The following is a 60075-nucleotide window of genomic DNA, read 5'->3' on the forward strand; positions in this document are numbered from 1 at the left end:
CCCCCCTCTCCGGTCTTTCTCTCCGCCGCCGCCTCCTTCTGCGTTACTTTCAATTCCAAAACCCCACTTTCCATCACCCACATTAAGGCCTTTCTCATGGTATATTTGTTTCCAATAATTAATTTCAGTTTCCAATTTCGTTAGGTGTCAATTTCTCGTGAATTCTGAAAATTTGGAATGATTATAAAGCCTAACAAAACTTGATTATGGAGTAATGATATATACACACCTCATTTTTTAAACACTTCATTTTCACTTTTTTTTGTTTCTATCTCTCTCATCTTATCATCTATCACATCTCATATTTTCTCTCTCTTACTTTTTCTTTTCTTCCTATCTCTCTCTTCATTCCACCTCTTTCACCTCAAATGAGAGGTGTGTAAGTAACATTATTGCTTGATTATGGGTGATGAAAAAATCGAAAGAGATCGGAGAATTTTGTGATTGATGCCGTTGAAATTTTGGTTGAGAACAAACAGGACATGCTTGTAGGTGGAAGTGACACATCTTATGGCGGAAATGATCCAGAAGCCAGAGGTAATAAGTATTAAATTTAAAATCTCTCCCCTCCTATATATGAACCAAACGTAATAAGTATTAAAATCTCTCCCTCCCCTCCTTTGAACCAAACAGTAGCTTAGGGTTTTCAGCAACCTCATCTCATCAATGGCGGCTCCTCACCGATCCTCCAAGACGGAGTCCTATGTCGACAACAAGCGCAAGGAAGACATCCGGCATGCCAACATCCTCGCGGCGCGCTCCGTCGCCAACGCCGTCCGCACCAGTCTCGGTCCCAAAGGCATGGACAAGATGATCTCCACCTCCTCCGACGAGGTCATCATCACCAACGACGGCGCCACCATCCTCAACAAGATGCAGGTCCTCCAACCCGCCGCCAAGATGCTCGTCGAGCTTTCCAAGTCTCAGGACTCCGCAGCCGGTGACGGAACCACCACCGTCGTCGTTATCGCTGGCGCACTCCTCGAGCAGTGCCTCCTCCTCCTCTCCCGCGGCATCCACCCCACCGTCATCTCCGATTCACTCTACAAGGCCTCCATCAAAGCCGTCGACGTCCTCACTGCCATGGCCGTCCCCGTCGAGCTCACCGATCGTGACTCCCTCGTCAAATCCGCCAGCACCTCCCTCAACAGCAAGGTCGTCAGCCAGTACTCCACCCTTCTCGCTCCTCTCGCTGTCGACGCCGTCCTCACAGTCATCGATCCCGCCCAGCCTGAAATGGTCGATCTCCGTGATGTTAAGATCGTGAAGAAGCTCGGCGGCACCGTCGACGATACCGAGCTCGTCACGGGCCTTGTCTTTGACAAGAAGGTGAGCCATGCCGCTGGTGGACCTACTCGCATGGAGAATGCTAAAATTGCCGTGATCCAGTTCCAGATTTCACCTCCGAAAACCGACATCGAGCAGAGCATTGTGGTGAGTGATTACTCTCAGATGGATAGGATTTTGAAGGAAGAGAGGAGTTACATTCTGGGCATGATTAAGAAGATTAAGGCAACTGGTTGCAATGTTTTGTTGATTCAGAAGAGCATTTTAAGAGATGCTGTCACTGATTTGTCTCTGCATTATCTTGCTAAAGCTAAGATATTGGTGATCAAAGATGTGGAAAGGGATGAGATTGAGTTCATTACCAAGACATTGAACTGTTTGCCCATTGCCAACATTGAGCATTTCCGCGCCGAGAAGTTGGGCTATGCTGATCTTGTGGAGGAGGTTTCTCTTGGTGATGGCAAGATTGTGAAGATTTCTGGGATTAAGGACATGGGGAGGACCACAACTGTGCTTGTCCGCGGATCCAACCAGCTTGTGCTTGATGAAGCGGAGCGGAGTCTTCATGATGCTTTGTGTGTTGTTAGGTGCTTGGTTGCCAAGAGGTTTCTGATAGCCGGTGGTGGCGCCCCAGAGATAGAGTTGTCGAGGCAGCTGGGTGCCTGGGCAAAGGTGCTTCATGGGATGGAGGGTTACTGTGTGCGAGCATTTGCTGAGGCACTTGAAGTCATTCCTTATACTCTGGCTGAGAATGCTGGTTTGAACCCCATTGCAATTGTTACTGAGCTGAGGAATCGTCATGCCCAGGGTGAGATCAATACTGGAATCAATGTGAGGAAGGGTCAGATCACAAACATCTTGGAGGAGAATGTGGTGCAGCCGCTGCTAGTAAGCACGAGTGCTATCACCTTGGCAACAGAGTGCGTGCGGATGATTTTGAAGATTGATGATATTGTAACTGTGAGGTAGAGGTTATGATTGAGACCAAGAGACAAATTAGTTTATGTTCCTTTTAGTGACTCTGGTTAAGTGATTTTTGACTTGCTCTGGCTATGGTGAAGCTTGGTGTTAACTGTTAAGATCAAGTGCCTGTGATTCATTTGGAGTGTCATTGAGTTAAGTTATATTTGATCTTTTAGATGTGTTGGAATCTGGGCATCTTTGTTTTGGAGGATACATTGATTTGGCAGGAGGGGAAGCTTCAATTGCCATTGCACCATGACATATTTATCGTTGTGTTTTCGATTTCCTGTTATTAAACCAACTCTTCTGGTGTTTTTGTATTTGAATTCTGTTCTTTTAAGTTAGAGGATGCTTACTGAGTAGAACTCCATTGGTTGCTGACAAGGGGACTCTGTTCCATTGGTTGCTGAATCAAGTAAAACTCATGAAGTTGTTACTTGGTATAAAGTAGAGGACAAGATAAAAAGGATTGATTTCTCTAATTGGTTTTCAATATTTATATGTTTGAGATTTGCAGTTGTTCTCGTGACAAATGTTTCTTTGATATAGAAAATTTACATTTACATATACATGTTGTGCAGTAAAAGCCCATGAAACTTGCTTCTACATGATCAAATTTGATCCTGTATTCTTCTATTCTCTTGAATGCACCTCCAATTTTTTTACCTTAAACCAGCTTTACCTTGAGTTATTGACTCTAATAAACTACAGTTAGATAGATTACTGGGAAAATCCCATAATCTTACAAATTCTAGCTGCAACTGCATTTTGGTTAAAATTGGGGTTTTAACTGTCACCACCATCGAATTACACTCCACAATTTTCATTATTTCAATATAATCACTAACCTAGGCCGCGACCAAACTACTTAATGTATAGAAATATAAAGCTCGTTTTGTAACTAAACTACACTCTCACATAAAGAGTATTACAAGCATCAAACGGTTGATTGTCAACTAGGAGAGGTCTCTAGCAGGACAATTATCCCTATCCAACCTTTTCCACCATAAATTTAATCCAACAGTTTATTATTTGACATACCATGGAAGCAATGTGTCTATTTTTATTTTAGAGAAAAGAGGGCCTAGATCTCGGAAGCAAGAATTAACAAAGGTTGATTGAATTAGTTGCTGCTTAATAGCACACACTAAGGTTATCCTTTTGAATGGATTTCAATTTCAATGGAGTTAGTGGCAGAACACAGGGACCAATTCTTTCTCAATACCAATCTTTGACCAATGGAAATGAAATTGAGGTCCATCTCTACCACCACCGCCGCCACCACCAACTGATAAAATGGTCCTTATAATGTATCATCGATTTTTTAATTGATATCACTGAATTCTTTCTCCATGATGAGAACTTTATCCTTAAGGCCACCGAGGAAGAAGTTCTAAGTCGATCTTGTGATTTGTGACCTTCCAAACAGTGGACTATAGATTTCAAAGCAGCCAAGTATTTTTCATTTGCTTCCTTCTGTCATAGTCTCATAGATCACTATATATCAGAAATGTAATATTTATAATGAAACACAACAACTAAACAAGGTTGGCTACTCAATTAGAACATACCAGCAAAATAGGAAAATCATGTGCATCTTGTTTGGCTTTCTTCCAATATCCGTGGCCGATAAAAATAAGTATCACATCCATGATTACTTACCAAATGCACAAGTATGTTGTTCACATTTGCCAATGCAATGGTAAGATACTTAGATGTTGTTTAGGGAGAGAGAGAGAAAAAAAATTAATTGAATTCCCTAGAAACCCAACTTGAATAAACTACATCAATATGAGCATTATTTTCACCTCATCTAGTAGAGAGGGGAAAAAAAAGAATACAACAGATTGCATACTCTTATGTCAACCAAAAGGGCAGCAACATGATTTTGCTTAAACTTTATTCTTGAAGGAGTACATCAGATTATTATCCAAAATGTGAGATGATGTTGTATGCAAGGAAATACCCTTTGACAAAACGTTGTAATTGTTCTATTTCACCAACTGCAGGAAGCCATTCAGTAAGAATCTCCATGGTTCTATAGTAAGGACTGCAAGCATCTTCAATCATCCTGTTCATAAGTTCAAGTGCTTGTTTCAACATTCCCTTATCCCGAACCCCGTTGAAAATATGATTATACGTGGTTGTATTACGCTGAACGCCTTTTACTTTCATGTCATCCATCAGAGAGATAGCCTTTTCAAGAGCATCTATTAAAATGTTGTAAATCACAGTATTGGGAGGAACCTTGGATGTAGAACACATTTCCCCATAAATTTTCATAGCCTCATCCACATTCTTCTTTAAACAATATGCATGTATAAGTGCCCCATATGTTACAACAGAGGGCTCAAGGTCCTCGTTAATCATCTTTTTCAGTATCTTACTGGCAGTTGCAAAATCTCCAGTTTTGCCAAGGTAGGAAACCAGAGTGTTATAGGTGTCAGTATCAGGCTTAACTCCAGCTCCTTCCATTTCGGTAAGCATTTCATAAACTCTTTCCCGCTTTTTCTTCTTACAGAATATTCCACTAATGAGGACATTATAGCAAGCTAGATCAAGACCAAACCCAGCCTGTTTCAACTTGGACACAATGACACTGGCATCATCCATCCTACCAGCAATGCTTAAACCATTAATCAAAGTATAGTAAGCACGTGCATCTGGAGGGCATCCAGAACTCGACATCTCCTCAAAATATTGCATGGCTTTATCAATATATATAGTTCACGGCACGCCACAGAAGGCAGATATCAGAGAGGTATAAGTATTAACATTTCCTTTCAGGCCCTTCCCTTTCATCTCGTTGAAAAGCTCAACTGCACTAAAGACCTTTCCATGCTTGGACAGACCATCAACCAATGTATTGAATGTGACTACAGTAGGCTGTACTCCTTCCTCCTTCATCAACCTTTTCATTTTCTCCTTTGCCTCTCAATTTATCAAACACCGCTAATGCTTCATTAATCCTCCTAGCCTTGCAGAAATGATTGACAAGAATCCCAAAGGTTTGGACATTAGGTGTATCATCTTTTCTTCCATCTCCGCCATCAGTTTATTCATCTTCTGATGAATATCTCTTTTCCCTTCCTAGCCCTGATAAAAGAGCATTGCACGATGCAACTTCAACTGGACCACCCAATGCCATCACACCATGCAAAAGTTCCCACACAGCTTGGTTATCAGCTTAAACGTATCAGGGAAAACTCCATGTTCACCCAGCTTGGTAACCAACCGCACAATCTCCTCATCAGCAAAGCTTCTTCCAGTACGGTTGAACGGTTGTGATGAATGATAGGATTTAAATTACGAAAATATCCTCTTCAATTTCTTCCCTTTGAATGATAGGATCTAAATTACAAAAATATCCTATCCTCTACGGTCTACAACTTCCACAGATAAAAAATTTCAATCTATATATATCTACCTATATATATATATATATGTATATACATACGTAAAGAAAACTTGAAAAAATAGCATCAAACACGTAAAGAAATAAAAAATTTATTTTATATTAAATACATTAAATAAAAAAATTGAAAACTAAAATAAAAACTACATCCACTTTATTATTCATTACTAGTACTTTTTACCCGTGCGATGCACGGGGATATTCATTTTTGTTTTTCGTGTAATATTTTAAAAAAAATGTGTTAATTTTACTATGTTTATTCAAATAATTATAAAAGACATTATCAAGTGTGAGTAAGTCTCATATAAAAAAATGATAATTTTGAGCTGTTTATAAGTAAGAAGATTCATACATTTTAAGATTTTGGGTGAAAGATCTGGTGTTCTACACACTTGTATTTGCTCTTTAACCCCAATGTAATGATGTTGATTTGTAAAGATTAATATTAATAATGATTAATATATTCTATAAATTCAAACAAATAAATCATGTCATATGAAATTCCATAACTCATTATCTTAATTATAATAGTATTGTAATTAATAGGCTTAATAGTTTTTTTTGGTCCCTAACGTTTCACGATGGTCCCTCCAGGAATTTATTAGATAAATTCCATTTATTAGATAAATTCCTCAATCCCTCACTTATGACCATTGTTGCAGAATCGGTCTTCCGTCCAACTTTCCTCAATTTTTTAACGTTAGAAGCTTACGTGGACTACTTAATTGATGTGGGAAGCTGGTTGGAGAGAGAAAGGTACCCAAAGGAAGCACATTAAGTCTAATTAATAATTTATTTTTAATTAATAATTGTTTAATTCAAAATTTAGTCTTAAATGCAAATTACCTCAGTAAACCTCTAAAATTCTGATTTTCCTGTGTGACCATATTGAAACAGTAAGAGTTTGCATTTACAGATAGACACTTTCTATGCGTGGAATGCTAGAACCAAGATGAGAACTTCAAAAATCAAAGTGCAATACCGAAATATAGTATCCACACTCCAATGTGGATATTCTGAAGAACAAAGGCTCTATAAATTTAATTTAGGTGAGCTAATGACCTCCTAGTGACGTGTCTCAAGATGTTGAAGGAAGGCAGAACAAAGATACACTCCATTTTCTACTAAACCAATACAGGGGAAAATGAAAAGTATTATACCATAAGCATCTAATTTTACATTATTACATAGCTACACGAAAATTATCATATTTTTTCGTACCCAATTTTATCATTTAATAATTTTTTAAAACATAAAAAATTGTGAAAAAAAGTTTTAATTTTTATTTTATTTTGACATTAACTGTTAGAAATTTTGTTATTAGTTAATCAATATAAAATTCTGTCAACCTTCTTTAATTACACTTTCCGTTTTTAAAATTTTAAATGGAGATAATGAACAATCAATCAGTTTCATGAATTTTAATTTTCCTAAAATAGCTAAAGGTTCATTAACTGTAAGTCTGCAATATACATCTAAGATACGTTAAGAGTTAAAAAAGGAAGTATTCTCAAAGAATTGAATTATAAGAGATTCAATGCTGAAGAAGTAGCATTTCAGAAATGTCTTTCTGTAAATTTAATGAGGACCCGTGATAGAACATAGGGATATAAACTCCAGGTATATCCTACATCATGATAGGGACTTGCAAGGTAAATTGAAATTCAATGATAATATCCCTTTAAGATATTTGATCAAAGCCTAAGATTGTTGCAAAATACAACCGAGTAACATTCAATACTTATCCCCAACCAAACACAGTGCTTCTAACAATCATAATTTATCACATTTTCATATAAGAATATCTTTCTCAAATGATACCTCCACTATATATATACTGTTACACACACCTCAAGGAAATTTTGTTGAAGGTAAATATTTCAACTCCATATCAATAAGTATAACCATATAACTATCGTGTTACCCTCATGCTATCTTTTGAAACATAAATTTCCAAGATTCAGGTGGTTATAGTTACTTTTTGCACAACTTAGTTCTCTAATAGGAAGATTTTTCATTCAACAATGCACATGAACTTGAAATATTTTAAATACCAATGTTCTTGAGAGCTGTTTGACCTTTTTTCTAAATTTTTGGAACAGTTCAGAATAAAATAAATATATAAAAAGAGAAATAATAATAGTGACAATAACAATGATAAAATCAGAAGGACGTATAGAGAATTTAGAAATGTGGGCAGTAAATCAACTATCAAATTGAGCTTAAAATACAATATAGCACTACAATCTACAAATGTGTTGAAAAGCAAGTAATTAATCAAACATACGTCCAAACTCCAAAGTTTCCAAATTCTGCGGGTGTTGTTTTGGGGAGGTGTTCCTTGTCTTTGGGTGTACTGTGGGTCTATCAAACTGAAGTAAAGGCCATTCATTATGCGCTGTCTTTTTCCAAAGAGTTAGATTTCTCACAGGTTCTTGTGGAAAGTGGTTCTTCAATCGTTGTCGGTTGGGTAAACTGCAAAGTCAATAGACCTCTAGGCCTCCTTAATGATCTGAATGCTATCAAAGGAAGTGGGGTGCATAGGTGTGTTTCATATTTTCAGAGAAGCTAATGGGGAGGCTGACGAACTTGCAAAATCGGGGTGTGATAGATCTGTTCCCCTTTGGGAAAATCTATCTTGAATTCTGGGTGTGTGCTGTCAAAACTGCTGTTATTTTCTCCTGCATACGAAGCTCCTGAGTGATTTGGTCCCTGGTCTTGCGGTTGCTTGTTGCCTGTCTCCTTGAGGTCCCTCGCATAAGGTTCTGTTGATCGACCTTGCTTGTGTGCTGTTTCTGGTTGAGGATTGGCTTTGCTTTACACTCCCCTGCTATGTCTTCCCCTGCTGTTTCTGTTATTATTTTGATATCTAGTTGCTGTCTGTTTTATTCTTTCCTCTTCTTTTGGCCTTGGTAATTCTGCCCTTGGTGTGAATACCTTGTGTTGTTCTCCTGTATCTGGTTCATGAGCCATTTTCCCTCATGATTTCCTTTTAATATCAATAAAGTTGTTTTGCTTCCAAAAAAAAAAAGTTTCCAAAATCTAACACATCACTCTTTTGTTCCTACTAACCAAGCTTGGGACCTCATTCTTCGGCAATAACCTCAGAACATGCTCACATCATTTCTTGCATCAGAATCTTCGGGCAACTACCCATCATCCACCTCTATTTAAAATCATAGATTCAGCTAAAAACATGCTCCAATTTTCATCCCCTTCAAGTTATCTTTTCACCAACCAAACACCTATAGAAGAATATATTTATGAAGTTGAGTGGGAAATATACAACTACTACATTTTGAAGAACATTTCCTGTGACGGTAAAAAATTTCAATAAGGGTTAATTAGTTGAAAAATTAAAATCATATTAAAATAAACACTTTCACATAAAAGGGCAAATTAATAAATCGAAAAATTTACCTTGATATGTCTTAAAAAAATAGCAAAAAACTGAACATCTAATGGCTAAACACACCGTAGACCTGTTGTGGCCTAAAATCATACCCATTAGGCCATTACCATCATTTTTTCCATTGACTACCTCATCTTGAAGACTATGGTCCATGTACATATAAGCCTTGGAAAGGATAGCACTGTCAACCAAAGCTGCAATAATGCCAATGAAAGCAGGAAGAAATTGATCTCACTTGTAGAGATGCGTTTCGCTTAGCTCTTGTGCAGGTTACCCAGAAATTATGAAGAGCTGCATCTAAGGAGCTTCATCGTACTTGGTCAAAATGAAAAAGAACAACTACTGCTTAGCTCCTCACACAATTCAAAAATTAGACTCAAATCATATTTGAAGATTGAAGCAAGGAAGATATTAAACAGAATTCGTAACAGAAATATTGAGTCAATAATACCAATAAGAGCACCTGTATAAATCATTAATATCCCTAGATGAGGAGGAAAATTACAATACAAACTCCACATAAACAAAATCAATTTGACCACAAAAAAATCAACTCTGCATCCAAAAACTGAAAATTGGGAACAAAGGGGTAAGAAAGAGTCTGATAAGAATAAAACAGATGACAAAGCCAACAACCAATTTTCTAATGAGGATATCCTTCTAAGGCCCAATCAATTGAAACATGGAAGCAAATGATACCCAATCTGTTCAAAAGTTGAAACTTGAAGGATTCAAAACAAATTATTAAAGAACAAACAGAAGAGGGAAATCCAAATAAAGAATTTAAGATAATGAGTTCATATAAATTACTTGTAAGGAGTGAAATTGTAGGTAAAAAATCAACAGTGGTCTGTGAGCAACATAGATAGAAGAAACTGCACAAAAGAACGTCCTCCTGATCTTTCTTTTGTTGGTTCAGATCCTTTATAAAATACATGAGAAGAGTAGATATGATGAATAGATTGAATAATGAGGAATAAGAGGGGGAAGATAGATGTTAAACCATAATTAAATTTCTAAAAAGATGTAGCAGCAAAGGATGAGTAAGAAATTATGGACAATGGAATTTTTAAAAAAAACTCACCGAAAACTGAACCACCACCCCTCGGAATCGAAGTCGTTAACCCACCACCGCTTAAAATTGAAGGCCTCAAAATTACAGATGTAATTGAGAACCATGGTGCCTGCTGGTGATGCTCCTCTCCTTCGTGGATGAATCCAAAATTGTCGCCTTTGCAAAGAAATTGGGTCTGCCGAGCAGCTTACAAATCCAGGGGAAATGCTTCTGGAACATCGATAGGGAGAGAGATGCCTGAATGCAAATTGTGAGGGGTTAAATCAATTAAATCTAACATAACGTCTCCAACCTCTAATTTTCTCTCAACAAAGTGTCACCTGAAACGGCTGGAACGCAAGATAGGAGAGAAAACGTTACCACAAACGACTGAAACCCAAGAGTTGAAGAAATAGGAAATGATCGGACGGTTGTAATTTCATCTTTAAGAAATAATGTATCCTTTTACTAAAATGTTCATACTAAAAATTAGATTGTTGTGCATTAAGGTCTTGAATGACTGGTTTACCCTCCTAGCTGCAGAAACTTTGCTTTTATATATAGTATAGATAGATAGATAGATAGATATTAATTATTAATTGTTAAACTTTTCAATTTCTCTTATTTAAAATTAAATATTTAAACTATTTAAATTTTTATTATTCATTACAACATGAGGTGAATTTTTAAAAAATAATAATAATTGAAATTTACTACATTTACATTAATGATAATAATAGTTGAAAATTAAAAAAAAAGACACTAAGATATTTATTATAACTATATTGAATGTATGTATTATTTGAAAAAAAATCTTCAAATATAATTTTTGATCTATTATATAAAAGTAAAAATAACTGAGGAAACATGACAGAGAAAAATAATTATAAAAAAGTTGAGTTAATATTTTATGATATTAAAATGATAACTAATAATAATTTTTAAAGTTAAAATTATGGCTTAAATACTTTGGAGGTCCCTGAAATTGTCTCGCGTATGAAAATAAGTCCCTGAAAAAAGTTTTTCCGATTCAGAGTCCCTGGAATTTGTTTTTTAATCTAAATAAGTCCCTACTCGTGTTCTGAGCTTATGTGGCTCTTATTTTGCACAGTCATCAATTCCAAGTGTATTTTCTAATTTTTTTATATTCCAACTCTTAAAATTAATCCTTAACCCTAATTTATTGTTAATCTAATTAGGTTAATTTTCTTAATAAGTTTAAAATTAAGTTAATTGGATTTCTGAGCTCTCTTCATCATCTCTTGAAAACCCTAGGCACCTACCACCTCTCTCACCTAACCGCCACCCTTCATTCATGGCCGCGCCGCCACCACTACCTTTTCCAGTTTCTGGCCCCATCCGCACAATCACCGCCCCCATGGGACAGCTACTTTTTCTCTTCTTCCTCAGATTTGATTCTTCCTCTCCTCTGGTTTGAAGACACCCAGCCATCATCATCCTCAACACACCCCCTCCTTTCCTCTCCTCTTGGTCATCGTGTTACGCTAGCTGAAGGTTCGAGGGGGAGATCAGAGCGGCCATGGGAGCAGTGGTTCTTGGTTGGTTTCTGTTTTCTCACCCAAACCCATCTTCCTCCAACTACCCAGCCACCACCTTTGATCTCACCTACTTCACCTTCAACGCTCAGATTCTGGGTAGGAAACGAGGACAATGGCCACGGTTGGAGATTGAGCGTTGGAAATCAGGGAAACGAGAATGGGTGGGAACTGGGAACAAAGTTGATCTGAGTTTCTTCTTCTCCTTCTAGACAATCCTCTTCTCCCTCCCTCTTAACCTAATCTGAACTCTGGTAATTAAAAAATAAAGTTATTTCTTAATTATAATTCATTTTAAGCGTTGGAATATAAAAAAATAGAAAATACATTTGGAATTGATGACTGTGCAAAATAAGAGCCACATAAGCTCAGAACACGGGTAGGGACTTATTTAGATTAAAAAAAATTTCCAGGGACCCCGAATCAGAAAAACTTTTTTCAGGGACTTATTTTCATACACCCTACAATTTCAGGGACCTCCAGAGTATTTAAGCCTAAAATTATTTCACTGTTGATAAAAAAAGTATAAAAAAATATGCTATTATAACTTATATTTGAAATTCTGGCACACGCGGACAGATGTTCTACCAGATGTCTAAGACATCTTATACAACATGATACAAAACAGTGAATTGAATATGCAATATAAAGAACATAAACAGAGACAAGACACAAGGAATTGTTAACCCAGTTCGGTGCAAAATCACCTACGTTTGGAGGGTTTTCACCCAAGAGAAAGATAATCCACTATTCAGAGAAATTGTACACAAAAGGTCTTAACTGAACTGCCACAGTTCACAGCCTTTTCTACCTATCTCTACAAGTGATTATTACTTAGTCCTCCCCCTAAGTATGAGAGCCCCTCTCACTTTCTCTCAATCACTGTCACAGTGATTCAAAAGCTCAAAACAAGAGCAAAGACATATCTCATGATCAAACAACAAAAACATAACTCTCAGCAAAAGAATCAACACATGAATATGCTGAGAGAACAACAAGTGTGAACACAGACAAGAGTAAACCCTAGTTTTACTCAACAGAAGCTCTCTACCTAAACACTAGGTTTATGTCTTCGTATATAGCAGTCATCCAGGCCTTGTCTTCGATGGGCTTGGACGAGCAAAGGTCCACACAACACGCAGGGAGTTCCCAGGAAACAAATCTGCAGAAAAGTCTTCAATAAAAAGTTTCATTTTCCAGAAATAAAACTCCCACAAAATCCTCAGATCAAATCATTAAAACAGATTTGATCACATAGAATATAATCCTTGAACGGCGCATAGAAGCTTCCAGAAATACCCTAGCTTGATCACCAAGTAATCAAAACGAAGCTTCACAGAAAAACTAGCCAACTCATTGCAGGTTTTGCAGGGACAGATGTCAGAGGCAAGATGTTGTGACATCGGGTCCGACATGTTGGCCAAAAACTTAACTTAGCTAAAATGCAGACAACATAACAAAGGAACAACAATATTAAAACCTTATTACTTGATTTAAAATATTTAAAATTCACTTAAGGATTTTTCAAATTATTAAATAAATAAATTATTAAATTGGTTTTTAAGGATTAGTTCTGATTAAAATATAGAATAACATTTGAGGACAATATTCCCCCTAACTAAGTATCAATGTTTAGAACCGGATATATTATAAATCAGCCCCTTTGCAATTGTAACCACAATAACAAACTCAAAAACAGAGAACCCAAAGTTTTTAAAATTAATTCAATGTTAATTATTAAATATCAATTACTAATTTTGAGTGATATTAATTATTTACACAAATAGAACTTTAGTACGAACAATTTAATAATCCAAAACTATTATTTTGATGTCTCAACACGGTTTTTTATTATATTTATAATAAAAAAATATTTTTAATATTTGATAATTTAATTACACTATAAATAGTGTAAATAAACTCATGCAACGCACGGGTATTGTTTCTAGTAGAATATTATAGTAACTGTGATATTTACTTTTAAAATAAAATAAAAAGTTTTAAAACTTATATTTACAACACTATAAATATTTTGCATGTGCAAATCACATCCATTGGTATTCCAATAATTGTAAGAGCATTGAATGTAACTAATGATCATTTTAGACCTCGAGAAGATAATGACGAATTACTTGGTCTTGAAGTACTTTTTTAGTATCATTAGAGCATTCATGTATTTTGCTAGTCATACACAACCTTATGTATCATTTGCTTTTAATTTTTTAGCAAAATATATATATAGTTATTTGCTATAACTCTTTGAGCAATTTGGAGAATCCAAAATGACTTCGTTTTCAATAACGTGCAACATGAAATCCCTAGATTGTGGGGCTTCGTTCGCTCCTTGTGGATGGAGAAGCAAGCGATCGGTGACGTGTCGCACACTAGCTTTTGTGGGAAGCAGATAACAAAGTTTAATTCGATTATATATGGGGCGTGAGTAGTGGTGTGGAGGTTGTTGGAGAGGAGTTGGATGAAGTTTAATGACGATGATTCTTTATCAGGGTCCCTTCAAGCTTGTTGCGACAGAGTTCTTCAAGAGTCTTATGGCCAATGAGTTTATGGGTTTTGTAGGAATATGGACTCTTTCACTTCTGCAAGCACCTTTTTAGTTGAGTTGCATGTTGTCCTTAATGTTGTGGAGGTGATCATAAGTCTCAAGACACCTAAAGTGGCTATTGAGAGTGATTCCTTGGAGGTAATTCATTTTCTCACTGCCCCCTTGACGGCTCTCATCAGAATGTGGATTTAGCACAGTATATTTGTCATTTGAACGAGATTCATGGGTCAATGCGTTTTCAGCAAGTGCATCGTGAGATAACTTCGCTCACAAATTATTTAGCCCGAGCGGCTACACGTTTTTCTTTTGGCTTGCATTAATTTTTATCTCCGTTTCGGGATTGTCAGTGTCATAGGTTTATTGCTCAGGACAACTCATAAATTACTCATACTAGTCGTCTTGCTGCTCTTGATTAGTGCTTCTTCTCTTGCTTGGGCGTAACCCTTCAGCTATCTTATTTTGTTATGATCAAAATAAGATTTTAAAAACGTTATGATGCGTTTGAACTTAACAAAATGGTTTATAATTCTATACGTTCTAAGGTTTCCCTTAAACCCGTGTAATTCCCCAAGAAGGTCTCGATCTCCTAAAATAGCAAAGGTTCAGACCTTGGTCCGACCTAATGATCATTCTCTTAATAGTTTTACGTCACTAGCATGGCATAAACTCTCATTACCCACACTCCGACGATATCACAATATATGAATAAATAATTGCACAATCAATTAGTACAATCCAATAACGCATATTCAAACATATCATATAGTCTACAATTAGTCACTTAGCACATAAAGCATGTGATTTAGTCAACATCAATCATAGAACAACTAAAGCTTATACACATATGTCGACCGAAGCCCCAGAAATTTGGAGACACAAGTCTCAAGTTTTATCAACAGCATAAGCCTCAGAAAACATTTTCCAATTCAGATCAATCAAATATCAAACAATCAAATCAACAAGTCGAAGTTATCGACGCCTAATTCATTATCTAGTAGAGTAAGTTGCCCTCACCTCTATCTCTTTCAGCTTCACAATCCTCAAGCTATTCCTCAGCAGCTCCAGAAGTTCCCAAGCTCAAATCTTGAGTAAAAAAAACATTACTCATTCAAAATCTATCCAAAGAACTTAAACAATTTCAACTAACGTCCGACGAAACTTTAGAAGTTTCAGTGTATGAGAATCTAGGACAAAAGACAAGTTTTTACAAAAAATAAAAACTCCCCCAAACCCCAAAACTCCCTTGAAATTGCGTTTCGACGCTTTTTCTTAGATCTAACTTAATTACTGGTAATCTAGGGGTATAACTAGGGTAAATCAATACTCGGAAAATTTTTAGAAATTGCTATGCTACTAGGTGCTTTTGGGTCCAAACTTTAAGCTCAAAACTCAAAGTTAAAATTTTTGAAAACAAATTTGATAGGGTCCTAGATCATAGCGTTTATAGCAACTAATTCTAAAGGCACTAGGTTAAGTCATGAATTTTTGGTTCAAAATGCGGAACTTTGGTGAATATGGGTATTTCCACAGTTTTTCTGATCTACGGCGACTCGATCAAAATCGGCGCGCATCGGCGAGGAATATAGCTTGTTGGGTAGTAGTAGAAGGTAGATCTAAAGAAAAATCGAATTAAAAAGATAGTTTTGGAAAATGCTCAAAACTTTGAGCACAGAAAGACATGGTTTAAAGTTACAGAAAGTGAAAAACAAAGTTATGGAATAGCTAGAATACCTCGTTGTCGATCCACATAAACTGAAATCGGGTCGATCGGACAAGAATCGACGAAGAACTCTCCTCCCTCTCTCTCTCTCTCTCTCTAACCTGCGGCTCTCTCTCTTGTTGGGTGGGAAATGAGATATTTTCTCATTTCCCGTATCTCATTTCCCGCCCTTTTATAGCGGACGCTGAAAAAGCAAACTTCGATGTTTTTCGAAACCGGTCGTTCTGGTACTTTCGTCTAACGATAAGAAGTGAATATCTGGCGACAGAATGCTAGAACTCAAAATGAAGTTCTCAGAATTGAAGAAAACGATAAAAACGCAGTATAGGCCAAAATACGTCGGAAAACTACTTTTTGCAGTTGACGGCGGATGAAGAAACTTTCTTCTGAAGAAATGTCGCAATTGCTAAAAGAATTGTGACCACGCGGATGAGAACTTCGTTAAAAGCTTTGAATAGAAAAACGTTTCATTAAGGGTCTTAATTAAAGTCCCCGAGAGATTATAGCCTAGCTTCGACGGACTTCCGTGAAGCCAAACCTATCGTGTGAACAATCCAGAGTTCCGTAGCGAAACACTAGCATGGGAAAAATACTCGAAGGTTCATATTCTTGTAACGATTTTGAATTTCGCGTAAACAGTGCTCTAGAAGCATAAATTGCCTTTTTTCAGACACTCTCGACATAAGTCGGGTGTTGAAATGGCTCGAACTATAACTTAAACTGTCTATGGTACCATCTTTAGTCATTTCCTGAACTTTCTCTTCATAAAGTTGTCCAATACAGCAGATACTTGATCGAGTTCCATTCACGTTACATCGGAAAACTTGACGTGAATAAGAAAATAATTATTTAACCTATCTTAAAAACTAGGGTCTTACACACTTCTTCCTCCCCCTTCTACCCCTTCCTCCTCCTCTCCAATCTAGAGAAATCCAATGCTCGCAGATGGAGGAAAACAAAATCAAAGATAAAGTCTTTCATTTCAAAATAAAACTAAAAAGTTGTTCCATCATCTCATGAGAATTGGAAAAGCCGCTCCATCTCTTCCTGATAAACGACCCTTGAACATGCCACTGAATCAAGAAACTAAAAAGAAAAAAAGGGAAATGCCCTAAAAGGAGAGACCCCCACAGGTCAAGCCTCTGTTATAAAACCGTTTTATTATAGAGATGGCCTTTGCCTATTTAGAATCTTATTGGTTTTGGTCATGTTGGGTCCTTAGATATGGTGTTGACCGGAATCCGAAGCTTATGGAGGAGGAGGAGGAGGAGGAAGAATATGGTGAAGGAAAAAGAGGGGTGAAATAAAAATAAAAATGACATGTAAGATAAAAAATAATACACATAGGATTAGTGAAACTTACGTGGCGAAAGTGGTTGTGCAAAATTTGTGTCACATCATGGTAAAACACATTTTAGATCCAATTCAATTTAAAAAAACATTGGGATGTCATTTCAAAGAATTTTTTTCAAGGGCTCAATATGATTCCTTTTACAATCTCAGGGACTCCGACCATATATAAGCCTTTATTTATTTATCTTAAATATCATTGATCCATTTAGGACTAGAGTGATTTAACACAAACTTTTTATATGGTCATTTAGACAACAACGCAAAGCAAACCAGAAATGCTTTTCGGTCACTCTTTGGAATGAGGGCTAAAGATGTATTAAAAGTTGTGCATTCAGATATTTGTGGACCATTTGAAGTCCCTTCTTTGGGGTGAATAAATACTTCATTAGTTTTGTAGGTGAATACAGTAGGATGTTGACCTTGAGACATTCTGCGACGATTAAATCACTGTATAATGCCTCTCGTGGCGGTTTCCAAACTAACGTGATTACAGCTGCCGCTAAGGAAACTGCCGGAACAAATGCCGCTCAAAGGAATTACCATTTCGCGGCGGTTAAAACCACTGCCAATTACAAGTTCAAGTATACTTGTCCTTCTATGGGCAAAGGTCGAGAAAAAACAAATTGATTTCTAGCGGCAATTCAAACCGTAGCAAATAGTAAATTTAACTTTAAAAAAAATTGAGATTTTTTACACCTCTCGTAAGTTCTTTGGATTTGGATCAAAGAGTAAGTTAAAGATAAATTTACACCTATAAGAATATGTTAATTACTATTCAAATTATTTTTGTTCCTTTGGCCACTAGTCTCCACGGGGGAAAGGGACCCCACATGACAAATCTGGCTTGGAATACGGTAGTGATGTCCCTAGCTACAAAGATATTATTTTTTACCTCAGAAGGGATCGAATCCGGACCAGAAGAATTACTAATCAATTAAAGTTTCAAAATAATATTTATAATTTGAAGGAAAGACAACCAAACGATAAAATATTAAAAAAGAGAAACATGCAAACATATATAGATCAGATAAATCAAGTGTAGCGGCAAAAATACATACAAAATAAGGTTTGCAAGAAAGCATAAATAAATAAAATTAACGCGCAAACTTATAAATAGATAAAATACCTAGAAAACTAGATATTATACATTTATACCCGTGCAACCTTACAATATTTTTTAATTGTATAAAATGTATTATAGTTTAACTATATAAAAATTAAAATATTTTTTAATTATAAATATAAAAAAATTGTGTTAAACATTTCAATAAATATTATTATAGTTTTTTTTGAATAAATAACTAATTTTACTCAAATTTAATTATTAGCATAGAAATAATTGTAAACAATTAAATTATGAAAATTATTAAGTTAATTTGAAATATTTAAATTATGTAAAAAATGTTAAGTGATAAGTGTTTAATATCATGAAATAGGTTTTAATATCATTTATGAGGAGTTAACACCAAGCTTCACCATAACCACTAACATAGACGTCAGCATCAGTACTACTCCTACCCAACAATGTCGTTGTTACCACCTCTAGTCACCCAGTCGCCACCTCGCTGCAAAACCCCCAAGTTCCTCCGCCCCATCGACCACCCAACTCTGCTGCTAAACCCCAAAATAGACCCACGCACAAGGTTCAAAGAGTGAACAGGTAAATCAAATCACCATATGGCCACCAAACAATAGACAGGGTTGTGATCCCTACTAGGCTACCACCATCTCCACTCAATCAGATTCCCCGCGCTAAATCCCACCATCAAGATCAATTCAGCAAACTTTTCAGATCAAGTGGAGCACGCACCACCAAAATGCCCAAAGCCAAAACACAAAGGTCACTCCACCAAGCCACAATACGAGTATCCCCCAACCTGCACCACTCCAACCAGTTTAACGTGTTGTTCAAAGCTCACCAGCACTTGTCCACAGTTCATGTATCTAGCAGCAGTAGGTTGGGGAAGAGAGAAATGGTGGGGAAGCTGGGGGTGGTGGGGAAGGGGGAGGTGGGAATATTCTAGTAATTGAAACAAATTGTATTTTAATTTTTTCTCAACATGTTAAGGTGACTTGCTATACCAGGTCATTTTGCTCTTTCATGAATGAAAGACCTATATTGCTCTTTCACCCTAGAAGCCACCTATGAAATTATATTTTGTACAATTACTTTTTTTCTATTTTTTCGATTGTCTTCTTAGATACATTGTCTATTTTCTATTTCTTTTTTTTAACCGTAAAATTGAAAATTTCAAGAGATCATCACATTGGGCTAATAAGAGCAAACCACAAGTGAATTGGACACTATATCTTTCACCCAAAACCTTAAGGCATCACACTTTTAGTCTACCTTTCACGACACAAAAAAACCCTACATAATTCAACTGCGATCACTCTTTCTTTGCTCTTTCGCATCGAATACTCTTTCAAGGCTTAACTAGTTTCATCACATCTTGTGTGCGTGACAGAGACAGTGAAATCTATTATAATATATTTATTCTTATGTGTATATTGTAGCGTTGACAACATAACTCTTATTTCTTACTTCTTGCTTGGCACATCATATTTTTAAATGACGTGTCAATTCATCTCCAATGCTCTTTAAATAATGTGATTCCTAACTCATTGAATTCAGTTATCTCAAATTGATCATCGACCCCTCACATTCTGACCTGTCATATTATTATTATTATTATTATTATTATTATTATTATTATTATTATTATTATTATTATTATTATTATTATTATTATTATTATTAATCTCTCAACAATCTTAAAAAGTAATTATATGTCCACGCATTGCGCGTGTCATATTTTAGTAATTTATTAAATCTGAAGCTAAGATGTCGAGCTGCCACATTGACACATATCTCATTTCATGTCATCTACGCAATTTTAAACTGTAGGTTACAAATATGACAATCAAATGGATTTTGAAAAGTGGTCGATAACTTAGCATTGGTCATAAACGTTGTTATATGCCATCAGTCGTTGCTAAGTTGTTGACCACACAGATCGTCAGTAATAAGTCGATTCAAACAAAAAAAAAACCTTTTACCAGGGATGAAAGTGCTTTATTGGTCGAAAAAAATTAATATTTTATTTCTTGCGCTCTTCATTAGAGGACTCATTTATAGTTTGATAAAAATTGCTCATATTATAAATGTAAAACCTTTCATTCGATTTCCATATTTAGTCTTTTTTACATATATTTACCATATTTATAAATAGCAATTCAAAATATTTAGACAGTTCTAGATTTTCTCATAAAGTCTAGGTATTCCAATTCAAGAATGATAATATGCATGTTTATATAACACATTTAAAATGTATGTTTACATAACAAACATATAATACATGTTTACTATCTATAAATGTGTTTATCTATATAATCTACAAATATTCATAACATTTGATGAAATGTATATTTTTTTGTATATATTTAGTAAATTAATAATATAAAAGTTACAGTATATTTTTTATTTCTAAAAATCCTTATTAATGAATTAATTTTTTTAAACATTTTATATTTATGTACTATGAAAAAGTAAGTTAGTTGCATGATTTATTGTTAGTTCTATTTTTATGCCATTATTAGCAAATAATATAAGTATTGACACAATTACTATTTTAACTTACTATTTTATAACTCTTAGCATTTCATCTATGTTTTAAAATATATATCATTTTACTAAAACAAATTTAATATATATCCGCCCAACGCACGGGTTTAACATCTAGTATATCATTAATGGAATAAAATGTGGCTATATTTTCTCTTTGGTTTCTATAACTTGATCGTGTGGTAAAATTTTATATCTCTCATTGCCATGAGTCCATGACAATGAATTGATCTAATTAAGCCAAAAATAGAGCTTTGAATAAACGTAAGATGAGGCTCAAATTTATCAACTAGATTTGACATGATCATTATAAAAACCGACAACTTGAAGGTTCATGTGTCATGCAAAATTAATATCAAATAGATTAGTTGGCTAGCACTGCTAAGATATCATGATGCGTGCATGAAATATTTACATGCAATCTCTCTGTTTAGTAATTTAAGTTTTGGTGGGTCATTATCTCTTACAATCTAATCACTCACTAAACCTTTAATGAGCCGCATGCCAATTAAACACTTACTAACTAGGTGTAGTGGTAGTATAACACTGTCAATTGATGATTAGCATAGGGAGGTACAAATTAATATAATGGACTTAAAAAAGAAAATAATGATCACAAACCAAACCAACTGATAAGTTCTATAATTGGTAAAATGTAAAAATTTGTTGTTATTGAATTGAGTAGTATTCTGCTTGTATACAAGTGAGATAGGATAGGAAAGTTAACAACTAACTTCCTTCTTTGCAACTATCAACTAAACTACTTTAGGTCACTACTAGTTTGGATACAAGGGCATTGAAAAGAGGAAGATGAAGAGCTTTTGTGTGCAAGTCAGCCAATTGTGCAGCAGATGGAAGAATTGACATCAAATGGATTGTGTCATCCTTGTGTCTGCTTAGATGGCGGTCAATCTCTATGTGGAGGTGTTGGTTGTTGAAGATCATGCAGCAAATATAAAATCATTGTATTTCAAAAGTGGTTCTGGCTAGAGATCTGTACTCAGCCTCTGAAGATGACCCGAAAATGGTCTTTTGCTTTTTTGATTTCAAGTTGATGACAGAAGAGTCATAGAAAACATTAAAACCAGTAAGTGACTTCCTTCAATCAGGACAAGATGCCCAATCTGAATCATTGAACACTTTGAGTTTGAAATCAGAACTTGCAGGGAAGAATAGTCCCTTGACAACCTTTGAAGTATCTTAGAATTCGAGTTGTAGCTTCAAAATGTGTCTGCATAGGCTGAGCAACTTATAGTGACTGCAAAACACAATTTTTTCCTTGTGTTTGTAAGGTAGAGAAGCCTGGATATAAGCCTCATGTATGCCTTTGGGTTGTCATAGGGAGAGCCTTTATCTTGTCTAAACTTGGACCGGTTAGCATTGGTGTAGAAGCAGGGTTACATCCTAACAAGCTTGCATCACATATTAACTCTCAAGGGCATACTTTGAGATAGAACAATGCCTAGCTTAGATCTTGCTACATCAAGGCCTAGAAAAAAATTAAGTGGTCCAAAAGATCTTTAATTCCTTTTAAATTTCTGATCCACGAGTATTTTGAGAGCCTGAATGTCTTCCAAATCATCAACTGTGAGTACAATATCATCCACATAAACAAGAGGATTGCAATGTGAGAATTGACAGCTTTAACTTCTAACAAACAAAGAGTAATCATATTTTCACTGCACATATCCCAAAGATAGAAGAGCGGAGGTTAGCTTGAAATTTCATTGTCAACTAAACCTACTTTAGACCATTGAGAGACTTCACTAGTTTGCATACTTGATCAGGTTGAGTAGTGTTATGCCAAGAGGTACAAGCATTTAAACTTCTGCATGAAGATTCCCATTCAAGAAAACACTATTAACATCCAATTGATGCAAAAACCATCCCTTGGAAGTAGCTATAGAGAGGACCAACCTGACTGCAGTTAATTCACAACCGGTGAAAAAGTTTCAAAGTAATCAAGACCTTGCTTTTGTGTGTATCTCTTTGATACCAAACATGACTTATACCTCTCAATACTACCATCTCTTTTTAGTTTTTAACCCCACAATAGTTATTTTCCAGCATGTAAAGTAGTAAGAATCAAGTGTTTGTTTGTTCCAATGCTTTAAGTTCCTGATCCATGGCATGACCTCGAACACTCAATGTTTCACAACTTGGTTAAAGGTCCTAGGTTCAGTCATTTGGGAGATAAACAGGGAAAGTGATTTGTGACCATCAGTCTTGTAAGGTTGAGATACGAGTTTCTGTGGTTTGATGAGGAGCAGATATTGAAGGTGAAGGGGGTATGGTTAAATCATCACTTGTAGGAGGAGATGTGGAAACAATATGAAGGATAGGAAAAGAAGTTTGGCTACTATGAGATGTAACCAAAGAAAGTGATGGTAAATTGGTAATTAAATTCTCACTGGTATAAGTTCCATTTATAACTTTGTAAGGAAACACATTCCCATAGAATACAACATGCCTGGAAAGTAAAGTTTCCCTAATGTGTAGATCAAGAAGTTGATATCCCTTTGTTCCCTCCCTAAATCCCAAAACTACACATTTCCTAGCACTAGATTGGAATTTGGTTTTGTGAGCAGTAATGGTAGTGGCATAGCATAAATTTTGGGGAATCAATGTCAGCATTCTGATTATGAAGTATATAAAATGGAGAAATTTATTTAGCTTTTAGTAGTAGGCAAAATATTAATATATGGACAGCATGTATGATAGCATGGGATAAAAAAAAAGGAATAGCTAGGAAGATGATAATAGAACATGAGGGATCTATAGCTATGTCCAATATATGCTGGTGTTTTCTTTCAACCACTCCATTTTATTTAGGGGTTTCAACTCATGACAATTGATGAATAATGCCCTTGGCATTGTAAACTTCAGGCATAGAAAACTCTAAACCATTGTCTGACCTTATGGCTTAAATTTGAATGTTAAATATTGTTTGTATGAAAGCAACAAAACTGACTAGGTGGCCCCTAGTTCCTGACTTGGATTTCATGAGCCTTACCCAAGTGAACCTTGACTTGTCATCAACAATAGTACAAAAGAATCTAAAACCATTGGCATAAGGAAGACATAGGACCCCAGATATCAACATACATAAAAATATAAGAAGAAACAGAATTGGGGAGAATAGGTTGAAGCAGGTTGGGGTAGTGTAAAAGAGATGATGATGTTGAATACATGGTGGAGTCAATGTAGACGAATGAAAACAAAGATGGAAACACCAATTGTTAGGAAGATAATTCCTAACAAGGAAGAACACTAAGATCTAAGTTAAGAAATCCTAAGAACAAAATAAAATGAGGCAATTGCCAATATTCTGGTTCCTTTCTCATTCATCTTCCTTAAAATTTTTAATTAGGATTCCCCTTTAGGATAATGAGAGCCAACAAGTGTCATCATCATACTACTCGGAATATTATAGAAGCTAAATAACAGTTTGGAAATAAAAGTAAAATCAATAAAACTATAAATGATGAAAAATAAACTGCATGTGGCCCAAAATCCATAAGCTCACCAGAAATTAGCCTTCTATACAATCAGAAAGCTTTGATAGTTACTGGGATATATCATAATAATATGCTTGCTCTAAGATGCATTTTACCCATGTAAAACCGGTTTGGAAGACAACCGATTCACCAAATCAAAACCGGTTCACTGAATCTAAGAAACAGTTACGTTCAGTTCGCCCACACTACAACCAGTTCAGTTCTCCTACACTGCTTTTTCGGTCTGGTGCGGTTCCATTCTCTGCTTGAACTGAACCATGAACCAGTCTAATCAGAACTATAAGAATCGAATCAAAAGCGATGTCATGCAAAGGGACAAAAGATATAACATTTTAATCCAAACAACACATAATTGTACATGTAAGGACAAAATTCAAATATTTTAGGTAAAAAAAGGGGGCAGCCCAGTGCACAAAGCTCCTACATGCGCAGGGTCTAGAAAAAGGTTGTACCGAAACAGCCTTGAATCCAAGTCACATGGCAACAACTTTTTACCGATGCGCCAAGGCTTCCCCGTAAATTCAAATACTTTAGGCAAAGGATCAAATTGAAAATGAGGGTGTTCACTATAGGGTCCCTCTAGAAACGACTCTATAATACTTATTCACTATGATCTAAAATCTTATGACAACTTTAGAAAAGGGGAACATGAGCTTCAAATTATTTTGTATTGAGAAGTCTTATTCAGGGGTTATCAGATTCCCCAGAACCTTTCATGCTCCAACTACCTGAACCAGCTTTTCCTTTTCGCTCCCCACGCTTTCCTTTATTCTTGGGGAGGTTAACATCTCTATTCACACAGGGCTTGAGAGTAGATTCCTCTTGAGAAACAGGAGGCACGCTTTCTTCCTCTTCAATTTTCACCATGTCCTCAACCTTCACAACATGACTTGCATCTTTGAAGGTGTGTTCCACAGTCTCAGCTACCTCGTGCATCAATACATTGTCTACCATCTGCAGGGGCGGAACCAGAAAAGTTAGCTAAGAGGGGACGGAAATATAACACATTTTGCAAAACTAACAGCCAGTAAGTGGAAGAGGCAGTATAAAAAAAATTGGAGAGAAAATAACATTTAAATAATATTCTAATAAGGAAATGTTTTCTTTGGGGGACAACTGCCCCATTTCCTCACAATGTAGGTCCGTCCCTGACCATCTGCCATCATCCATGTCAAAAGTGAAGATATTCTTACCAACTTCTTTTTACATTATTAACTATCAATCTAAAGACACAGAAAGGTCATATTTGATTTGCATAGATAGGTTTGAATACCCATTGGCATCCGAGCAAATGGACATTAGCGCTCATTTCCACACAAAAAGTGAATAGAACTCCTTTATGGATTGGGATGAAAGTCTATTCAAGTTGCACTCTACTGGTATGTAAACACAAACTAACGGGTAAGAAACCTATAGAAATTGATCGTTGGAAGGTGTAATATATGATTTGAGAAAACTTACATCTTCACATGAGTCCCCAACGAAGTCCTGGTGGAGGGTAACATCAGCAGAAGACAATAAGCCCACAGTGCTCTCTATTATATCAGGAACAGTTGCAACTTTTCCATAACCTGAAACAGTACTTTCAGCCATCATGAAGTCTCCAAAATCAAACTCAGGTGCATGCTGAGTTGAATTATAGACACCCCCAACAGATGCTGTGTCTCCAATCTCTCCAGAGTTCATAGGACTCCGAGCAGAGCTACTACCCTCATCATCATAACGAAAGCAATAATTCTCATATGGAGAAATCTTGGAAGCATTTGTGGTCATGATCGCATCGACATCGTTTTTCATCTTGTGGACTCTAGACTGCATGAGGTCAATTGACCAAAGTATCTGCTCCAAGGAAGCATCAGCCTCACTAAACTCAAAGAAAGATTGTTCGTCATCATCGCCTACTCTATCTGTTGAATCTTCACATGCCTCTTTGATCACTATAACAAAAGAGTGTGAATAAAAATTGCCATGCGTTAGATAGAAGTCAAAATGTGATTATGAAGCATAATGAAAAGCAGATCACAACTGTCAAATATGAATAAAATAGATGATAAATTAACAGACACTAACCACTAACATAATGCAGTTCAATAAATGATTAATGCAAGAGATGCAAACGGTAGTACGGTACCAAGGACTTACGATGTTATGCAGTAACAAGGTAAAAGGTTAGGTATCATTACACAGCAGAATTTCTAACCTGGATTATCAAAATCATCAGCCAAAGCGCCATCAGCATCAGACTTCTTATTCTCTATAATACATGTACGGAAAAAGTCACACACTTCTCTGAAGCATGGAGAAGCAGTTCGTAGACAATTGGGTAATATATGAAAATGAAGTATTGAAATAAATGAGTAAATAGAAGTTTGTAGTTGTACCGAGATAGGAGAAAAGAACATGATGCGATGTATATGATGCCAAATCAGGTGTTTCCTCAACTCTCTTTCTTTTCCTTCTCTTTCTGGCCTTACTTCTATACACATCATTCAAAAATGGAAATGACTTTGAACCTTTCTCTTCCAAGGTGAAATGATCAGGTTTCCCATGTTTTCTCTTATCATATTCTGCAAGCTCTTCACTATATTTTAATGCTTGTGACTCAAATTGCTTAAGTTTCAGTTCCACCCATTTGCAACGCCATCTTATAGGTTGTATGAAGTTCTTCCAATGATCTGACAACTTCATCTTCTTAGAGCTACACAGAAGATTAATATGCATAAATAACTTCATAATGAGAACTATTTTATCGTAATAAGCACAAAAATTTATGAACATGCCTTCACCATTAAGCACGAACTAACTAGGTATAGTGGTATAACACTGTCAGTTGATGATTATTGATTAGCATAGAGAGAAACAAAAAAAGGAAATAATGATGACAGACCACACAAATAATGATAACAGATTTTCCTGTATTAAACTCTGCTAGATGTAAACTCTGCTAGATGTCGAGCCAAAATTCTTACCTTAAGAGTTAAGTGATAAACGGTTAACTGATTCAACAATAGAAACTGAAGTACATGCAATATTATAGGACATAAGCCGCTCTTTTACTGAAATATCAAACCACTTATAGCATGTTTGGATTCACATTCAGATCTTCCATAATAAATTCTGCTACTACAAAAGCTACTAGGAAAAAACTACTAGGAGTAGCTTCTCTCAGAACCAATTCTCCTCGTGAAAATTTACTGTGTATTCAAACATCCACTCACATACAATATACAATTGAAAATTAACAAATTCCATAAATTTTAACCTCATCTAAGAATCATTACTAAAGTACTCCTAATATGATAAGATTATGATTTAACTATCTCTTAACTGTCTAATTTGAGCATGCATAACATGGTTTTCACTTTTCATTAGTAACTTAAATCATTTGTCAACAATCATGCAAGACCTGGTGCTTTGTTTAGATATCTATTGTAAATCTATTTCCATGCAAAATGATTAAAATTTACTGCTCTGGAATAGAAATCACCTTATGGGGAATATAGCACCAAAACTATCCTCCAAGTCACTTTCATTTAGCTCTGATTCCACTTCAACATCACTCAATCTAGCATCATTTTCAGCTTCAGATGTTGTATCGGCAAATGAGCTTGAATATTCAGTTGCATCAGGGTCCTCATTTTTGTTAGAAGCGATATCACCCTTATTTGTCCAATTCAGTATATCAACCTCTGTGTCCTCAAAGGCTTTGGTAGGGTTAATTGGTTCATCCACAAAGGGCTCAACCTTAACAGTAGGCTTGTCACTGTTACCCATGTCGCTCAAACCTTTCTATTCCACCTTCTCCTTATCTTTGCAACTTTCAAAGATAACTTTGGCTTACTCTATAATTTTCTAGGAACAGACCAGCAGGGCCATCAGATTATCCCTTCAAAGTTTGCCTGTTCAAATTCAGAATGTTCAAGGTCACAAGTAAATTCAAAACAATTCAAATTCTGTTGATAATATAAACAGCTAAAATAATAAAATAGCAACTGATATGCACACATCAAGTATAAAATCCAAAATTCCAGAAGATATCACTTACATTATAATGTTACAGGGTTCTAGCCCCACCGTTGTCTTACAGGCATATACTAATCTAGAGGTAGATATCAAACATTTTCATTTGAAAGCACAGTACTAAGTTTAACAGTGAGAGCATGTTTAGAAAGCAGAATCAAATTCTATTTGATTAAAAGCAATTTTAACCAGTTGAAATGATGTTTGAGTGAATGAGTAAAATTGATTTCAAGGATCAAGAATTGGATCCACTTGCCACAACAAATAGTTGCTTCTGCATTAAACATAATCAAATCTGAGATTCTACAACTGAATTTCATAACATTACCCTAAAAAACCATTTTTTTCATAAAGGTATGAGGTATCCAAACATAAACCAGACCATTTTCACTCACATTAACCTCAATTTTACTAGAATGAATTCTGTCTAGAATCAATTTTTCTAATGCTGATCCAAACACACACCGAGTTAATTAAGTACCATCACAAAATCAGAACAGAGACCTGAATTGTGAAATAGTATAATTCAAACATAATCCTCATTATACTGCAAAACCGAAGTCTATATGGTGTATTCAAAAATCTAAAAGCTACAACTAAATTCAATTTCACATTCTACTGACTGAACTTCATAGAATTGATCAGAGTCAGACATATATCTATTTTCCTCTTGCACATAACAGGTTACACAATCTAAGTTTCAAATTTCAAACATATCTTTACCAGCCAAGTCAATTCCAATTACAATTGAAACTTGTTGATTAACATGCAACAAGTTCCTAACAGCAAAAGAATTTGAAATGATCAAAGAGAGCAGTACTAATACATTCCAAACTTCAACCATACAAATAATTCTCATAGACCCAATAATCTAAATGCCCATGAGCCCATCCAATTACAAGAAAATCAAGAAGAAGTCCAAAATCTCATAACACCACTACTATTCTAAAATTCAAAACACCACCACCCAGCTAAGAAAAAAAAAATCAGCTTAAATGCACACCAAATTATAATTAAACCAATCAAGCAGCACACAAGAATTAGTAAAAAAAAACAAAAACAAACATTGAAACAGCTGCAGCAAAAATAAATTTACTACAACTTCAAAAGCAGCTGAGTACATATGATGAAGTAAAGGAAGCTACATTGAAGTGTGAGAATTGAACATGCATGTGAGTGAGAGAGATTAAAGGGTATGTGATAGAGTGAGAGAGAGTACCGGTGGAGTGAAATGAGAATGAGATTGAGATTGCGGCGTTGGAATGCGATGGAAGAAGAGAGGAGGAGGAGCAGCAAAGAGAGAAAAGAGAGAAAGCAGCTGCGAAGTTAACGTTACTTATAAATAAACCTAGGACTTGTGTTGGAGTAAGAACGCAGCAGGTAGCACTACCACATCATGACACGTGTCTAGAACAACCTTAACTTTGCCCCCCAATGATTTTTGTATTTTCACTCTTGCCCAATTAAGTTTTTTTTATTTAGGTAATCATGTTTGAGTCCAATTAACTTTTTTATATTTGCAACAAATGTTTCATTTGTAATTATTCACCAAAAATAGTTCTCAATTAATATATTTGATAATATTAAAAAATAACTAAATATATCAATATATGAAAATTTAATTTAACAATTATCATTAATATTTTTGTTAGTAAACTTTTTAATTTTTCGTGTGTTAATTAAGGTATCCCATAATCGATAGTTTTGAGACTAATTTATCGTCTCACTATCAACGTACTAATTTATCGTTATAAAATTAATTTAATAACTAATATATGTAATAATAAATAATATCATTAATTGTCCTTAATTTTTGAATTTATTATTATAAATAATTTCTAAATCAACTTACTAATATATATATATATAAATCTAAATGGATATAGAAATTAGTTTTTAAAATTAATATTTTAACTATATATAATTATTTCTTAAGATATAAATTAATTTGATGACTAACAAGAAATAATAATCTAATTTAAATTTTTTAATTAAATAATAATTAATATTTATTTCATTTGATCATAAATAGTGTGATTAATTTATATTTAAAATAATTTGTTAATTTCATTGAGAATTAACCTTATCGTTAAATATTTCAGTTCTTCCCAGATTGTGAATTGTTTCTCTTATCGTGCTCGGTGGCGGAATATAATCGTGGCTTTTGTCTGAGAGTGTGGTGGTGCTGGACTCGAGCGTAAGGGATACTTGTAAAAGACACTCTAACGCTTAAGTCAGCAAATGAGCAAATAGAGAATCCATGAGTCTTAGAAGAACTCATTAAATGCTAAGAATGAATAGCATGTTACATAAATGAATGAAGAAACCTATATTTATAGTCTTAGTGTATGTGTTCGAAATCTCTACAAGTGTAAGGGAAACCCTTTAAAGGAAGCTTCTGAGTGCATAGTTGGCTTGGTGCAGCCTGCTTATGTAGTTTATCTTGACCATTTTTCAGGTCGCTCGAACACTTTGCAAGTTGATCCAAGGTGGCCCATTCTTGAACCAGGTCTTGTTATCCGCCTTTATGGTGTCTGCTTAAGAGAAGACCCTCGTGGGTCGACCTCAATGCCGTCGAGCCGTATGGCTTAATAGGTGACCAGAAAAGGAGCCCCCAAGCTTGGTGTGTCATTATTGACATGTCAAGTTTCTGAGCTTTGTTGAGATCCCTTCAGCCCTTGCTTGTTTGTTGCGTAGGATGTAATTAGCGCTTCTTTCGCCTGTGTAAAATGTTGCTAAGCCTTTTGGCTGATCGTAACTAATAAGTCCCGATCAGTACGTGGCTGTAAAATTGAAATGACACCTTATTTCCCGCTTTAACGTGCCTTTTAGTAAAATGTTGCCGCTTTATAATGAAGGATTTCTAAATTATTGAGTCTATAAAGTGCGATTTTTCCATCAAACGATTCTTCCTTATGCTGCTAGGCCTCATAAAACCTCTAAAACTCTCCAATCTTTTAAACCCTCCTTCCCAGATTCTTCGAGAACTTGTTATCATGAGCTAGAGTTTGCAATTTTCGGCCTCTTTAAGTCTGCCAACGAACTGTCCAGGCACATAACCCTTTCGGATGACGAAGAAGAATATAACCCAATTCCCACCCTACCTTGGAAGGGATCGAGGGTGGAAATCAAGGAACTAGTATAGAGGGTCGTCGAGGTAACCTTTCCGTATTGGATTCTGAAGCCTGAATCGACTCTTATCCTACTCTAGACCAGGCTAAAGATGATGATGGAAACAACCCCAACCCCTCCAAGTCTTTGGAAGAGACTACAGATAACAATCAAGTTGAGGATGAGGCCATTCCAACTCGAGTTGAGGTCGACCCCTCGAGTTTTACCCCCCAGAAACGAGGTCGTTGAGGCTCAAGCTGGTCCCATCGAGTTCTTCATCATCGAAGTCGTTCTGCTAACCTCCTCTTCTTCTTTGGTTGGATCAAAAAAAGGTTTGGACTCCCCTTCCACTCTTTTTGAGCCCCCAAATAAGATAGCCAGGATTTCGGTTCTTAAGCCGGAAGTAATTGAGAAGTTGAACTTCGAGTTTCATCATAGCGTTTCCCACTTAAACATTATGGAGAACCTAATCTCCAACAACCCACTTGGTGGAGCTCCTTAGGGTTCCATACCCCTTACTATCGTGGACTCAATGGCTCACGGTTCTTTGTCATTTGTAGGTTCTGCCTATCCCTTCAAGAATGATTTTTTCCCAACCTTTGAGCATTAGTTTGAGAAGGCTTCTAGGTTTCAAAGTCGCTCTGAACGAAATAATGAGTTGGCCCTTCAATTGAACCTCCTGGAAGATGAAAACTAGAATCTCACTCAAGAAATTGAGGTCCTTCAATCTCAGGCTCCCTCCCTTTCTCAGTTAGAGAAGGAAAATGATTCCCTCGTCGAGGGAACTCACATAGTTGAAGAAGAAAAAGGACTTCATGGTCGGGGAGCTCTCCCTCTCGAAGGACGAGGTGAAACATGTTGTTGTCCTTCTACAAGTCGAGGAAAAGAAGAATGCCCATCTCCAAACTCGTCTTAAAAACCTGGGTTCCAGCATTGCATTTCTTGAAAACACAGTCACCAATGGGCGCACCGTTGCTTTTAGAAATTACATTGAGAAACTCACCTTGTGGAAGCTTGCGAACTTAAAGGATGCTCTCCCAACCAAGTTTTCATGGATGGCGTAGTTGGAGAGTACAAGAATGCCATTGTCCACCCTTCTGGAGACGTTTTCCCGAAAACTCATTAGTTCATTAGGCTTTTCAATTTTCTTGGCCCTAATTGTAACTCCACCCTTTTAATGCAATACCATCCCTTTCTATCTCTTCAACGCGCTTTATCTGTCTCTCCACATTCTTGTTTTTTTTGTCTTGGGTATATTTCATTTTTTCACATTCTTGCTCATTTTGACATCAGAGTTAAGACATTAAATATTAAAAGCATAATATTTATATTATTTTTATGCTAAAACTAAATATTTTTTAAATAAGCTACTTTGGGGATAAAATGATCAGCAATACAAGCATACATGTCAAATAAGTGACTATAATGATAATGAAAAACACGTAAATGTGACACTTATCAGAACCCAAACCCAAAAGCCCTCCTCCTTGCATCCAAAATCGGAGGCGAGGTGGAAGAAATACTCACGGTGGAGCTCTTACCGGAGAAAGGGAGGGAAGGACCAAAGGATAGATCTAGAGAAAGGGCAAACAATTATACCCAAAGGGCGATCTGAACAAACTTGTGGTGTGAAAGGAGAAAGAAGAAGAGGTAGGAGGTGGCGGCTAGTTGGGGGAAGAGGAAGAAGAAGGTCGGCGGCTAGGGATTTGCAGGAATTGCACGAAGATTGTAACATCTCTGATTTCACCTTAGGTAATGTCTAAATAAGGTGATAACTAAGATTTAATAACTAAATATTTAGGTTTTAGAATAAATTTTATAAGTAATTTTAATATAATTTCTTAATATTTTCCGATGCATCAAAAAAAATCTATATATATTAGAAAAGAACAACTTCTAGCATGACGTGTCGCTCTCACAGGCCAAGTTAGTGACGTGTCGCTCCCAGATTAATTCTCACTTAATTATTTACACGTCAGCTTTTCCACCTATTAATTCTCATTTAATAATTTACACATCAGCTTTTCCACCTTGGCCCTATTTGCCACATTAAATTTTAGATTTGATTAGGATTTAGATTGTTTATTTCTTGATTTAATCTTAATTTATTTTTAATTTATTTTTAGAGCATTAATTGATTTTTATGGTATTTTTATTGAATTTTCGGATTTTTAATTAATTCAGAATTTTATGAGTTTTTATTGTGATTTGCTAAATTTTGATAGTTTTTATCTATATTTATTTAGTACCTTTTTAAATTTTAGATTTGATTAGGATTTAGGTTGTTTGTTTTTATGTATCTTTGTTAGATAGTTTCTGTTAAAAAAATCTTCCTAAAAAATATTGTTTTTTATATAGAGTATCAATATCAATCTATATTAGAAAATAAAAAGGGTTAGTAGAGCAAAAAAACCTTCATACGTTCTCTATCTCTAAATACTCACACAATTTTCTCTATTTCTCCCTTCTTCATCTCAACCATGGCAAACCTCAAATCATATATGCTTCAAAAACAACATGGACCTTCACTCACTTCAATTAAATTTTTCATTATAAATTTATCCCCATCACAATTGAGAATTTTTTTTTTTATGGTTACCAAGGGAAATCACAATTGAGATTTGAGAGTGCATGTTCTTCAAACTCAAAAACGAGTTTCTCACTTCTTGCTTCAGCCTCTTTGTTCCAGGTATGTAAAAAACAATGCTTTGTGGCTTTGTAGACTAAGAATTGTTATCACTCAAAAGTCAAAGGCATATCATTTTTCTCATATCTCTGGTAGTCCTTCTTCTTCAATTTTAATGATTCTTTCATGTAGTTCTAGAAGTGTCTTTTGTTCGCCAAAGCATGTTTTAACCCATTCTATGTTTCATTATTATTGTTTTGTAATGTTCATGTATTAATGTGTTTGTTGATAAAAAAAAATTAACATTGATAGATGAACATCCAATTTATTTTTTTTTCATTGTTATGTATGTTATTTCAACATTTATCTGTTCTCACTGGTCATGAAAGGTGAATTGTTTTCCATCTGTTCTCACTTTTTAAGGGGGGATTAAAAGTTTCTTTGATGTTGTAAGCTTATGAATTAGGCTAACCAGATCTTACTGCAGTGTGTTATCCAAATCTTAAGGTTAATGGCCATAAGTACGTACTTTAATTTGAGGCATGTACTACTAACAAAGATTGAGATATAGGTGCATTTGAATGTATGTGAACATTTATACAAACATAGTCTTAGTGACTAACATAAGCGAGGTGAGATCAATAAAAAAAATATTGTGCATATAAAATAAAAATCAGAAAAATTCACTAAAAATACCATAAAATTTAATTAATACTCTAGAAATAAATCAAAAATAAATTAAGATAAAATCAAGAAATAAACAATCTAAATCCTAATCAAATCTAAAATTTAAAAAGGTATTTTTTATGAGAATATAATTAACTTGAGATCAATAAAAAAAATATTGTGCATATAAAACAATAGAAAATATATATTTTTTAATTAATCGAGGTATGTGGAAAAGTAGTGTGATTCATTTCACCTTGCAATTTAGATTTTTTCATAGTTTGGGTGGGATTCTTCTACAACTGAATACCTATAGGTTAGTGTTAATTTGGAATTGCCAAATCCTATTGCTATCAGGCTGATTTAGTGACGTGTCGTTCTCACGTTAATTCTTAATGACGTGTCATTCCCAAGTTAATTCTCATAAAAAAATTCCACGTGTCATTCTCAGGTTATTTCTCATAAAAAAAATATATTTTTAAATTATAGATTTGATTAGGATTTAGGTTGTGTATTCCTTGATTTTATCTTAATTTATTTTTTATTTATTTATAGAGTATTAATTAATTTTTATGGTATTTTTATTGAATTTTCGGATTTTTAATTAATTTAGGATTTTATGAGTTTTTATTGTGATTTGCAAGATTTTGATAGTTTTTATCTATATTTATTTAGTACATTTTTAAATTTTAGATTTGATTAGGATTTAGGTTTTTTATTTCATTATTTTATCTTAATTTATCTTATTATTGATTTAAGTTGTTTATTTCTTGATTTTTTCTGTTGGTCTTTTATTTTATTTTTGATTTATTTTTAGAGTATTAATTAATTTTTATGGTATTTTATTGAATTTTTGGATTTTTATTTAATTCATGATTTTATGAGTTTTTATTGTGATTTGCTAGATTTTGGTAGTTTTTATCTATCTTTAGTTAGTATCTTTTTTAATTTTAGATTTGATTAGGATTAAGGTGATTTATTTCTTGATTTTTTGTTGGTGTTTTCAAGTATCTTTAGACTTTAATTACGATAAAAAAATTAGAATATATTTTTAAGAAAAATACAATGAGAAATAAATTCTATGATTCTGTCTACTAAGTTAAGACACAACCCCAAGTCCTAATTCTAAAAGAAGGAATTATCTATCACTCTAATATAATCCTCATGAAACAGGAATGGTCAGTCAGCCAATTATACATATTCCTTCATTACCAAGATAACTGCACTAGATACTTATGTTTTATCTATGTCAGCCTGCTACATGATGACACCATTGTAAACATGAGGGAGCATGGTTTTCTAATAACAGGATGTTTGCTTGAAAGGCTTCTCCTGATTGCTTGATGGGCATTATCAGTTTGAAATACAATCAAAAGTTAAAAACTTTATTTTCCTAGATCTCAAAAGTTATCTGAACAGATATTTTTCTCTTCAAAGTCCAATTACTATTTAAGTTGATGTGGTCATTGCTGGATTTTGTTGGGGTGCAACCTTAAGAATTAAGTTAGATTTCCTTCCTAGGTCTTTTGTTTTAAGTAATTTTAACTGTCCATTACCACCTATGAAGAAGTAAAGGGCTATAGAACAGTGCTAAATCTAAATTAGGGCTATGAAAATAAACTACAAATATTACACTGATTAAGGCCATGAGATGGTATGAGAAAAATGATAATTTGATTTAAACGGGTAAAGTACAATTTTTACTCATTTAACTTACGATTAAGAAAAAGTAACCAAAACATAATGCAATAAGGGGAAGACAAGTATGGTAACATATATAGAGAAGAAAAAGAAATAAGTAGACAATCACAAGATCTCTATGGCGCAAGCGACAGGGACGCATACCACACTTCAAGTCTTCAACCCCGCCCCCAAAAGCCTCCTCAAGGACATGCCCTCCGCCCCTGAAACCAACGCCGATTTGGGTTTTCGCAAGTTGCATAGGATCATCAACAGGGAAGATGATTACCGCCAGAGGAGGCTCAACAGCATGATCTCCTTCTCTGAAGAAGGACCTCTACCTCTCGCTTTCCCACAATCCTCCTCAACGACAATGGTAAAGAGGTAACTTAATTTTTTTCCCCTTTATTTTTTGTGTCTGATGAAATGCTTAGTAGAAGGAAAACTGAAATTTTATTTTGGTGATGGTTTTCAAAAGATGAATGATATATCAATTCCAATCTGTTTCTCTGGCTTAACAAAATAAAATAGCAAGAGTAGTAAAGCATTTCAGCAAGAACCTGTGTTTTGGTTATCAACCTTGACATGTCTTTGAGCCATAAAAAAAAATTGAAAATAAGAAGAGAAAATGATATCACTTTTCAGAACCATAAATCTAAAAAAAAGGGAAAAAGTAATAAATGATGAGAATACATACATCAAATTTTCCATCATAGATCGTAGCACCAACCTGAGCCATATCGTGAGTCTCAAAGGTAATCACACCGCTCTGCCATGGGATTAACACTGTCATTACGAATACTTTCTTCAACCTACAAATCAAAGAGAAAAAATCACACATGTTATTTAACCCCTGAAAATGCATAGAAGCCAAAGATATATAAGGACTCTGTTGAATATCTGTTAAGATTTAGTTTATTATTAATCTAACAAACAGATAAAAAGAAACTAAATATATCTAAACCTATCTCTATTTAAATAGATATTATCTCTATTTAAAAAAATTCAATAAAAATACCATAAAATTAATGAATACTCTAAAAATAAATCAAAAATAAATTAAGATAAAATCAAGAAAAAAACAACCTAAATCCTAATCAAATCTAAAATTTAAAAATGTATTTTTTTATGAGAATTAACCTGAGAATGACACGTTGAATTTTTTTATGAGAATTAACGTAAGAATGACACGTCACTAAGAATTAATGTCCCTAACTTTTTTTAAAAGAGTGAGTTTGAAAGCTATAGCTTAAGTTAATTTGTTAATATATTACCAAATAATAATAATAATAATAATAATAATAATAATAATAATAATAATAATAATAATAACATATGTGTGCGGGTATGAGCCGGTTGGGTACTATAATGCTCATACCCGCACTCATACCCACTACTTTTTGCGGGTAATTACCTATACCCAACCTCATACCCATTTAGCGGTTTTTTACCCTACCCATAGTTGGTATTTTTTGCGGGTACCATATGGGCCCGAAACCCTATGGGTCCGAGACCCACTGCCATCCCTACATTTAGATTTTGGCAAAGATGAAGAGCTTCCTATAATGACATTGAATTGTCTAAAGGTGGAGAGCATCGAGTTGCTACCCACGCGAGTATGGGGACGGGAACATGTAATTTTTTAAAACTCAGGTATGAGGATGGTTCTATAGTACCCTACCCATTGTCATCCCTACTTAGTTGGAATAAACACAATAATGTCATACTTTATGATTTATCTTACACAATCCTAATTTGTGCTACTATCACATTTATTTTTTTTAAGATTAATTTGTTGCTAATTTCTTATGTCTATGATTTGTGTTATTGTCTTCATATTCACGAAGAATGTAAAACGAGTTCCTGTTGATCTCAACCAGGCTTATAACAGAAGTCTTTATGTCAACTTTGCTTAGCATTTCTGAGTCTTCTATTTCATCCATTGTTTAATATATTTTTAATAATTAAGGTATTAATTGACGTATCAAATACAATAGACGTATTCCCCGTGCAACGCGCGGGTAAAAAAACACTAGTATATATAATTTCTTGATTTATTAATGGTTAGAAAAATTGAAATAAAATAAAAAGAAACTAAAATAAAAGATTAAAATTATACTTAGTTCCTTAGTCACTTAAACTTAACCAGAATAGTCTTAAATTACATTTTATAATCCTATAAAGTTCCTTATAAAATTTAGAATAGAGATTTATCTTCCTTATGATTTATTTATACATCTAAGAGATAAATCCTACACTACCTAAATCAATTTCTACCTCATTCATATGCTATGTGGCTGAACCACAACACCCCAAGTGATGATTAATCACTTCTTCCCTTCCTTCCCACGCACAACACCATCTTCTCCTCTTCTTCCTCTCTCACGCATAGGGATGGCAATGGGTAGGGTTTGGGTAGGGTACTATAGTACCCATCCCCATACCCGCGTTTTCAAAAATTACCCGTACCCGTCCTCATACCCGTGTGGGTAGCAATTTGAATGTCCGTACCCGTACCCTCTAGGTACTTATATGCCCGTACCCGTGCCCACTACCCGTAATTTAGTTAACCAAAATATAATTTTTCACTATTTTTGCTAATCGAAAACAAAAATACAACTAACTTTTTAAATAAAAAACACTAATTAAAAATACAAAAGATTATCTAAAAACTTAACAAGTAAAATCATTTAACTAAGCATAATTTTTTAGAAGGAATAAGCGAGAAAGATATAACTTTAAATTTATAATTTTAGATTTATAATATAGTCTTAAAATTGTAGGTTATTAACTTACTAATTTTAAAAATAAGTGGGAGTAAATTAGCAATAGTTATAAATACCTTAAATACTCAGCTATTTTTTTTTAAAAAAAAAGTAAGTTTGAAAGTTATAGCTTAAGTTAATTTGTTAATAACTTAATATATTACCAAATAATAATAATAATAATATATGTGTGCGGGTATGGGGCGAGTTGGGTACTATAGTGCCCATACCCGCACCCGCACCCATACCCACTACTTTTTGTGGGTAATTACCCATACCCAACTCCATACCCATCTAGCGGATTTTTACCCTACCCATAGTGGGCATTTTTTGCGGGTACCCTACGGGTCCGAGACTCATTGTCATCCCTACTCACGCAAGACACAACCTTCTCTCCTTCTTCTTTCTTCTTCTTCTTTCTTTTCTCCTCTGAATGGATAACCTACAGCTGTAAATCCCCTCTCCATGGTGACCTACAATCACCTTCTCCCACTCCAGCCCTCTATAAATACATGGGTCTGGTTCTCCAAGTTTCCACACATTCACTATATAATCACGTTTCTGGAAGCCCAAGGATGGATTCTGAAAAGTTTGGTGTCGTTCTGAGCTGTTTTGGGTTGCTATTCTTCACCTTGAAAGATTCTGGCGACCCTACCGGTAAATCAGCAACTTCAAACGCGTTTTACTCCCTCGTCCGACCTCTGATTGAGACGATTCCAAAGCCTACGTTCTTCTGGAAGCTAGGTGAATCCAACCGTGTGCCCATATCCGACCTCCGCCTCACCTCCGCCGCCTCCGGTCATCTTCTCCAGCGAGTCCTTCGCCAAAAAATTCATAACTTGCCCAGAAATTTTCCATAACTGGTATTTTGTAAGTTCTTGACCTTCTGAGTTCATTTCTAGCCTTTAATTCTTCATTTGATGATCAAGAACGTTACTTTTCTTACCCAGAATTCGTGCCTTAGATTTTGAAGAAAAACACACTCATCCCTAAGCTTCTAGGCACTGCTCTACGTTCTCCTCGCTGCTGCAGGTAATTTTAGTAGCCATGGTCCAGAGGAGAAAAGAGTGAAATTCTACCCTTGTTTATGAAGTTTGAAGAAGGAAGGCTTCATCTTCATTTTGCTAACCTCAATTCTGTAAGTATCTATGATGTTTTCTGGAAATAAAACTAGGTAATTTATAAGAAGGGAAGTAATGGAAATTAAATCAAGGAAGAAGTGATTCTAAGCTATAACCCAATATTAAGCTACTTTGAACTGGTTAAGGTTAGAGGAAGATTTAGGGGTTGAGACAAGAATAAAAGTTGTAAGGAAAAATATGAAGAAATTGATTCGGAAGTTAGATTTTGAATAAGTTGAAAAATGATTTTTGATAAGTGCTTTTCCAAAGAAAATGGCTTTTAGGCCCTATTTTGTGAAAAACAAACATGACCTAAGAAAAATAAAGGAAATTCAGAATTTAAATTGAAGATATTTAAGAATATATATATATATGTGTGTGTGTGTGTGTGTGTGTGTGTGTGTGTGTATGCTTATATAGTTGTGTGATATATGATGTTTAAACAGGGATATTGGAATATTATACTAACCCCAGTTCGCGATTCCGGATAAAGAGGCGAACACTGGACGCCTTAATTAGATGAGGAGGAGGGGTTACCTCTTGGTTGGTAGCTAGGTTTATGTTATGAATGCTATTCGGATACTTGCTGGTTGGTTATTTATGGTTGCTTGTGTTGTGTGTTTCATTGTACATATGTGTATGTCTTGACGATTGATGATTGATAATATGAATGATGATTGATGAGTATGTCTATATGTGTCATGCCATGTGATTGCCTGATATCATAACCATGAAATAATATATGAGTTCTTTGGCAGGATGACTGCTCCTGATCATAATTGATAGCTTCTTGACAAATGAATGTTGTTCGATTGAGCTGTGAAATTGTAACAAGTGGTATCTATGGATGATGATATCTATGTTATTGCTTGATGCATTAGACAGTTGCAGGTTATATCTGAAGATTCATACATCAATGAAAGAAATACAGGGAATGGATCTTGAAGGCATTATTTAACAGGAACCATGGAACGGTTATTCAGTGATCAACAAGACAATGCTGAACATTGAAAGGAGGACTTTGCATACAGGCTAATGAATTAGAAATTAATTAGGTGGATATGGACTTAGCTAATTGCATGAACTGTTTATGCATATTACTATGGTTTTTCTGTTAATCACTGAATAACAGGTATTCCAAGTTATGGTTCAAGTGCGGATTATGAATGCCTTCAAGAGAATTGCTCATGAATGAGTAACAGAACCTTACGTGGTTTCCGGCAGGATAAGGGGGAGATGGTTGAATGATAATTGAATAATTTACATCCATCATAAAACGTGTAGGTAGGATAAGGAGTAGGAACGTACGACAACTTCCACCTGAGACCCCGGATGTGCACCCGGTGTGGATGTCCGAGATACTTGAGGTGGCACGTAAGACCATGAGTGGCGGTGCAAGTGATACACTAAGAAAGTATTCAGACTCGGTAAAGAGTGGGTCGGGGGCGTCATATTCTGAGTGACGTTCCGAAGTTAAAGGCTTTTTAAGCCAATGGGTCCAGCATACATATGTGATGAGTATTGGATGTTGCGGTGGCATGCATTGCATAATTTGAATTTAAGTTTTGATTGATTATATGTCATGGATAGACCAATGATTTTTGTGCATGTGCTTGTTAGTGATCATGGAATAACCGATAGGCCGGTAGTCCAAATGGGGCTCGTGGCATAAGCCTATCTTCCACCCATGTTGGTAGCTTACTCTCTCTCGCTTATTTTTCAGGTACATGCTTAAGGTGGGTTTGGGAAGAGTCAAGTTCGAGTCATGCCGAAGCTATTGAGTCATGGTAGCTGCCGGTGAGTAGAAAAGCACGGAGTAAAGATGTCAAAGATTAGTGTATGTCATAAAAAGGACATCAGAGATTAGCGTATGGTGTGATTAAGTGAACCATGTAATGTAAATGAGATTGAGAAAAAAGTAGGTGTTTGTATTGTGATAGGAAAAAAACTAAGTGTATAAGAGTGTGCGAGAGAGTGAGACTTGTTGTATGTGAGAGTTGAAAGAAAAAGTTTTAAAAAGTTTGTGTTTTAAGTGGTCACTGATGACCCGGGATTTAAGGCTATTTTCCTGGTTTATTTGCATGTAGTTTAATATAGTTTTTAGGATATTTCGGTCATTTTAGGACACTTTAGGCTTAGTTCATGCATTTTAATGTTTTCATTTAGTTTTAGTATTTTTCTATATTTTTTATGTTATTTTTATAGATTTCATTAGGATTTAATCAAGTTATTTGAATTCGGTATCTTACTCTTTCTTCTAGTTAATCTCTATTATTGGTTTTTAATTATTTTCCTTTATTATTATTGTTATTTTAGGAGAAGATGTGGAATCAATGAGCAAATCAAGGGAGAGAGCCAAGAATCTCGAAGTCTGGAGCAATCTGGATTTCTTTGCGCCAGTTCTGCACCAACTTCCTGTTGCATTTCGCGCAGACGCGCCAAGGAAGTAGCTGCTGGAAAATTCTGCGCCAGTTTTGCGCGAGTTTCTTCACGAAGTTCGCGCATTTGCGCGAAATATCTGTCAAACTCTATTTAAGCGCGTTTTAAACCTAATTTAGATACTTTTTCACGTTAGAACTTGGAGAGCTGCGTTTTTGGGTTTTTGCTTAGAGCTTACTTGGTTCTTTGTCAAGATTTTGAGGTTTGGCTTGAATTTTGATTTGTTTCCATGACTATGTCAGGCTAAACTCCCTTTGTGTTAGGGTGATTGATCTAGTTTTCCTTTAAACTATGTTTTGAACCAAGTTTCAGTTATGATTATGATTTCTATTGTAGTTTATGAATTTCTCATCTATTTTAATTGATACTTTCTATTGCAATAGTTTGTCACACTATTTTCTATGCAATTGGAAAATTGGTAGAATTTAGGGATTTTGGGAGGAATTGAGCAAGGGTCTTCACACCTTAGGGATAAGGGTAACAAATTGCTTGTGTTTTCCTGATCTAAATTGAACTTTTATCTCTGATTAATTAGGATTAGGTACTAAGGAATTAGCTATCACTAATTAATTGGAAGGGACACTTATGCAAGGAATTGATAAGTGGACAATTAGGCTTAGCACCTTGAAACTTAATTTGATACATAATTATAACTGATTGGGGAGATACATAGGGAGAAGGTTAATGAAATCAGGATCCCTAGCGCGCTTTTAAATTGAATTCATTTCAACAGTGTTATTTGCTTTCTTTAATTTTATTGCAGTTAAGTTACTTACGAAAAATCAATCATCTCTTTATTTTTATCTTTATTTTTACGTCCTATCACTCTAAGTTTAGTTAATTTAGAGTATAAACTACGCAATCCTTATGGTTCGATCTTTTTATTACTTCGAGCAATCTGTACACTTGCAGATTCGCTATCAAGTTTTTGGTGCCGTTGCCAGAGATTGTGTTTAGTTTATTTTCTAATTTATCTGAATCTATTTGTTAGGATTTTTACTTTAATTCTCTTGTGCGAGTATTACTAACTTCTATTTGTTAGTGCATGCGAGGTACAATCAGTCCTGAATCTTTGTTGTTTGATCCTGAAATCGAAAGAACTTGTCGATCTAATCGTGCACAACAAAGGAAGAAGAAGGGCCAAGCCAAAGCTACCGCTGCAATGGAAGAAGCACAAGCTGAAGCAAGAAATCGAGCTAAGTATGAAGCGAGAGTGGAAGCTGAAGTTGAAGCTCGGATTCTTCGCCAGAAAGAAGAAGAAGTTGAACGTGATGCTCAGAGACCATTGAGGGAAATCACTGCCCCTCGTATGAGCTATACATATGAGGGCAGCGTTGTCCTTCCAGCAGACATACCAGACAACTTTCAGATTCCACATCATTATATTCAGTTGGTGAGCCAGCATTAGTTTGGAGGTAAAGCTACTGAGGATCCGCATGCTCACATGGACAGATTCACCAGACATTGTGAGTCTCTGAAAAGGCGTGAAGTCAGCTTGGATACAGTCTGGATGATTCTTTTTCACTACACTTTGAAGGATGCTGCAGAAGATTGGTTGAGGTCACAACCCCCTAACAGCATTCGAACATGGGAGGACTTGGCGGAAAAATTTATCGCCAAATTCTTTCCATCCACACGCATCAGAAAGGCGAAGCAGGAAATTTATGCATTTAAACAGAGCAAATATGAAAATTTGTTTGAGGCTTGGGAGCGGTTCCAAGAACTTCTGAGGAAGTGTCCAGGTCATAATATTTCTGCAGGTGAACAAGTGGACAAATTCTACTCATCATTGCGTGAGTACGCAAGAGGTATGTTGGACGCAGCAGCTAATAGTGCATTTGATTCATTGTCTGCACACAGAGCTCTTGAGATCATCGACAATTTGGCCACTAGATCTTCACAGTCAGATTATGATAGGGAGAACCGGGAAAGTGTGCATGAAGTTGGAACAAATGATGATGTTCTCGCCTCCAACAGGAAGTTGTCACAAAAGATGGATTCCATAGTACAACGTTTGGACGGTCGGAAACCAAGTGTTGAAGATGCTGATTTTGACGAGGAAGTGAAGGCAATGGGTAATCCTCAAAACAACCCTTACTCAAATACCTACAATCCGGGTTGGAGGAATCACTCTAACTTCTCACGGAGAGATCAAGACAAGTCTGGAAATTCGAGGCAGGACTCTAATCAAAGAGCTTATATTCAAGATCAAAAACCTCCGTACTCTCAAGAGCAAGGAAGTGGAAAGAAGAGCCTGGAAGAGATTGTGGGAGAACTGGCACAAGCTACTAGCAAGCTTCAAGTGTCGACAGATAGCTTCATCAATGAATCCAGAAATAACTTTAAGAATCAGGAGGCTTCGATCAAAAATTTGGAGAATCAGGTCGGTCAAATTTCCAAACAATTATCTGAGAGACCTCCAAGTATGTTCCCTAGTAACACTGTGCCTAATCCTAGGGAGAATATTTTTGCTGTTACTCTAAGAAGTAGAAAAGTTATGCATGAAATTGAAAAGAAAAAAAATAATGAAAAGAATAAGAGTGAGACTGGGAATAAAAGTGAATCTGAAGTGATAAGTAAGGAAAAAGAACAGAGTGAAGATAGGATAGTGAAAGAGAGAAAAGTAGATTTAGAAAGTAATAAGTTTACAAAAGTTCCTTTTCCCCCTTTCCCCACTAACATAGCAAAGAGGAGGTTGGAGAAGCAATTCTCCAAGTTCGTTTCTATGTTTAAAAAGTTGCGTGTAGACCTCCCATTCTCTGAAGTTTTAGAAAAGATTCCTCAATATGCCAAGTTCATGAAGGAGATACTTTCTAAGAAAAGGAAGTTGAGTGAAGAGAATGACATCGTTGAGCTTACTGAGGAGTGTAGCGCTATTCTGCAAAAGAAGCTTCCACCTAAACGAAGGGACCCAGGTAGTTTCACTCTACCTGTTAATTTTGGGGCTTCAAAGGAAGTGAGAGCTTTATGTGATTTGGGGGCAAGCGTCAACTTAATGCCCCTATCAATGTTCGAGCGACTTAATGTTGGAGAGCTGAAGTCAACAATGATGATGCTTCAACTAGCAGACCGCTCCATGGTGACTCCTTGGGGAGTTGTTGAAGATGTGCTAGTGAGAGTAGGAGAGTTTGAGTTCCCGGTGGATTTTGTGATAATTGATATGGACGAGGACTCTAAAATACCATTGATTCTGGGAAGACCGTTCCTAGCCACTTCACAAGCGAAAATAAATGTGGGAAAAGGAACAATATCTTTAAGGGTAGCTGATGAGAAAATCACTTTCACCATATTTGACCTGAAGCCAAAGCAAATTGAGAAGAATGATCCATTCTTGGTAGAGATGATGGACGAGTGGAGTGATGAGAAGTTGAAGCAGTTCTTCCTTAAGGAAAAAGCTGGAGCATCAAATAAGAAGAAAAAGAAAAACACGCAGAGCGACCAAACTGAGAAAGTCTACTCAATGAGCATGGTTGTCAACTCAGAGAAGAAGGAGGAGAACCTGGGAAATCAAGCTGAACCAGTTCATCTTGAAAGCGTTGTGGCCAACATGGAGCGGAAAGAGGAGAAAGCGAAAGGAGAGTCCTTCATATGGAAGCCAAAACATAAGAAAGATGAGAAACCTCCTATCCCTTTTAACTCCAAATTGAATAACTGTGTTCACGCTTTTGAGATTGCTTGCAAGAACATGGTGAAAATGTGTGCTGAGTTTAAGGAACTTGGAAGTGCAATGCACTATGGGGTAAACCCCGGATAGAGTTCTTAGTCCGGTGAAGTCTAACAAAGACTATAAAATTGTGCTTCTTGGGAGACAACCCAAGCGATAGTTTTAGTTTTAGTTTTAATTTCATTTTCATTTTGCTTTCTTAATTCTAATAATTTTTATTTTTTTTTATTTTCGGTTTCGTAGTGTTAGTTTTGAAAAATAAAATGATAGAAAACGTTTCTGGAATTTCCTGCGCGGATTCTGCGCGGTTCCCAGGTATAAGTTCGCGCAAAAAAGTAGGTGTTTGTATTGTGATAGGGAAAAAAACTAAGTGTATAAGAGTGTGCGAGAGAGTGAGACTTGTTGTATGTGAGAGTTGAAAGAAAAAGTTTTAAAAAGTTTGTGTTTTAAGTGGTCACCACAAAGATGATGGTGAAAAGGGGAAGGAGGAGAGGGTTGAATCTGGAAGGAAGAGGAAGATGATTTTTTTAATTTCTGGATTTTAATTTTTGAGCTTTTATATTTTAGGTTTTAATATGATGTGGAATTTTAAAAAAAAAAATCGCCGCTAAAACCCGTGTTTTTGGTAGTGCTAGATATATAAAAGCAACGTGGAACTTATGACTCGTAAAATTTGAGACACATAGGCAAAAAACACACTTTGTCCTTAATTTGATTAAAGAAAATTCTACGGATCCAATTTGATGGAAAAAAAATTCATGGACTCAATTTGATACCCTTTACAATTTCAAGGACCAAAATGTTATTTAAGCCTTATTTAAAATATTATTTTAAATGTTATGAAAAAAGTACTTCATTTTTTTCATATTAATTTAATATGAGTGTATTTTCATGAAAAATATTCCTCTGTGTGAGTTTTTTACCTTGTAATCCCAACATACTTTTTAATATTAGTTTTAATATATTTTTATTTTATTTTATGTATTAATGTATTTTCATCTAAAATGTTCCGCCCCGTGAGAGTTTATTACCTATAATTTAAATATGAATAATTAAAGACTATAAAGTTATGAAAAGATATCTTCTTGGAAAGAGTTTAATGTAAAATGCACATGTCTCGTACGCAAATATTCATTATCAGATTTTGGTACAATATAATTTCAAAATATATATATATATATATATATTCCTAAAAATATTGAAATAGTTGGAAAAATTAGTTAAATTATATTAGAAGATATATTTTATATTAATTTTTATATGTAAGTATTTTTTAAAATTAGTTGTCAGGTGCGGTCCTTGTGGTTGGGTGAGTGTTTCTTTGGGGTTTTTTATTTTGGGAAGAGAGGGTTGTTGTTGTTTTGGGCCTTTTAGGAGTTATGTTCTAGTGGATTTTTTGATGTATAGGGAGCTTGAGCCTTTGATTTGAGTGGTGTATATCAATTTTTTGACAGAGTTGTTGCTCTTCCCTTTGATGTTTGATGAGGGCGAGCAGTCATTCTCTTTCATGAGATGGTTGCTCTTTTGTTGTTCCTTTCGTTAATATCAATATATCTTTCGCTTTCGAAAAAAAAAATATTTTCTTCATAATATGTAGGTACTAAATTTTAATATTTAAGTATAAAAAATACTAAAAATAATGTTTATTATAGCTATTTTTATTTTTAATATAAAAATATTCACTATGGGAGCTTTTATCATTTAATTTCATTGGAAGAATTCTCTCATGTAATTTGAACAATAATAAAAGTAGACTATATATAAATATGTAAAGCGTATATGAGGGACCAATAGGATATCGACACATCACCAAAAATCTACAACATAGACGTATCGCCAAAAATAACCATTGATATAGTAATAAAAAAATTGAATGGCTATGATTGTAGCCTAGAGGAGTGATATGAAGAGGTGCCACAAGGAGGAAAGAGTACATGAGGGACCAATAGGGCATCGACACATCACAAAAATCTACAACATATACGTATCGCCAAAAATAACCATTGATATAGTAATTAAAAATTTGAATGGCTATGATTTTAGCCTAGTGGAGTGATAGGAAGAGGCGGCACAAGGAGGAAAGAGTATATGAGGGACCAATAGGGTATCAACACATCGCCAAAAAGTTAGTGCATCGACGTATCACAAAAAAACACCATTGATATAATAATTAAAAAATTGAACGGCTACGATCATAGATGTGAAACTATAAAAATACCTTAGTTCTTCTCATTTTCCCATCCCTTATGAATCTATCTTCCTTGGCTCCCATCATTGTTGTGTAACTGCCCATTTTTTATCTTTCTTATCTCCCTGCTTGTTTTTCGAAGCAACATTGCTCGAACTAAACCCCACCTTTAAGACCTCACTACTATGCACATAACCATCCCCAAAATTGCTCATTCTCCCCCTTATTTCTCCACAAAAATTGTCTGAAATTCGCACATGTGATTCAGATCTACAAAAATAAGGCACTGTTGAGAGGTTTGTTTGATCATTCGTAAAATTCGATATTTCATTTTTGAAAATTTTTATATGCCAAAAAAGTTACTATGTTTCGATTTGATTTCACATTTTATGTTGCAATTATATACCATGAGGATCATGATTAATCAAGGAGAAACCCCCAAATCAATTTTAGTGATTATTTATTTGTGTTGGAGAAATTTTTATTACCTAAAAAATAGGGTTTCTGAAAATCGAAAAGATGTTTTATCTCACGGCGGCTCAGATCTCATTTGTTCCATAGTCGTAGAAGTGGCGGTGCATGCATGTCACGCAAGCTAGCCCCTCTGAATATCAATGGTATATTTATCATATAGATTAATTTAATAATAAAATCGAAATTGATAATTCATTTTCAAAAAATTTATTTGCAAAAATAATTTTATATATGCCTCGATTTGATTTCACATTTTATGCTTCAATTTTATAACATGAGGATCATGATTCATGAAGAAGAGAACCTTCAAATCGATTCTGATCATTGTTTGTTTGTGTTAGAGAAATTTGACATATGGATGATTAATCTCATCACGACGAATCAGAGTTCTGTGGTTCTATAGTTAATGGTGCAAGGCAAAAGGTGGAACTCCATTTTTGGTTGAAAGCAAGTCATAAAAGTGTCACATGCATGACACGTTGGATAGCCCCGATGAAGATCGATGGTATGTCTACAGTTTAAATTTTTTTATATGCATAAAAAAACATTATTTATATCTTGATTTGATATGATATTTAATGTTTCAATTTTATACAATCAGGATCATGACGGCTACTCACACTAGGTTTAAGAATTTTTTATAGTTTTGTATTAACTTTTTTATTTTTTTAGTCGTTTGCTTAAGGTTTTTTCCATTTTAAGAAGGTTTTAACTTTTAAGTGTTCGATTAAAGCTTTTTTGGTAATTATTTTTGTAAAATAATTATTTTTAGATTATAATAAAAGCTATTCGTAATATTTTTTAAATGATTTCTAGAATGAAATTCAAAAAAAATCATACTCATTTTGTTATCATATCACTAGCCTAGTTAACCACCGCCTTCTTCCTCTCTCACCACATAAACCAAACTAATTACTCAAACTCTGAAACTTTTTGTACAGATCAAATAAAGCAAGTAGAAAAATAAGGGTGTAAAAGTTGAAGAAATGATGATTTAATTTTCAAGAGTCTTGATCTAAGAAGAGGTCATTCTTGGGTGTCAGCTTACTGTTTCAAGCAACATATAAAAACTCAACCTTTATGACTGACATTACATCTTCAGTTGATCAGGTTTTGCATAGCGAATGGATGTTGTATGTTTCTTATAGAGTTTAACGCCTATTTCTCCTTTATATTGTCAAAAATGCCTAAAAAATGTTGAATAATTGTTTTATGATTGTAATAAGGTGCTCTTATAATCAATACAAAGTCAATATAGATTGCACACGTGAAAATCTAATGTATGTCTTATTAGTATACCATATATATTTGAGTTGAATGTTTTCTATTTGGATTTACTTGGAAATGTTGGTGAAGCCATGTAACTCTCCACCAACATCTTTAATCTTTAATCTTTAAGTATATATCCAGATCGGAAGCATCTAAGTCGAATTTGTCTTGCATGATAAAAAAAGCATACACAAGTTTTCCAAATGTAAATTATTTTTGGTTTTGATTACAAATTTATGGATTCTCATTAACACCTCATTACATTCATCCAACAGATATTAACATTTTTTAAAGTATATTTGACAACACCAAGAAGAAGATAGTCCGCAAAAACTCTATAGGAAACAACATCTATTTCACCATGCAAAGTCATGTCAACATAAGTGGAAATGTAAGTGATAAATACTTGTGTTTTCTCAAGCTGCTTGAAATAGTTAGTTGCAACCCGAGAATGACCTGCCCTTGATTAACGCTCTTGAAATAAATCTTTTAATATATGATATGTTTTATTATATCAGTTTGCTATCTTGAAACGAAGGTTTCATTTTTATTTTTATTTTTGAATCCTCTAGATTTTTCTTTTAATAATGACCTGGAATGTTGCCTTTACATGACTGAATGCATGTTTGGATCCTCTTGTAGAGGCAGATGCAGCAAAAAGAATAGTTATGGCTAGCTCTTTATGCAGTGTTTGTTTTTTATAAAATGAACTTGAACACGAGAATTAACTTAAGGAATAATCACACATGTAATACTTGAACCAACTACATGTGTATTAGATATTATGCTTGAGAATTTTAATATACTCATAATATTAAATAATTAATCGATGATTTTTACGTTGAACACTGACCTTTATAATGTATTAAAAATATTACATTGAGGTATTATATATATATATATATTAATAAAATTAAATATTCTATTTTTTACAAGTATTTTCCATTTTCAAAAATCAATGCTTTTACAATTTTTCACAATGTCTTATGATATATATTAAATATTATAGTTTATATTTATGTCATTAATTTTTCTTTCATATTTATCTTTTTGGGAAAGACTTTTTTAACCTTTTGACTGTTGCAGAAAAAAAGCTGATATTTTCTACTTCTGATTTCGCTCCTCCTCTCATCAATTTTTCAACTATATACATATGTCTTACCTCATTTCAATAATATTTTTTCCTAAATTATTTCACTATCTTTATATTATTAAGGGGCTTTTTAATTTGATAGTGAAACAATTTAGGAAAAAAACTTGTACTATTGAACTGAGTTAGGATGTATTTATATAGTGGAAAATGTGGTGATAGGAGGAGCGAACTCAAAAGAAGAAAATATCAATTTTTTTGCAATAGTCGAAAGGTAAAAAGTCTTTCCCAAAAAGATAAATATGAAAGAAAAATGAATTACATAAATATAAAGTATAATATTTGATATACATCATAAAACATCGTTGAACGTTGTAAAAGCATTGATTTAAAATAATGAAAAGTAGTTGTTAAAAATATAATTATTAATGTTATTAATATACATAATACTTCAAATATAATGTTTTGTTAGTAAGAATATCATCTACTGAGGCACTTTTAAAGCACTAACTGGAAAAGGTAAAAAAATTTGAAAAGAGTAGATCTTATTGAAATATAATAATCCATGAGAAAAACCTTCTCATGAGATACGCAAGAAGGTTAGTAACCAAAAAATGCCACCAAAGACTAAGAACTAAATACAAAAACAAAAACACTAAGGCAAAGCACCAGAACCCCTGAGCAAAACCCGCCTAAGGCCCTGCTTGTAGTGGAACTCCTCGCTTTGTGCTCCCTTCAAGTGTCATTTTTCTTTTTCTGTACTTGAAAAAATATGTATTATAAATATAATATTTGATTTCATAAAATCAAATTCATCAAATATAATATTTAGTACATTATAAATGTTAGTGTTCAATGTCAAAAAACATCGATTAATTATTTAATATTTTAAATATATTTTAAATTTCAAGCATAATATCTAATACAGTAACATGTGGTTGTTCAAGTAGTACATGTGTGATTATTTCCTAAGCTGACTCTCATGTTCAAGTTCATTTTATAAAAAAAACACTGCATAAAGAGCTAGCAATAACCATTCTTTTTGCAGTGTCTCCAGCTAAGACAAAATCCAAACACACATGCATTTCTTGTCGATCATTGACATTTAAAGCCGACATACGAGGTCCTTGATAAAAGAAAATCTAAAAGATTCAAAAATGAAAAGAAAAATGAAACCTTGGTTTTAACATAACAAACTGATATAATGAAACATTTTCCATATAAAAGATTTATTTGCCCCCAACTTTACCCACCTAGATAATACTAGTGACAGAAAACACAAATAGTCCACATACTTCAAATAAGTGTGGAAATTTACATGAGGAAGTCATTTTGACGGTTCCAAGTCAAACTTCTAAGACGTAAATTGTGCAAGTATTCACATGAGTAATTCGCAACATGAACTCTGAAAAGAGAGGAGAAAGAAGTGAGATGAAATGGTTAATAAAGCAAAAGAAAAAAAAAACAAATCAACCAACACACACAAAACCAAAGCTTTGATGCAACACCAACAAGAAAAGCTATACTATATGTGTATGTAAGAAAGAAGACAAATGTGGAGAAGAAATTAGAAAAGGCCACGAGAAAAAGGGGATGATTATGATGGTGATGTATGTATGTCCAGGAAGTTTTGTTTTCAAAATGAATTGTGTTAGGATGTCCTAATCGATAACTGGGTATGGATTTTAGGGTTGTTTAATGCATGGATTAATGTCAAATAATTCAATTTTGTGATTATAATGGTTCTGTTTTTATTTATGAGCTGAAGATATAAAATTATGAGCATTGGATAAACATTTTAGACATTATCCCAAGTATTGAATAACCCTATCAAAGATGAACCCAGAATAATTAAGATCTTTCATGAGAAATCAACTCACTTTTTTACTCGTTAGAAAATTGAAAAAACATTAAACTCATCTCATAATTGATGATTGGACGAACCCAATTTTCACAAATTGGGACTTGTGGGACCAAAATTGCTTATTGTCATCATGGGAGTCAAATAACACAATCATGATCGATCAAGTACCAAAAGTGGAATCAAGCCTTATTATAATAACACTCCCTACAAGTGGTAGGAGTAATGAAAAGATATCTTAAATATGAATGTATTTTCATGAAAAATATTCCTCCGTGTGAGAGTTTCTTACCCTGTAATCCCAACATACTTTTTAATATTAGTTTTAATATATTTTATTTTATTTTACGTATTAATGTATTTTCATATAAAATGTTCCTCGTTGTGAGAGTTTATTACCCTATAATTTAAGCATGAATAATTAAAGACTATAAACTTATGAAAAGATATCTTCTTGGAAAGAGTTTCATGTTAAATGCACACGTCTCGTACGCAAATATTCATTATCAGATTTTGGTACAATATAAATTCAATATATATATATATATATATTCTTAAAAATATTGAAATAGTTGGAAAAATTAGTTAAATTATATTAGAAGATATATAATATATAAGTATTTTTCTTATATTAGTTGTGTGGTGCGTCCTTGTGGTTTGGTGTGTGTTTCTTTGGGGGGGTGTTGTTTTGCGCCTTTTAGGAGTTATGTTATGACAGGCATTTTGCTGTATAGGGAGTTTGGGCCTTTGATGTGGGTGGTTTTTTTTTATAAGCCAATAATTATATTGAAGAGCAGTACATGAGTACTTCAACCCAATAAAAAAAGAAAAGAGCAAAGAAAATTAAACTCGAAAAAACACTCAAATAATCCCCTTGGAAGCTAGACTTTTTAAAAGATGTCTCATTAAAACCTTACTAGAAAAACCCCTTTGGGAAAAACCTAGACAAGGAAAAAGAGTACAAGACAAATAACATACTAATCCTGAAACAGAACACTCCTCCAAAATCATGTCCAAACTCTGCTATCAGTACCATATTTGCTAACCAACACAAACGAGCAAGTACCCACTGAATTACCCAGCAAACATTAAAACTAAAAAATTGCCACAAGATATCAGCCAAGGACCCCTCCAATGACCATAACGAGAAGCACACCAACCAAAATGCAAACACACAGAGCAGTTGTTTTTCACTCTGCTGTTTGATGAAGGCGAGCAGTCATTCTCTTTCATGAGATAGTTGTTCTTTTGTTGTTCCTTTTTATATTATCAATATATCTTTCGCTTTCGACAAAAATATTTTCTTAATAATATGTAGGTACTGAATTTTAATATTTAAGTATCCAAAAAAATACTAAAATTATGTTTAATATAGCTATTTTTTATTTTTAAAATAAAAATATTCTCCTGTGATTTTTCATTCACTATGGGAGCTTTTATCATTTTTTTTTTGAATAATTCTATTCTGTAATTTGAACAATAATAAAAGTAGACTATATATAAATATGTAAAGAGTATATGCGAGACCAATAGGGCATCGACACATCACCAAAAATCTACAACATAGACATATCGCAAAAAATAACCATTGATATAGTAATTAAAATTTTGAATGGCTAGGATTGTATCCTAGAGGAGTGATAGGAAGAGGCAGCATAAGGAGGAAATAGTACATGAAGGACCAATAGGGTATCAACACATCACCAAAAAGTTAGTGCATCGACGTATCCCAAAAAAACACCATTGATATAATAATTAAAAATTTGAACGGCTATGATCATAGATGTGAAACTATAAAAATACCTTAGTTCTTCTCCTTTTCTCATCCTTTAGGAATCTATCTTCCTTGGCCCCCATCATTGTTGTGTAACTGACCCATTTTTTATCTTTCTTATCACCCTGCCTTTTTTTCGAAGCAACATTGCTCGACCTAAACCCCACCATTAAGACCTCGCCACTATGCACACAACTATCCCCAAAAGTGCTCATTCTCCCCCTTATTTCTCCATAACAATTGTTTGAAATTCGCATATGTGATTCAGATCTACAAAAATAAGGCACCACAGAGAGGTTTGATTGATCATTCGTAAAATTCAATATTTCATTTTGGAAAATTTTTATATGCCAAAAAATGTTACTTATGTTTCGATTTGATTTCAGATTTTATTTTTCAATTATATACCATGAGGATCATGAGTAATCAAGGAGAAAACCCCAAATCAATTTTAGTGATTATTTATTTGTGTTGGAGAAATTTTAATTACCTAAAAAATAGGGTTTTTAAAAACCACAAAGATGTTTTATCTCACGGCGGCTTAAATCTCCTTTGCTCCATAGCTAATGGTGTAAAACAAACGGTGGTACTCTATTATTTGTTGAAAGTAAGTCATAGAAGTGGCAGCGCAAGCATGTATACATATGCCTCGATTTTATTTCACATTTTATGCTTCAATTTTATAACATGAGGATCGTGATTCATGAAGGAGAGAACCTTCAAATCAATTCCGATAATTGTTTATTTGTGTTAGAGAAATTTGACATATGAATGTTTAATCTCGTGACGACAAATCAAGGTTCTGCAGTTCTATAGCTAATGGTGCAAGGCAAAAGGTGGAACTCCATTTTTGGTTGAAAGCAAGTCATATAAGCGTCACATACATGCCACGTTGGATAGCTCCGATGAAGATCAATGGTATATATTTACAGTTTAAATTTTTTTATATGCATAAAAAAACATTATGTATATCTTGATTTGATATGATATGTTTCAGTTTTATACAATGAGGATCATGACGGCGGCTCAGATCTCCATGTTGGCTAGCCCAATTAAGACCAATGGTACATTCGTAATTTAAAATTAGTTTAAGATTAAGACTAGGTTTAAGAATTTTTTATAGTTTTGTACTAACTATTTTATTTTTTAGTCGTTTGTTTAAGTTTTTTCCAATTTTGAAGGTTTTAACTTTCGAGTGTTCGATTAAGACTTTTTTGGTAATTATTTTTGTAAAATAATTTCTTTTTAGATTATAATAAAAACTATTCGTAATATTTTTTAATAATTTCTAGAATAAAATTGAAAAAAAAAACATACTCATTTTTTTTATCATATCACTAGCCTAGTTAACCACTGCCTTCTTCCTCTCTCACCACTTAAACAAAAACAAACACCTCATAATTCTCATGTTCAACCTTATTTGGTATGTACAAAAAGTGGATATTTCACATGTACAAAAAGAATAGTTATGACTAGCTCTTTATGCGGTGTTTGTTTCTTATAAAATAAACTTGAACATGAGAATTAGCATAAGGAATAATCTCACATGTACTACTTGAACCAATTACCTGTTACCGTATTAGATATTATGCTTGAAAATTTTAATATACTTACAATATTAAATAATTAATCGACGCTTTTTTACGTCGAGCACTAACCTTTATAATGTATTAAATATTACATTTGATGGATTGATATTTTCATAACATTAAATATTATATTAATAATAAATATTTTTTTTTTTCAGTTAATGCTTTAAAACATGAGTTGGTACAACTTGAATAAAAGTGTTTAAGATGATATTTTTTCTACAAAAACATTATACTTGAGGTATTATATATATATATATATATATATATATATATTAATAACATTAAATATTCTATTTTTAAGAAGTATTTTCCATTTTTAAAAATCAATGATTTTACAATCTTTAACAATGATTTATGATGTATATTAAATATTATACTTTATATTTATGTCATTAATTTTTCTCTATCCTTTTGGGAAAGACATTTTTGACCTTTTGAATATTACAGAAAAAAGCTGATATTTTCTACTTTCGATTTCGCTCCTCGTCTCATCACATTTTCAACTATATAATGGTGTCTTACCTCATTTCAATAATAGTTTTTCCTAAATTATTTCACTGTCATTATATTGTTAAGGGACTTTTTAATTTGATAGTGGAACAATTTAGGAAAAAAGACTTTTACTATTGAACTCAGTTAAGATATCTTTATATAGTTGAAAATGTGGTGATAGGAGGAGCGAACTCAGAAGAAGAAAATATCAGTTTTTTTGGCAATAGTCGAAAGGTCAAAGAAGTCTTTTCCAAAAAGATAAATATGAAAAAATTAATTAAATAAATATAAAGTATAATATTTAATATACATCATAAAACATCATTGAAAGTTGCAAAAACATTGATTTAAAAAAATGAAAAATAGTTGTTAAAAATAGAATTATTAATGTTATTAATATACATAATACTTCAAATATAATGTTTTATTAGTAAAAATATCATCTACTGAGGCACTTTAAAAGCACTAACTGAAAAAAGGTAAAAAATAAATAAATCAGAAAGAGAAGATATTATTGAAAGATAATAATCCATGAGAACAACCTTCTCATGGGATAGGCAAGAAGTTTAGTAACCCAAAAGGCCACCAAAGACAAAGAACTAAATACAAAAGCTATGTTTGGCACGTTTAGCTGATAAGCTAGCTGAAAGCTGATAGCTGAAAAGCTAGCTCATAGCTGAAAGTTGATAAGCTAGCTGAAAGCTGAAAAACTACGTAATTGTAACAAAAGTGTTTGGTAAAACTAACTGTTGAACAAGCTGAAATTGTCAAATGACATAAAATGACATACTTGTATAATTATTTTTATATTTAACATTACTTTATTTTCACATTAATACCTATAGGATATTAATATTAAAATTATTATAACTTTAAATATTTTAATTTGACTCAATTTATTTATCATCTTAAATATAGGTTTTCCGAAGGAACAAAAAAAATCATCTTAAAAATATAATATTAATTTTTACTTATTCTATTTTAACATTAATACCTATATGGTGGAATTTTAATAAAATAATAAGGATAAAAATGACAATAAATTCAATAAGCTATAAGCTACCTCAGATAGCTTATAGCTTAAGGCCCCGTTTGGATAAACAGCTTAATTAAGCGCTTATGGCCATAAGCGCTTATGACATAAGCGCTTATTCATAAGCTATTTTCAAAAATTTATTGAAATAAATTAAAAATAAGCTGTGTATAAGCATAAGCTGTTTTTCATAAGCTATCCTGAGTAGCTTATGAAAATAAGCTGAAAATAGCTTATGGCAGACCATAAGCTGTTTGCATAAGCTCTCCCAAACACTGGCATAAGAGCTTATGCTGTCAGATAAGCTCAAATAAGCTCTTCCAAACTGGGCCTAAAGCTTTAAGCTACTGAAATAAGCTCCTTCACCAAACACTTTTATAGAGCTTTTAAGCTAGTCAAATAAGCTTTAAGCTAGTCAAATAAGCTATAAGCTAGCTGAAATGACATGCCAAACATAGCCAAAAGCAAAAACACTAAGGCAAAGCACTAGAACCCCTGAGTAAAACCCGCCCAAGGCCCTGCTTATAGTGGAACCCCTTGCTTTGCGCTCCCTTCAAGTGTCGTTTTTCTTTTTTTGTACTTGAAAAAATATTTATTATGAATATAATATTTAATTTTATAATATAAATTTCATCAAAATATTTAATACATTATAAATGCTAGTGTTTAACGTAAAAAAACAATCCATTAATTATTTAGTATTTTAAATAATTAAAATTTTCAAGCGTAATATCTAATACAGTAACATATGGTTGTTCAAGTAGTACATGTGTGACTATTTCTTAAGCTGACTCCCATGTTCAAGTTCATTTTATAAAAAACTCCGCATAAAGAGCTTGCCATAACCATTCTTTTTGCAGTGTCGGCATCTAAGACAAAATCCAAATATACATGCATTTCTTGCCACTGACATATAAAGCCGACATACGAGGTCCTTAATAAAAGAAAAATATAAAAGATTCAAAAATGAAAAGAAAAATGAAACCTTCGTTTCAACATAACAAACTGATAGAATGAAACATTTACCAGATTAGAAGATTTATTGCCCCCAACTTTACCCACCCAGATAATTCTAGTGACAGAAAACACAAATAATCCACATACTTAAAAAAGTGTGGAAATTTCCATGAGAAAGTCATTTTGACGGTTCCAAGTCAACCTTCCAAGACGTGAACTGTGCAAGTATTCACATGAGCAATTTGCAACATGAACTTTGAAAAGAGAGGAGAAAGAAGTGAGATGAAATGGTTAGTAAAGTAAAAGAAAAAATAATCAAATCAACCAACACACACAAAACCAAAGCTTTAATGCAACCACCAACGAGAAAAACTATAGTGTATGTGTATGTAAGAAAGAAGACACATGTAGAGAAGAGATTAGAAAAGGCTAGAAGAAAAAGGGGATGATGTATGTATGTACGAGAAGATTTTGTTTTCGAAATGAACTGTCTTAGGATGTTCTAATCGATAGTTGTGTATGTATTTTAGGGTTGTTAATGCATGGATTAATGTCAAATAATTCAATTTTGTGATGATAATGGTTATGTTTTTTTATGAGCCGAAGACATAAAATTATGTGCACTAGATAAACATTTTAGACATTATTCCAAGTATTGGACAACCCTATCGAAGATGAACCCATAATAATTAAGATCTTGTATGAGAAATCAACCCACTTTTTTACTCGTTAGAAAATTAAAAAATCATTAAACTCATCTCATAATCGATGACGGGATGGACCCAATTTT

At 34.1% G+C, this 60075-nt stretch overlaps 3 protein-coding genes and 1 pseudogene across 4 annotated transcripts; 2 read left to right on the plus strand and 2 right to left on the minus strand.

Moving 5' to 3' along the window:
* Positions 1-392: 392 nt before the first annotated feature.
* On the plus strand, positions 393-2760 carry LOC130711412 (T-complex protein 1 subunit delta). 2 transcript variants are annotated; one of them, XM_057561009.1, is made up of 2 exons: positions 393-537; positions 634-2760. In XM_057561009.1, the coding sequence occupies exon 2, from the start codon at positions 667-669 to the stop codon at positions 2254-2256; it is 1590 nt and encodes a 529-aa protein (XP_057416992.1). In that variant the 5' UTR covers positions 393-537; positions 634-666; the 3' UTR covers positions 2257-2760. The 2 variants fall into 2 exon arrangements, with proteins under 2 accessions (XP_057416992.1, XP_057416993.1); XM_057561010.1 differs by having other exon boundaries at positions 528-544.
* A 1416-nt stretch (positions 2761-4176) lies between these two features.
* Positions 4177-11583, minus strand: LOC130712233 (pentatricopeptide repeat-containing protein At3g61520, mitochondrial-like; annotated as a pseudogene).
* A 13183-nt stretch (positions 11584-24766) lies between these two features.
* On the minus strand, positions 24767-29849 carry LOC130714799 (uncharacterized). The gene is made up of 6 exons (XM_057564747.1): positions 29703-29849; positions 27951-28362; positions 26845-27161; positions 26664-26717; positions 25925-26400; positions 24767-25417 (listed from the first exon to the last, which is right to left on the minus strand). Exons 2-6 carry the CDS (start codon positions 28235-28237, stop codon positions 25148-25150), a joined length of 1404 nt encoding a protein of 467 aa, XP_057420730.1. The 5' UTR covers positions 28238-28362; positions 29703-29849; the 3' UTR covers positions 24767-25147.
* Positions 29850-44335: 14486 nt separating this feature from the next.
* Positions 44336-46645, plus strand: LOC130712234 (uncharacterized). Its single transcript, XM_057562068.1, has one exon. The coding sequence runs from the start codon at positions 44336-44338 to the stop codon at positions 46643-46645; it is 2310 nt and encodes a 769-aa protein (XP_057418051.1).
* Positions 46646-60075: the final 13430 nt, after the last annotated feature.

Source organism: Lotus japonicus, chromosome 4, assembly GCF_012489685.1.
Source record: "Lotus japonicus ecotype B-129 chromosome 4, LjGifu_v1.2".
Lineage (NCBI taxonomy): Eukaryota > Viridiplantae > Streptophyta > Magnoliopsida > Fabales > Fabaceae > Lotus > Lotus japonicus.

Bases quoted from the DNA above. Each gene is read 5' to 3' on its own strand.
- LOC130711412 (XM_057561009.1), top strand. From the start codon at position 667: ATGGCGGCTCCTCACCGATCCTCCAAGACGGAGTCCTATGTCGACAAC.
- LOC130714799 (XM_057564747.1), bottom strand. From the start codon at position 28,237: ATGGGTAACAGTGACAAGCCTACTGTTAAGGTTGAGCCCTTTGTGGAT. The intron at 27,162-27,950 runs GTGATTTCTATT...TCTTCTGTGTAG, and splicing joins GGTGCTATATTCCCCATAAG to CTCTAAGAAGATGAAGTTGT. The intron at 26,718-26,844 runs GTACAACTACAA...CATGTATTATAG, and splicing joins TGTTCTTTTCTCCTATCTCG to AGAATAAGAAGTCTGATGCT.
- LOC130712234 (XM_057562068.1), top strand. From the start codon at position 44,336: ATGGACAGATTCACCAGACATTGTGAGTCTCTGAAAAGGCGTGAAGTC.